This window comes from Ornithodoros turicata, chromosome 7 (genome assembly GCF_037126465.1).
Source record: "Ornithodoros turicata isolate Travis chromosome 7, ASM3712646v1, whole genome shotgun sequence".
NCBI lineage: Eukaryota > Metazoa > Arthropoda > Arachnida > Ixodida > Argasidae > Ornithodoros > Ornithodoros turicata.
Genome location: NC_088207.1, coordinates 26756634 through 26818930, shown reverse-complemented (window position 1 = coordinate 26818930; position 62297 = coordinate 26756634). Strand labels below are relative to the sequence as shown.

Sequence of the window (62297 nt, the reverse complement as noted above, 5' to 3'; positions counted from 1 at the left end):
GTTCTCGATATTTTTCTTTTTCCTTAGAATCTAATCTAACACATTTCTAGTCAGTTGCAACTTTCTTTGGAAAATACAGGATTTCAAGAACAATTCTTACTCGATCAATAACTCTGCGCACAAACTGTCATTAGAGTGCTCAGTCGCCTTGTCTCATCAAACTCGGAATTAATCGCATCACTATACTTCTTTTTTTTCGCACCGTCTTTCAGCTTTTCGTAATTAGCACCCTCAACGTCACTAGCTCGACGCTCGACAGCGCATAAAACAGTTGTGGTGAACCATTACAAGCCGGGTAATGACCATTAGAAACAATGTGATCTAAATTAGGCAAGTAGGCCCTTTTGCTCTCATGCTGCTTGATAACTTGGGATACGCGCGCTACAACATGAGGGTAGAAAATCATAAATGATTCCTTGATAGCTTCCCTTGCAAGTCTGCTTCTGCAAGAACCCATTTGTTGAGGACAGACGGTGTTTGAGCGGTGTCCGCTGAAGCCTGCGCGCTTTTCGTGGAAGCGGGCCCAGTTGCCTCCGCGTGGCCTAATGTTGAAATGATGGCCCCGAATAGTCAAGGCAGCGCACCGAGTCATGGAGCTGCATCGATTAGAGGGCGTACCTTTCTCAGTAAGGCAGATAACGGTTGGTTTAATGTATTCCTTACACTGGCCAACAAGGGGAATGTCACGGAGACGTTATACTTCTGGCGGTGTTTTTTTGTGCTGCCATATAAAAATACTGCACAGTGTTTTGACTTGTAGAGTTGCTGCTAAAGTCAGAAGTCCGTTTTGAGGAAACCCTGCGGCTCAATTACATATCGATCCACATCAGGGTAGCTAGAGGTTCCGTTATGTGTCGCCGACTTGGGCTACTTTCGGTTTTGGCTGACGTCTTGGTATCAGAGTTGGCTATTCCGCTATTTTTGGGCTGCCCCTCCGAGGTTTTTCTGAGAAGTGCCAAGAAACAGAAAGGAAAGTGAGACGAACGATTTTTCGAACGTGACATTGTCTTTTTCTCAACTATGTTCAGCACTGGTTTCATGTTTCATGCTCCAAGTTTTCGGCTCTTCGCTGTTCAGGGAGCTTTTCTTGTGTAGCTATAAGACACCGTGCAGTCAATATATTTCTTGTGGTCACTCCCCTGGATAGATAGGTCGATGAATTTAACTGTGTTTCGAGTAATGCTAAATGCCGCCATCTTGTTCCATTAAGTGTTTTTCTTTTTCATCTGTGGCGACCCGTGGACGACGATGACAACGACGTGCCTCCGCTGGCGCGCGCCACTGCGCCTGGCAGCCAGTTCTACCGGCACCGTCCTAGCATGAGGCCACGTCCATCTGCCCGCCGGGACATTCCATCATAGCCGGTCAGGACTCATGTAGAGGAACACCACCTCCTCTACACATCCTTCTAATGGATCCCTCTTTGTCCCTCTCCCTCACGTCGCAAGCCGGCTCTAGGACGTTTCGGTACTGAGCATTCTAGTACGAACATCTTGACACCCGGACATTTCGGTACACAGACATTTCGGGGCACGGACATCTCGATGCACGGACGTTTCGGTGCACGGACATCTTGGTATCGACATCTCGGTATATACACGGGCATCTCGGTACAAGAATGTCCCGTAGGAAAAATGTTTGCAAGCCAGTTCATCGCCATTAGAAGTTCCAGCTTTCGTGACAAATTAACTGAATGCCCAGCTAAGAAAACGGGAATATACACACTGTAATTTTGGCGACAATGTAGATCGAAACGGAGGCAGCGGGCCCATAGGAAGCAGCAGAATCCAAATTTCAAAGACTCTATTAAATAATCAGCTATAATTTTGTCTCTGCTCAATTTTTGTGTCGATCGGGATCGCCCCTGAGGGTCAGGAAGGTTCTCTCTCTCTCTCTATCTCTCTCACACACACATCGCTAACGTGGAAGATTGTGCAGCACAAAGTGTACCGTTAACACTGCAGTGAAAAAGCTAACGTCAAAGAACAAACGCTCTGGACAATGTTGACAGCAAAGGGTTACGCCTTCCCAGCGCTGCAGCAAATACATTGTAGGACGCATGATCGTGATGTATCATCTGCGCAGGCAGATGGCAGCAGGCTAGATCTGTATTCTATTTGTAGACGTCCGCGTGGAAGGCTGGTGTCAAAATAAATGGGTCAACTGACAGCGGGAGGCATTCCACGTCGGTTCTCTGAGCGCTATATTTACGAGGAGGTATAGGAAGCGCAGAAACGTTTATCACTTTTTTGGCGCTATTTGCTAGATAAGGAGATTTCGACATGTGGCACCTGAAACCACATGGAGCGCCGCAGCAGTTGGGAGCTGTCTTCCGTTACTCTCTTTTAAAATCATCCTTGTTTGACATTTTTTCGAAGCTTTAACGTTTGCCGTTTGTCTACCTGTTCTTTAATGTGTCTCTGTAAAGTTGTCCTTGGAGACTTTTGTACGGAGAAGTCTTTAAAGGAGTACAGAGGGCCATCCAAAAATTTTTCAGATTAAGACGTCTGATGAAAGTGTGTGTGTCATTTTACCGATTAGCACGAAAGGTTTTGATGTGTGCAATTTGTTTCCCAGAAAAAAAAACTCACATAAACAAGGCTCTGCGTTCAAGTCTTAACTTCAAGTCAAGACTTAAGTCGCCACTCCGGGTATAACGAGGAGGAGAAGGAATGATGCCACGTCACCGATGACGTTACAAGGAGAACTCGTTCTGAATCGCCGGTCAGTGGGGGTCAGCGCCTTGTCCCTCTGCCGTAAACAAGTTTTGCCACTTCTCTCGAAGAATTGGGGATAGAGGGAGCGGCCGAATCATGACCGCTCTAGAAGCAATGCTTTTTCAGAACCCCGAACAGCCGAGTAGCAGACAACATTTCTCTGGACCAATCAGCGAGCGTGATCCTTGTAGAGTCAGCGCGAGGTTCCTGGCAGATCACAGGCTGGTACTGCTCTCCACCGCCGTTGCGCACGGTCGCTTTTTGCGGCGTACTTTAAATTCAATTTCTGCGATAATTATGACTATGTCGTGTGAATTACGTCGCATGGTGCATCTTACTGGCCTACTTAACAGTTTTATAGGAAGAAAACAGGGTGTTAAAAATGACTTCTGTGGTACTTTAAAAGTGTAGCTCTCTGGCTTGTCGCAGGTTCCAAGACACTCATTTGGATGACTCTGTAGCGAACTGGATAGTTCATATCTCTCCACACCACCACTATGGTGAGTTAGACATAGTTCACCATACTAGCTCAGTAGCTACCCCTGACACATGGTCGCGTTTGAACTCCTTCACAAAGGGGCGGAAAGGCCAAATATTGGCTGACCTGTCTCAACACCTAAAAAGAAGAAGAAGGGGTTGCGTGACGTGACACACTGCAAAGGAGAATCTCCTTTTACGAAGCGGTCCTTTCGAGAAGCTGAGATCGGTGATCTCCTTTTCTAGGCGTATGGCGTAGCCTCGGACGAAGGGCGATACGACGACAATACTCTCGAACGAAAGACATGGACCGTGTTTTCATTTTTCAAGTACTGGAAGTCTGCGTGCAGATATTGCAGTTGCAGTACGTATTTTGAATTCATTGGTCGTATTGTTATGCTTACTGTTACTATGTCGTACGTGTAGGCTGGTTTTGACGGAAATATCCAGCGCGACATCTTTGGGTACATTCCTCAAACGAAACAGCAAAAGGAGTTCGCTCTTGCCGTGCCACACCGGCACGAACTCCCTTCGCGAAGGAGCCCTTGGCAGTTGTAAAGGACACTTAATGGAAAGGAATTCAAACGTGCCCGAGTGTCAGCTCTCCATACTACCACATTGTAATACAATGTATAACATTGCACAACCGTAAGGTGTAACATTGGCACAAGGCAAACGAACCCTCGTCAGCTCGGTACTACGACATATGTCCATGGAACATCCCACTACCTTCCCGAACGGTATGTCGACGAAAGAGCGATGTCGGCTTGCTGCAATGGCAAATGCCTACGTCATGTTTACACTAGCTGGCTTATTTACCCCAGGAATACGCACTAAGGAACTATTTAACAAGGAATAACAAGCCGTCCTTTCTCGCTGACTTTCCCTTTCCAAATAAATAGATCCCCCTCCCCCTCGCTTCCATAATACCTTAGTGTTCCGAAAGGGTCTCGTGAGTGCTTCAGAGACGCTGGTCCGTATTCTGTTTTCCGACCGCCCACTTCCGCTACTCCTAGTGACTGGCTTAATCATTCTACAGTTCCGACGCACTCAAGCCCTTGAAACGTTGACGCAAAAAACAATGCCCGTTCCAGATCGACGAACCCATTCAGCAGCACAGGTCATGCAATGCACGAAAGACGTGAATTCAGCGAAAGCCGCGTTACAGAACAGGATGTCTATAGGACCACGACACTCATTCCGTTGACGCGCATTTTTCTCGCATGGAGCTCCACACGCATCATCGCTGTCCTTATCACCTGTCCACCCGACCCCTCTCGACCGTTCATCACGCTCTAAGACAAAAAGTTGCGACTTACAAATGGCTGCCGCATTATGAGCCACTGAATGCCGAGGGGATCCTACGCAATCGAGATAACTCGTCGTGACGCTCTTAGCTTTTTCTCGGGATCAGCTGGCAACAATAGAGAAGGGAAGCGAAACGGGGAGGCAGTTGTAATGTTGGGCGGAATGAGAGGCTTTTCCTGGAAGAAGAAACGGGGCAGAAAGAGAGCATAAATCGAAATGGAAAGAAAGAAGAGAAAAGTAAAAAATACGAGCTTGCGTCTTTCAACGGCGATGGTGTAACGGGTGGGGGTTGGGGGTGAGGGTCGAAACAAACATGGCGACGGAGGGTTGAGGGTTCCGAGTGGAGGAACTACGCCGAGCGACCCGGAAGCAGGAATATATACCGGGAACCGTGAGGAGGATATAGATGCGTTTATGGTCCACAGGAGCATTCGTCACATGACGTTGCAGCAAAAAATAAAAATAGAAAAGAAGCAAAAAAAGTGGCACGCATCCGTCCCTTTTACTGCGATTCCGCCTTTCTTTTCTCGCGTTCCTTCGGGAAACCCGTATAGTACGCGATTTCTTTGCGTCCAGGAGCGGAGTAACAAGTTATGACGAAGGGGAAGTCTTTATTCGTGATACGACCGGGGGAGAGAGAGCATTCCTCATTTTTTGCTGGAGGTGAACGCTCTTAACGGCCAACGGGTATACTAAGGTTTTGTGGTATCTCGTACTGGTAATGGCGGTTCTCAGTGAGACGTGCTGCCGGAATGGCTGGAGAACAGTTCGTCAGTCCACGGCCATCATGGTGTGTTTCCAGTACTTGTCGTGAGATGGAACTTCAGAGGTGATAACGCGAATTCCGTTGTCCGTTCAAGCACTTCAGCATGGTCTTAGTAGTTACTGTTATCATAGAGCTGTTTGCTGATTTGGGCAGGGCCGGGTTCCTGTATCGGGAGCTGAGTTTATTGGTAGCATTGCCGTCACCTGCCCCAGAGCGGGTGAGGAAAGCCCAGGAAAGGTACCCGGACAGAACAATCGAAACTTGGGTTCGAACGCGCTCCACCATTACACTATGACTCACATTTACGACGACTTCTTTGAAGTAGAAGTCCCTCACAACTTTGAAAGACGTCATACTGAAAGGAGTTTACGCTGCGGATGCACGACACTCCTGATCTTCCTCAACTGTGTCTCTCAGCGCACGCCACCGTGGCACCAGCTGTTTAGATAAGAGAGCGCAGTACAACATATTTTAAAGTGCTAAATATTTCACGCTAAATTTGCGCGCATTTTATCAGTCCAGTAGGTTGTAGTTCAGCGGATGTACCCGATAGCTAAGTTTATAGTAGCAGAAGTCTTCAGCGTCGGATTGGAAACGGGGTGGACACTGACGACGTTCGTCCGAGCGTAAATTTAAAAATCTCTCGTATTACCCGTACCGAGGCTCATATAAGTTTACGGAACTGTCTTAAAGATTCATACAACGTTTAAAGCGGCACCTATTAAGCCTCGCATTATTCGTGACGTTCAGGCTGGACCTGCGTTCGAGGTTACTCCTTTTGAGCGGCAAAGGAAATGGCCATTCCCCTTTTCCCAACAGGAGCGCTACCCAAAAGGATATTGTACATTGTCGCGTGCCAGTGGACACAAGCGCGGTTCGGATAGGTGTGCTTCTCTTGCTTGTCTGTAAAGTGCTCCACTGTCTCTTCGGGGTTTTCATTGTGCCAGTGTGCCAGGGGTACCAGCATTTGAAACATTGTTCTGCTTAAAAAAAAAAGAATAAACGGCCACATACTGCGAGGACTTGCTCCTGTTGCTCTTGCCCGCTTCCAGTGCAAAGGCCTACGGCCACGTGAGATGGGTTCCGATGGTCGACACTGCTGTGCAGGGCACCTCGTGACCACAAAAGTGGTATGCCGACTTTTGTGGTAACGTATATACAGGAGCCTGCGACTGTTAAAAATGTTGGCCCAATCGGCTTCGCCAATTTTTATAGTTCGACGTGGTGACAGGTAGTCTAATATTCGCTCTTCTCTCACGGTGGTGTTGTCATGCATGTCTGTGACGGCCTACAGATCACCCATTGCGACCAGAAACGTGTTAAATTTGCTTTCTTCGCTTCCGTGTTCTGGCACAACAATGTTTCGCAATAGAAAGAGCGTGGTATATTTCTGGTGAGCCCCATAGAATCTGCACCAAACTTACTTTCATCCAGCAAGAATCTCGTTCACGACGACGAGAACAGCGTTACCTATAGTTACCTATAGTACCCATTTACGTAGTCTCTACGCTTAGTATCCACGACAAAACATTGCCTCGCATTTCAGAAATTACCTTCCATTTTGCTACAGTGGCTTAGTTACGAGATACGTATACAAGAATACATCACCGAAGTCAACCTCGAATGACCATTTCCTACTCTCAATATTAGGCTTCCCTGCTTTGCACAACAGCCTCTAATAGCGTCTAATTAGACGCTTCCCGTAGTACGTGACTCTTTCACGATGCAACCCCACAACACACCGCGCATTGTTCAAAGCCATAGAACGCCCAGTTTCTGTTTCACGAGATAGGCGTCCGTATAAAAAGTGTTCTCCGGCGCTGACACGATGCTTTCAAAGCGTCCCGTATATGACATCCTTTTACCGTGCTTACATACTCTCGGGCCATCCATCCTATCCTTTCCTTCCCCAGTCCATATTGAGAGCAGCCGTAGAAATATCCAGAGCTTCTCTCGTCAAAGCGCGTGTTCGATTCCGTCCAATTACGAGATTGGTGTTTGGACGCGGGCTTTTCAGTGGCGTCAGCTTGTTTGCAGAAGACTCACCGCGTGGACGCCGTCGTACCGACCTCCTTGTTCGCCGAACGACACGTCTTGGGGCCCGTTTACATCGTATCGTACGTGTGTTTCGATCAATGTGTCTTGCAGACCATTAGTGTGTCACACGAAAGTTCGAAGCCGCGCCTGTTGTAATCCATTGTGCGCGCTTTGAATCTATAACGACTACTTAGTGATGCAGCGTCTGTTATAGGTAGCTCGAGGATCTGCTCTGAAGTGGTTGATAAACCCGGGGTTGCGGGTGATGCATTCTAATAAGGCCGGCTTTATTATACTCGGGCCAGATATGAACTACGTGTATGTGGTTTCAGAACGCAGTAGTTATAGGGTTAGGATTTGAAGATCAACGTTATGCTGGGAGATGCAGCGATTGCCATTATGTGAAGATGTCTTACACTGTAGTGCGGTGAGTAAAGGGGGATGTGGACTCATTTGAAATGCAAATGCAAGTATTAGTGAGAACGTTTTCTACGTGTACTGCAACGAGAAGACTCTTAAATAGCACGCCGTTATGCCTTACAGTGGAAGACATTGGAATTTTGCGGTCCCCCAGAAGGTCGTAGGAATAACGCAGACTCGTTCTTGGTTAGACGGAAGCCCAAACGAAGAGGAGGTAGTAGCTCGAAACAAAACCATCAAGTTCGAAGTGTGATGAATTAGGTATGCAAGGTACACTCTTTTGTTGGTATTGTTGCAATATATGTTTGTATCTACTGGTAGTTGTCTTGGTCTTGGAATTGGTCTTGGTCTAGCTATCTTGGTATTCTGGTATTGGTAGCTCTCCAACTTGATGACATTACAGTATGGGCAAGCTTTCGCTTGTCCCATCCTACAGTTGGCAGTATGACAGTACAGTATATGAAACCCACCCACCCACTGAATAAACTTTTTCCACACACATGAAACAGTGACTCGCGAATCACGAAGTGAATACAGGGTATACAGGGTATTAAGTATACAGGGTGTCCCAGCTAAATGAAAACAGATTATTTAAAATGTATATAACTTTTTTTTAGATGAAATCAATTGCAACATCCCCAACAACACAATGCTGCCCTATGAATATCCGATGTACGTCAGAAGTTCGATGTTGGGATATCCTAGGGATAACGAGTTTCATCCGATATATGTACCTCACAGGTCCAAGTGAGAGAAAGAAGGAGTCCTCTTTGACGTCCGACAGACATCCAGCCCAACAACACACGGCTGTCCTAGAGATATCCGATGTACGTCTGAAGCTGGATGTTGGGATATCCTGGAGATAACGAGTTTCGTCCAATATATGTACGCACACATGTTCAAGTGAGAGAACGAAGGAGACCTCCGTGACGTCCGAAAGATATCGATAGGGACGTTAAGCAAACGAGGGAGGGACATTTTATGAACATTTCTTCCAGCTAATGCTCCTAATAAAGCAGGCATAATATATTCTTAATTTTAAAGCACTCATGCTATACAGGGTGTTCAAAATTAAGCTTAAACTAGCATTTTATAAATAGGCGAACAAAAGCAAAACTGGTGCTATTGTTCTGTTCCTTGAGTAAGAAACAGGTGCTACATAATTAGCAGCACCTGTTCCTTACACAAGTAGCGTAAAGTGATCATCCGGTTTCCTGTCATCGCTGTGTTTGCGTAGCGCTCGTGAAAGCTTAATTTTGAACACCCTGTATTACTAATGTGAATTACACACATGCTATATTACTAATGTGAATAATTTAATTAATCTAACGACATTGTTGGACTACATCAAAATTAATGGTTAACACAGTAAATGCTATGCCCAGAACTTCTCCTTTGTGTCGGTTCTTCTCCTTTCTCCTCTCTCGCTTTGTGTCGGTTCGCTGACGCATTTGTGCACTTGCCTTGTTCGAATATTCCAAGAACCACCACTATGCTGGTTCCTTGATGTTTCCGAAAAAGGAAAGGCGCGTTTATAGGGTACAGTAACTGTAGGCCGGGGAGGGGGGTTATACTCTCACAGCTACGGTCACTTTTTCTTGTCAGTTATGTTTCGAAAATGATGAAATTCTTGATTCCGGTTTCAGTCACCGTCATGCTATCCCTTAATTTTTAACTGTCTATCCACATTAACGGTGCAAAAAATTCTAGTTTCACTAAATATGTCACATCAAACGCTCGAATCTCACAGACAAAACAAAGCGATGTCAGGGGTAAGCAGCGCGAAACACTGGATGCCTGTCGGACGTCCCTGGGGACTGCTTCCTCCACTTCGACCTGTGAGCATACGTATATGTCGGACGAAACTCTCTATCTTTAAATTATAGTCCAACGTCCACCTTCAGATGTACATAGGATATCCTTAGGACTGCCACGTGTTGTTGGGGCATAGATCACCGCGTATGTACGTTTCTGGATATCATTTCCGCGCTTCATTTTCTTCATTCACGCTGGATATTAGAAGGATATCCATCAGACAGACGAATCCGACCATGGACGTTAGGACATTAATCGTACATCCAGTGCCGCCTCTTGCGTCCTGGAAAAAGATTAAAAGAAAACAGAAAATGCAACCCGAGATAAGTGTAGTTCCGGTAGCGTTACTCGATGCATTTGTTTTTGTTTTGTTTCCGCAAGTCATTAAAGCTCATCTTCGACGCATGCGGCGGCACTGTGCTCATTCACCCTCTCACATTGGGAGTGAAGGGAAGACGCGCTTCTGGAGATGCGCAATGAACAAAATAAAGAAAAAATGGTATTCCTTCACGAATTTTTTTGCGGGCGATCTATTGAACGGATTTTTGTTGTGAAAACTGCTATGGTATTAGGTGACCGAAGGGACCAGATGTTCTCATTGGGACAACTTCGTAGGTTTTGCAATCAAAAAGTTATTTATTGAACGTTAATTAGGACATTGGCTTAGGAGTTTGCTGGTGGCCTCCTAAGGAGTGCCATTCAGCATATGCTATATTGCAATTGATTTCATCTCGAAAAAAGTGATATATATACCGGGTGTTTCAGTTAAATCCCCTCAATAATTCGCGAACGGATGCACCAATCGAAGAACTTTCTTTTTTACAAGTATCTATCAGATACCGCCTATAAGTTGCGCACCGATGAATGAGTGGGAGGCGCTCATTATTTAAATAAGGACGCTCTTTCACTCCCTTATCCACCAATGAATTACGTCGTTACACCAATCAATTACACCAATGAATTACTCCCTTTTGCGCTTCGCCGCGACCAGCCGCGCCAAAATATGTAAACCGAAACCAACTAATTACTGCAACAAATGACCCGCTTCGGTGGCAGATTTTTCTCTAAAATGTGTCCACTGAAGGTCCCAAAAGGGGTAGTACCCATTTTAATGCCGATAGCGCCTTGCTTTAGAAGTTACGTTTTTCTCACGAAACTCATTTGAATTTTTATTTAAATAATGAGCGCCTCACACTCACTCGCACTGTGCGAAGCTTGTAGGTGGTATCGGACAGATACTTGCAAAAAACAAAGTTCTTCGATTGCTGCACCCGTTCACGAATTATTCAGCCCGGGGATTTAACTGAAACACCCTGTATATATATATTTTAAAGAATCCGTACGCATTTAGCTGGGACACCCTGTATAGGGAATAGTAGGCGAAAACGTTAAGGAGGATGGGTTCAATAATTCTGCGACTCATCCAATCAGCCAGCAATACAAATTTGAGCGTAAGCGGTGGAGGGAGGCAAAGGGGAGCCGGTCGTTCATGTACTAGAGAAGGGCCCTCTGATAACGCGCTCCGCCCCCGGGTGGACCGTGTCTTTGAATGCGCGGCCGATAAAAAGGTCGCCGGGGCAGTATCGCTAGCGCTGCTGTTCCCGGCAAGATTTTTTCCTAAAAATCTGAGCGGGCTAAATGGTTTGGGAAAGTTTAGGAAGATGGAGTACGCAATCTTCTGTGGCACATCTCGTAGAGTCAACGATACAACTCTGAGCTGTCTGTCTGTCTCTCTTCTCTGAGCTTCATACATACGATCTTCAACGTCTCATCCACAGTGAAAACCTGCAACCGTATGTGTTGCGAACTACCGAAGACCGACCTTAGTTCGCCAAGCTCCAAACCGACGTAAAAGGGGAAATCGCGTAAGGGTACAAGAGTACGGCAGAATTAAACATGTTCACAAATAATTTGCTTGTGTTCGTGAGGGGATACGGACATTTAAGTACAAGACATTCTGGTACAGGACATTCTGGTACAGACATCCCGGTACACGGACATCCCGGCACATGGACATATCGGTACACTATAACATCTTGGTACATGGACATCTCGGTACACGGGCATCTCGGTACAAGTCATGTACGGGTAGCGGCCTGCATGTGTAGCACCCGTCGAGTTTGTAAACGAGGGTTAAAACCTGTGCGGAATAAATTACCTTACCGAGGTGTTTTCGTAAGAAATACCAAGGTTATTTGATGAGTCGAAAACACTTATGCTCATTTCTACTTACACCGTACCAAAGGCAAGTGTATATGAAGAAATAGTACGCGGAGAACACTGCGAACAATAAGACTCTGCTCGGTATGACACGGTAAGCCACAGCCATGTTGTCCATGAACTGTATGCTCGCGGGATCAAGGGTCGGGCCCTACGTTGGGTTGCGGATTTTCTTCGAGGGCGGTCTGTATACATGAAGACCGAAGATGGAGACAGCGACAGATACGACCTTCCGAGTGGAGTGCCACAAGGCAGCGTTCTCAGTCCGTTGCTTTTCAATATGGCGGACCTTCCACAGCACCTGCACAAAAATATACACATCAGTATGTACGCCGATGACATCTGCCTATGGACATCGGGCGTACAGTTACCAGCGCTGCAACGGCGGCTTCAAGATGCCCTCGACTGTACGCTAGCATTCTTGACACAGAGGGGAATGGACATATCTCCCGAAAAGACGGTCTTCCTACCCTTCACACGGAAAAAGATGAACAACTTCCAATTGCAGCTCTCGACACAGCCAGTCCAACGGGTTTCACATCATCGCTTTTTGGGAGTTATAATCGACGCACAATTAACATGGGCCGCCCATACCAAGTATCTGAAGGGCAGAGCCGACGCTCGGATTAACATACTACGGCATCTCACGGGGCCCCGGTGGGGAATGTCAACGTCGTCACTACTCACTGTGCACAGAGCCCTCATCCAGCAAATGGCAGCGTATCACCTTCCAGTTCTGAACAACATTTGCGCTACGTCGGAGAATATGCTGCAAGGCGTCTTAGCAAGGAGTTTGAAGGTCTGCCTTGGGGTACCCAGTGCCACCTCTAACACACTGACCGTAGCAGAGGCCAAAGGACCTCCATTCGAGGCACTAAGGGTGCGTGAAACGGTTCGGCATTACCTTCGCCTGTGCACTCGGCATGACCACCATCCCCTGGTGCGGAAGCTGCTTCTCCGAAACTCTTCTTTCTTAAAAGCACTCTCTCCATATCGACGCACATTGCCAACAGCACGGCCGCAACATGCGGACCCACACCCTCCATGGACGCTACAGACACCTCCTATCTGTACCACCGTGCCCGGGATCAACCAGGGAAAGTCAAGCCTCCCGCCTTTGGCCATGAGACAGCACTGCCTCGAATTGATGGAAAGGCACAAAGGTCGTGTAGCCATCTTCACCGACGGGTCCACGACTCTATCCGGGTCTGCTTCCGCATTTGTAATACCAGAGCACAAGAGGGAAGGCATAACACGATTGTCTCACAGGACGTCATCGACGACAGCGGAGCTGGTAGCCGTACAGCTAGCCATGACTTACCTTGCCACGCTCGAGCTGCCTGCGCAATGGATAGTGTACTGCGACTCCAAAGCCGGCCTTGAAGCTATCTCATCGTTCTTGGAAAAAGGCCGTACGGCGTCAACAGTATGAGACTTCCTGTTAGGGTATCGCAAGTGCACAGACATCGGTCACGACGTCATTCTTCAGTGGATACCTGGCCATATTGGCATAAGTGGTAACGAGAAGGCGGACGAAATGGCGAACATCGCACACCTGTCATCGCCAGAATATCTTGTCACGTTTTCTCATCAGGACATCAAATCTCTCCTAAAATCTATGACTGATGACATCCGCAGGACAAAATGGCACCAAGCCGACAGTGGTCCGTCACTGCTGCGCGCGCTAGACTCGGAGCTGAATTTTACCATACCTTCAAAAACGCCCAGACACATAGCAACTCTCCTGCATCGTCTGCGCCTGAATGTGCCCTATGGTCGCCAGTTTCTTCATAAAGTGGGCAAAGTGGACTCGCCCAACTGTCTACTGTGCGTGACAGTGGAAAATACTGAACATATCATCACGCATTGTCCAAAACATGCTGCACAAAGAGGCATCTTGAGGCAGGGACTTCAGCATAGAGAAAGTCTGGGACGCTGCCTTCAATGCTCTTGTCAATTTCATTGTGAAATCTGGACTAGAAACCCTATACTAGACGGAGTGTGGACATTACTATGATCCTTGATGTGAACGGTGCGCTCGGTCCTGCGTGGTCGCGGTCGAGACGGTCACCCCGGTGAACTTTTGCGGTGCGCTCTCACCTTCTGTGGTGCAATCGTACCGTTTCCTTTCTTTTTTCTTTTCTGCTTTGGGGTCTACCGTCTTTCTTTTTTGGGGTAGCAGAATTCGCTTGCGCGAATTCAACCTCCCCTTGTTATTTTACCAACCAACCAACCAACCAACCAACCACTCTGCTCCGAAATTTATTTTTGGCATGGTCGTTTTTCCTGGAGAAAGGGAACAAATCGACTATTCAATATGTAACACAATCATACTTATGAACTAATGCGGCTTATTTTCCCGAAGTGTTGTCGTCTTTCAGAAACACTGCTTATCTAGCAGTAACTGTGCTTGATAGGGCTGTGCGAATATTAGGGGGGGGGGATATGTTTAATGCAAAGTAACAAAAAAGAGAAGGGAAAGGTTAGCCACGGTGTAGGCTTGCGAATATTAGGCTTTTTCGAATAATAAGGGGGGAATGATGCTCAATAATAATAATTTCTTTAAATGTGCTGTCTGTGTGCGCAATTGTGGCGGCAAGTTTCACTAAGCAAATACTTGTGTATTCGATTCAAATTCTTCTTCTTCTTTTTTTCAAAACTATTGAGGAGTGACATGCCCTTAAACCAGCCGTTGTGTCCGTCTCATCTCTTCCAAGCTTTGTCAACCAGATAAAAAAAATGTGGGCATAGGGTCTTTTCTTATTTTTTTTCTGTTATTTTTGTTTGTTATCATGTGTGTGATTTATGGTGGTTATAGGTTGTTTTTTGTGGTTACGGTGTTTGTTAATTTTATATCAGTTTGATTGTATGCTACCATGTAACTGCTTGGGCTCGGGATGGGCGTATAATATTGCTAAAACAAAAAAAAATCTGAATCGAATGTTGACTACTACATTGAAATTTATAATCGAAGCGATTGGATCGCAACCGGATATATTGGAATAGTTCGGAAGCTGCGCTCATAAGCCCGGAAAAGAAAAACAAGACAAACAATAAGAAACGAAAACATTTCGTGTTCCTAGTGTGAGAAATATACTATTAATTTACTTGAGAGGTTTCCTGAACCTCAGCGGCGATCCCGATCGACACGATAATTGAGCAGAGACAACCCGATTTAATGGAGTCTTTGAAAATTGAGAGTTGCTGCTTTCTATAGGCCCGCTGCCTCTGCATATTTGCTGCCCTCTGTCGTCATTTACGCTCCTCCTTCCAAACAATAGCCACACGTTACATTGAAGTTGCACCCCATCGCAGTCATGATACAGGACGCTTACGTATTATTTTCAGCAAATCGACGGAGAGAACGATATATTGTTAAATTATGATTGGCTATTATAGGTGCCTGTTATGCGGTCGAGTTCTGTTGCCCAATGCAGCTGCTGAAGTATTGGCAATGTTAGCAGCTGCGGTGCAGGTCAAGAGCACCAAGGTTGTCATCCTCACGGACCCACGTATAGCCAACACCAGATAGATACAGAAGGCCTGCTTATTTCCTCCTCTCCCTCCTTCACTGCGTGGACATATAAAGTCAGAATTCGTCGTCTGCTACTGCGATTCGCCGTAATGCGAATTCAAGAACTCGCAAACGATTGCAGCTAACTTGGAACCTGTAGATTTGAATATGTAGACAAAAAGAGCAACACGCTTTCCAGAAAATCAGTATTGAGAAAGATATGGGACCATTTTGCGCTTTATTTTAAAGATTTCCCATTCAGTACGCGGGGACGTTCAATCACTACTCGCAGACGACGGTGGTTGGTCTCTGTGGCTACGACAGCTGAAAGCACGTTCGTGATTGGCTACCGCCGTCGAAAACACGATCCTGATTGGCTGACTCTTAGTTGTTACGTCACGTCGACTAGTAAGCAGCCGGCCGGCCGGTGCCGGCTGTGCTGTCTGGGGTTTTTCCTGGGTTTTCCTCAGACGCTTTCAGACATATGTCGGCACAGTTCCCTTAGAAGTCGGCCCAGGACGCACATTCCCCCAGGGCGTGAGTCGTGACGTTGCCCACATACGTGAGGCCGACAACGGCAAGCCCTATCACCACCACCACCACCACCACCACCACCACCACCGACTAGTAAGCAGTCTTTCTTTAGATAGGTGGTGTTGGTAGAGCTCTCCAGATGGTAATGAATCCCACACCGAAATAAATTATTAAAAATAAATCCACGCTTAAGAATACAAAAGTGAATATCCACTTTCCGAAATAAATCGCTGAAAAATCCACACCCTCAAAGCAAATACTGCCAAAATAAACCACAGTTAGGGTTAGGAATAGAACGTGCCATATGTTAATTTAAGGGCGACACAAACGTTGTTTTCAACGCAACGCACAATTGAAACACTTTTTATGAGTATTTCTGCCGTTATTAATGATGTGTCTAATAAGAGCTGGAAAAATTGAAATATCGAGCTTAAAAAATGCAGACGACGACGCGTGTATGAACAGAGGTATAACACGCACACACGGTACACACACCCTTGAGCCTGGTGGAACGAGGCTAAACCCGAATACGTACTCCTGGTGGCTTCTCATGGAAGGCAATGGACGACCACATCCGGTACAGCAAAGTATAGTCTCGTCCTCAGACGAATATTAACACGGCCCACACAAGTACGACAGCCGTACTATTTTCCGTGGCGGACGTAGGGGTTCCGTCCACCAATCGGAGATGATTTATTTTGAAAGACTTGAGTTGATTGAGTTGATGAAAGAGTTGATTTCGTGAAGTGTACTTGTGCGACCAGATTTTCCCACAGTGGATATTGACAGAGTTTATTTTTGAAAAGTTATTTTGAAAAGTAGACTTTTACATGATTTATTGTTCGATGTTTTATATTTCAATGGTTTATTTGGGCGTTATCCCTACCTGGTGTGCACCTCAGCAGACGCCCCAGTTAGCAAACCCCGGGAGTAAGCGACAGACAATTTGAGCTTTGGGGTAGCTTGTCCCGCAGTGAGCGGGCTGACATCTCCTTTTTTTTCTCCTGTCATCATCATCATCAATTTTTTCTCAATCAGATAACACAAACACAGCACCACGGGCTCTGGGAAATGCTACAAAACCATGGACTAGATCTCCCGGCGAAAGGGCTTTGACGCAATGCACAAACCATGATCTTCAGGTTGCACATATGAAGCGCTTTCAATACATTACAGTTATAAAAGATTGGCTATCTGGGTAACGCAAATTGCAGAGAGTGTCAGCAAACCGAAACTATCGAACACATCCTGATCTATTGTAGTGCATATATGCTGAGGTGCGGAAAACAATGCCTTGGGCACTGCAGGAGTTGTACGCTCCTACTCCTACATCTCAGGAGGCTTTTTCACCAACACTCCAAAACCCACAGCCTAGTCTGCTTCCTCCTGCGAACTAGACTCGCCCAAAGACTGAATCAGAGTTTATTTGCTCCCGGGACTTCTCTCCAATCTTACCATCATTTCAACTCAACACAACTCAACATCCGTTGCCACATCATCTCTTCTCATCCTGGCTACAGTTGTGACGCGCTGCCAATAGGAGTGAGGCCAACAACGACAAACTGGTGCTTCCACACGTCAGGCGTCCTGGAACAGCTGGTCGCACCAGTGCCGACCTACGCTTCCATTTTTTTTTCTTTCTATTTCTATTCTATTCTATTCTGGTTTCGACACCTTCACCACTACCGCCCCCACCACTTGTTTTAGAGTGTTCTTTCCGTGCTATCTACTGTGCAAATCTCGTTTATTTTACACGTGTACGATTTCCTGGTGTCAGAGGCACCATGTTTTAAGTGTAGAGTTTATTTCTCACAAGCAAGTACGTATCATTCTAACCTATTTTAATTAATACATCCGTTCATGAGGACAATGAATGAAGATAGTCAGGAAGTACCCTTGCCTTCCCGCTTGATCGATGTCACAAAGCCGTTGACACAAAAGCAGAATAACCTTCTATACCGAAGGTACGCCATCCCTGCAAAAAAGAACACCCATGGCTGTCATCTTAATGAACATTTGTTACACAGATATTGCACGGAACCGTACTACAACAAACTTCAACGTGTCGAAAATTACCGAATCAACTTTGAAAGTTAGGTTTTGCAGAAGCTTCAACCGAATTTTGCGCATGCCTCCTCTAGTTGCCAATCGCATACCCGCGAACAAAGTTTTGAGAGTTCACGTACTTTCACATCGCATCATAGTTCGCTTTCGTAAGGAATACGTAAGGAATAGCGTTGATGGTTCTGCGCACGCCCATAACAGAAAGAGAGCATCGCGCAGTGCGCAGAACCACCACCGCTATCTGTTACGTACGCTATCGCCTTTGCCTACGATGTACTAAAACTCTCTGGTCTCTGGCATTATGGGACAGTGAGTGTTTCTCGGTGCCTCACGTCTTCCCCTTTCCTTTTCCCCTTTTTCCTTTATGCTTTCTTCTGCCTCTTTCCTGTTTGTTTGTTTTCTCTTTTTTGCTGTCTTTATTGTTCCACCCACATACGCGTCTGCGTCTTGGAGTAGCCAGTCCTGACTGGGTCGGGACTAACATTTCCATATTTTTCTTTCCTTTCCAGTTCCAATTTCAGTGAACGAAAGACAATACCCCAAACGAAACCACACGCAGGTTTTAAAACAGAAGCCAATGAAGCAACGAACACTAAGTATTTTATCAGGCCCCCAATAATGAGCCCAACTTCCTACACCCAAATATCGTGCACACACATCTCTTCCTGCAAACTTTTTTCTTTCTATTCGCAGCGTCCTGTCCAGCTGATCCACACACTCTCCCCTTTAATCGACGACATCCAGCCGTTGACAGCCCAGCAGTATAATCTGCTTCATCGAAGGCACGCAATCCCCACTGCTACAAGAGAGAGAAAGTGCCATGTCATATCGAGCTGCTGTATATATTTCACTGGATCGGCCGGGGAAGAGGAAGCGATAAGTGCCTCCTCGCCAAGGCTGCTGCATGGCCCGGGGGTTCCGAGAACCGATCTAACGATTTTAACGCGAGCTCCCCACGTTCCGAGAACCCGAGGGGGGGCCTCGCGATGCGGTCGCCGGTTCCCGGGAAAAATCTCGGATGAAGAACTGCGGGCTCCTCCCATCTGCAGTTGGACGCAGGCATCAAACGAGGAAGTGCCTGCCTGGCGTCGTTTCTGGGCCAACAGCCGAGTACCGGGCGGAACGACGGTCGACTCGGTTGCCTCGTATTTAAGACTTCCACAGAATGGACGCATATGTATGCGTGTGTGTTAGTGACCCCAAGCACGACGTTTGTTACAGGAAGAGGGTCATTTTCTGTGCTTTGTTTACGAGGGCATCTCCGTATAGAGTTCGCGAGAATTTGCGCTTGCGTAATGAGAAAATTATTGGTCTACGGCGGCTATTGACCTCTAGGTGTTTGGCAGTATGATGGCATAGCGGCACGGGGTACGACGACGAATAGATTGAGAGACTGACAGGAAGACATAACTGGAGACCCGAAGCTTGACAGAGGCTGTACGCTGACAGTATGCGACATCAGACCGATTGTGAATTAAGTGAGCAGTTTTTATTGGCACCTGTGTCTTCGATGTTACTGTCCATAATGTTCAACAGGCCACATAAGTCGGACAATATCTCATTGGGGAGAGAGAATGGCAAGAGTAAGAAAGGCACTCCGCGAAGGAGGTGCCGCGGTTGAGACACGGTGTACAGATAATGAAGGGCAGATGACATAGTGTGATTGAAGAGATACAAGATGTATGTACGTGATGAGCTACCAGTGTGGCATCGGTGAGCTAAACAGTTCATCGGACAAAGCGGTGGAAGTGAGGAAGAAATTATGGCCATTTCTGGCATCCAATTCGTTCCTTGTTCGGTTCTCACTTGCGTTGGAGTGTACCAGAAAATATGCAGTATACGTGTTTTTGCGAGACATTGGTGTTGTCGTGTGCGGCGTTGAGTATTGTCTCTAGCTGTGACGGTAGCCGATACATCGAAGTCCTCTGCCGTACCGGTCAGCGCTTCCTTATACGTACTTTCCCTCAGAGATGTACAGGTCCGATCAGATAGCGACGGGTTTGGACGGTTACCTCAAGATATAATATCGCTGCATACTTGCATTGCAGCACCCATTGCATAGTTCATTGGCAGCATACGTAGAATCACTGTACGGTAGCCAGAGGGTGTGAGTTCTAAACCCACTGCTGGTGCTTTTTCTTCAACCGCCATCACTTCCGCGTGGCACCCATGTACTCTTGCCGTCACCGACCAACCATTTGTCATGCCTAAATTTTTGCGAGCTTGTTTGTTTGTTATGAGATTAAGGAGAGGGTAAACGACGTTTGACAAAAGAGACAGATTCCTTGAGCTGTTTAGCGTCGCTTTGATCACATTGGTGCGTACTTCATCTAGGTCATTGCGGGTGCCCACAGCATCGCGTGCTGAGTCTTCCTCGGAACTGACAGACGTCCCACCAGCTCCCCTGCTAACACTTTAACTACATGCACGCTGTTCTGTCCAACTAATTTCAAGTTCCAGTTAATTCTCCGTCAGACTGTTCCCGTCATATTTGTCCTTTTGTCCTTCAACAGACTCCATCCTCCTATGCTGCTCAAACGAAACAAAGACACGAGTAACAAAGATTCCAGGAAGCCTGCATACTGCAGTCCACAACAACGCGTTCACAGCGACAGTCTCACAACTTCCCTGGCCGCAAGTAAGGCGCTATTATTTCCGCGGCGCATCATTACCACGGTACGGAGTTGATTACACAAAAATTGCGACGGGCACGCAGGTGCATCTGGTCTGTTCGAGATGTTGTTAGTTACGCTGCTGTCGTGAGGTATAATAGGAGCCGCTTTTCGCGTACCCAACGTGCTTGTAGACCACATTGCAGCAGATGCGTCCAGTGTGAGGACAGCAGGCCTGTATATAGTAATCAAATAGAAGTAATTCAATCATTGCAATGAATTACATTATTTGTAGTTAATTATCGCGACGATTACTCTCGTTTTTGTGCAATTGTAGCCGCTTACTTTAATACTTACTACTTACATTACTAAAAAAGAAATTGCGAGAAGGTGTAATACACTTGGAGTAACTTTTGAAATTACGTTACACGCGATCAACTTAATTTTTTTAACTCGCCCACGAAATACAAGATTATCGTAACCGCTACCCGAGTACGCCACAATAGTGGGTTTTAGTGCATTGTACGCTATCGCCTCTGCATACGTAATGAACAGCGTGGTGGTTCAGCGCACTGGACGAAGCACTGTCTGTGTTCTGCGCGTGCGCAGAACCACCAAAGCTATACGTGCGCAAAGACTGTAGCGATGCACAAAAACTCACTAATGTTTGTGATTAGCGGCAGGTTTAAATAGTATGGGACACGCATATCGCCTACCGGAATTCGAATTGTCCGGAAGACCTCAACAAAGCAGCTTCGGAGTAAACTTCGTGATGTGTCTGGCAGTGGTAGGAATATGTTTTCTTTTTTTTTATTCCGTGTTAGCGCGGCGAAGCAACTATGGCTATGAGCGGCGTACAGACGTGGACAGATGGAGAGAGGACAGCAGGCAAGTGTTGGTGACGAGGGGGAGTTAGTATGCGTCCTGGGCCGACTTCATGGAGGACTGTGCCGACATTCGTCTGGGAACAGGCATGAACAAGGGCGTGTTTTCTGCAGGACCTTTAGTGCGCTAGTTTCCGGGTAACTTCCTGGTCATCAAGAGGAAGAAATTACGATTCTGTTCCTATTACTCCAAGATCAAAGGTGTTGCATATGTAAGTAAGGTGTTATATGGACAACACCATCACATTTTGGCGAAAAGTACGTGTGACGTGGGAGGAAAACACTTTCGGGAAAAAATATTTTTCTCCACTGACAAAATATGCTACCGTTTGGGATATTATTTCATACTAATAACGGGACAAATTTAATGCGATTCAACATTCTATACCTCAACGTCTCACCTGTGAGGATGTACTCTTCGAAATTGCACAGTGCACATGGGATCGAGCTCCCAGAAACGTTTCGAATTCGCAAGACCGCCAGCCGTATACTTGCGTCATTTATCCAGTGATATACGGGAGCTTCGGTACAGGACATTCTGGGACAGACATCTCGGTACATGAACATCTGGAAAGAACAACGGAAGTTCTTCGTTGTCCAAAAAATTTCGTATTTACGCACCGACCATTTCATAACCGTCGTGCCGCGCAGACCCACGGCCGTAGCCGAGGTAAAAACTCATATATATAATTTCTTTTTTGAGCATCTCTTTGGCGTTGTTGTATCTGAAGATACTGGAAAAAATGCAGTGTAAGTTCAGAGAATATGTTGTGATCACACGCGTTTATTTGTATGGATAAAACGGACACAAGACTCGGTCAAAAACATAATCTTACAAGCGGCTGCACTCTTAAAAAAAAGGGTGTACTTTAACTCCTTTCCTTTCCTGTTTGTGTCTTCTTTTGTTTGCTTGAAAGCTTTAGGGAACAGCAAGCCCACACCGTGGCTAACCGTTCCCTTCTATTTCTTACTTTGCATTAAACATATCCCCCTTTCCTTGCCTCATATATAACACCCCCTTTTGGAGAATACACTTACGCTCAAAAGGGTGTCTACTCACTCCCTCAAGGGAGTAGCATAACACCTTCTCCCTGCCGGGGAGTACTATTACTCTCCTGTAGGGAGAAAGGTGTTATGCTACTCCCTTGAGGGAGTGAGGAGACACCCTTTTGAGCGTAATTGTACTCTCCAAAAGGGTGTTATATAGTATGTGGCAAAAAAACGAGTTAAAGTACACCCTTTTTTTTAAGAGTGTGGAGTCAGATAACCTATATAGTCTTCGCTAGCAAGTCAGGATTTTGTGACACATCGAATAACTATCCTCTCAACGTATCACATTCAGGTGTTCTGACACAGACAGACGCGAATGGCTGTATCTCTTTCCGCACTCTTAAATACATTATAAATATGGTGGTTGCTTCTGTGCAGCTTGTCTCCATTCTCTTCGTTCGCGCCCATGAACGGTTCCACATTATTTGCACTTCGAGAATCAGCCCTTCTAATTACTGTTGCCGACACTCCGCGGAACTACAGTTCCGCTTGAGAATCCATAGAACCATGCATAGAACGGACGGCGTGGCATCACGTCGGATACTTCCAAGACCGCCACTGACGGCGCTGTCGCGACGGAGCAATGCGCCCCCTTCAGGTGTCGCACGGTGCCTATATCCCCTTTTCCAGCTGGCCATTTCGTTAATTTATCAAGAGGGCTGGAAACTCTAATGGCGATGAACTGACATGCAAATATTTTCCCAACGCCACAGCTGTTGTACCGAGATACCCGTGTACCGAGATGACCATGTATCGAAACGTCCGTGGGGGGGTATCCCGAAATGCCGCCGTTAAGAATCCACCGTTTAGAATCCCATATGCTCAAAATCCTAAACGGCGCTAGAGTAGCGTTGCGTGCGTGCCGAACTATGCCCCCCCCCCTAAACTAATAACACCCCCCCCCTAAACACATAAACTAACGTAATCTTTGAAAACTAACCTAACCTAACCAAAATCTAATAATTTTTGCTGCTCTGAAGTGACCACCATGCTAAGCCTAACGGCCGCCAAAAACCTGGCTTTTGTTCATGACAATGATTTCTACTGACGTCAAAATCACGCAAAACTCCGAGGTTTGTCAGTAATATTCAACACTATTCAACTATTTCACTATTCAACTATTCAACACTATCATTCCACCATTCTTCACATTAGAGCTTTCATTTAGAAATCTGGGATTTTGAACATCTGGGATTTTAAACAGTGGAATTCTTAACGGTGGAATATCGTGGCATCCCCCGTCCGTGTACCGAGATTTCCGTACCAGAATGTCGTTGTGTGAGCTAGTTGCCCAAGCTGTGGCTTTCCTCGTCATCGATACAAGTAGGCAGATCGTTAGTCCTGTCAGAGTTGTGGAGGCCATGCCTGAAACATGTACGACTCTGGTTTGCATTGCCAACTCTAAGACTGGTCAAGACGCAGTGCTTGGCCTGGTTCCTCCGCGATGCAAAACCGACAATCGTTAATATCATATCATTCTTTTGGAATAGAGGATAAACACTGACTCCAGCAGCAAGCAAGCAGTAGCGCAGTAGCGCGGGCTAGAGTCACTAAATAATCTTAGTCAGTGACTCTCGCGCAGGCCAACCTTCCCTTCCCTTCCCTTTGGTTTTTCTTTGCTAATAAACAGCACCCCTCCCCCCCCGCCCCCAAGGCCCGCGGCCTGATCGGGGCTTCCTCTTCATCGGCCCACATACGACGGAGGTTTGTCGCAGCTGACCCCGGTTCGAATCCCGGTACTGCCTGTGCTGTCTGGGTCTTTCACCGGGTTTTCCTGTATAAGGCAAGTGTCAGCACGTTCAACAGTAAGCCCAGGACGAGCATCGTTTTTCCGAGCAGCATGCCGCATTATCGGCAGGTAGACGACAACGGAATAAAGGATATTTCCAGGCGACATTACTAAGATAATAAAATAAATATATCGGTAACACCTTCTACAATTACGGTCAGGAGTGTTCCCTTACACAAAACAGCAAAATCTGGTAAGTGGGTTTGTTAGCACAGGCCTGTATTCGGGTCCTCTTGAACCATACTGAACTGGATTATGCAGTTCTCGGGTATTGCTCTCCGTCTATTGAACGGCAAACGAACATTTCAAACAATGGCACACGGACGCCATGCACTTCGTACGGCATGAGACCCCTCACAAACCTGCTAAGTCAGTATGGACCCAACAATAACAGCCGTTTTCTTTTAAAAAAAAATCGTTTTGCGAGGCCACAAAGATTGATGGCGTCCTCTGCGCCGCCCGGAACGCTGAGGGACAGACTGTTTTAGCAAAGCGTTGATAGATCACTTTCAGTTTCGCATACACCGGTTTACGGGTAAGGACACGAACCACAGCGCATCGTCCTGTCTCTCTTTACATCGCTGTAATTTTTGGTATCGTTAGCGCTTCACCGGCTTTGAGCCGGATTTTTGATAACCGGCTCGCCGTTACAAGATCGGCTCCGTGGACGACGCAGACTGCAAGAACTCCACCACGACTGATGAGGTTCTAGGTTCGCTCTCCGAGAGACGTATGGGAACGCTTAATCTATTACTGACAATATACCAGCTCCCGTGGCATAGTGGTAAAGATGATCGCTTACTACGCCGAGACTAGGAGGTGACACGGGTAAGAATCCTGTCACTGGCTGTGCTGTCTGAGGTTCTCCCTTGGTTTTCCGAGGACTTTCCAGACGAATGTCGGCAGAGCCCCCCCTGAAGTCGGCCCAGAACGCATACTAACCCCCTGTGCCCCACACCGTCCTGCTGTCCTCTCTCCATCTGTCCACGTCTGTATGCCGCTCATAGTCACAGTTGCTTCGCGGCGCTAACACGTAACTTAAAAAAAAAGAGCCATTACCGAAATTACCAGCAGAACCCAATTTTTGGTTTCTATACCTCATTACCATTACCAGCAGATCATTTTCGATTCCTTTCCTGTTTTCGTTAATGGAGGAACCTGATAGACGTTTCGGTTAAGGGCTCAAAATTTCGGCAAACTGTTTCTGTTTCCGTTACAAGGTGCCTTGCCTGGACGAAAAGAGTCCTCATACATTTGTACGAATTTGAATTAAGGAAAAAACAAAACAAAACAAAATCTCTGAACATTTTACCCGGTTCTTCTTTAGCTCTTCTGTCTCACACTGTGCCATTTCCGGAGCCAGTTTATAGTGATCCGACGAAAGTGATCTCGCTAAGCAAATTTGTTACGGAAATACTTCTTCCGCTGCCAACAGAAAATGTGGCTGATAATGCAGCGCTAGCTGCTACGCATAACACTAAGTACATTTTGTAAGCACAAAATGAAAAACAGTAACCGAGGAAATGTTGAACGTAGTCAGGAAATAGAGCACCGAATATTTTAAGTCACAGTATAGCTCCTCTCCTGCTTGCGCAATGACATATCTATGCAGAAGGCAGGATGTTCGATCGGGATGCCAGTTTTCCAGGAACCGTTTAGGATTCCTCCCTTTCCCTCCTCCTGAATGCTTGGCTTCTCCAGGCCACCCACATCCTCGCATCCGCACCAGGGAGATTCACAAGGCGATACATTGTAATGCACTCGACTTCAACATGCATCACTGGAGCCGGTAGAGAGGAGCGCTGCCCCTGTTGCAATGAAGAGGCTTTCAAGCCGCACTTGAGGGGAATACATATACAGTCGAAGAAATATGCGAGTGACCATATGTCATTCGGTGAAAGCCTGGAAAGAAAGGTCTCATTTGAGAGAATGATATGAGAATCATGCGATGGTCGTCTCTGAATCCATTCCCAAGCAGTACAACATCTTGGCCGAATATCGGCAATACCGGCCCAGTATTGAACGAAGGTTGGACCAATATTGGGCCAGTATTGCAAAGATTGGTCCAATGTCGGCCCAGTATTGGACGAAGGTGGGACCAATATTGGGCCAGTATTGCCAAGATTGGTCCAATGTCGGCCCAGTATTGGACGAAGGTGGGACTAATATTGGGCCAGTAATGCCAAGATTGGTCCAATGTTTGCCCAGTATTGGACGAAGATGGGACCAATATTGGGCTACTATTGCCAAGATTGGTCCAATGTCGGCCCAGTATTGGACGAAGATGGGACCAATATTGTCCAGCATTGGGCCAAGATGTTGTGCTGCTTGGGTTGAGATATTTGCGGGATATTTACGGGCGGACGCCAAGTTCTGATGCTTAGGGACCTCAGTGGGGACAAGGTGGAAGTAAACTACACTCTTAGAAATAAAGTGTGGAGCAGTTACACCTTTTAGGAGGTAATAGTTGTCGCGTTTGTTGTGCAGAAAAAGTTGCAAGGTTGCAAAGACAAATTTTAGTTGCAGTTATCTTCGTTGTGCACAATGTGCTCAATGTCCACTGCACTGTCAATGCTGGGAAAGCAACACTCCCTGAAAGTTCATTGCTTCTGTGGCTGTTACAACAGCTCTTACACGCATTTTGTGCTTCACACGCAAAGAAGCGGTAACAGGCAAGGTTACCACCCTTTTGCACCCTTTCGTGAGGCGTTACGTTGACTCAGGTGGTAACTGTAAAAGTTACCACCTTTTCACAGCCTTTTCTTTTTGAGAGTGTAGCTTAGTCGCTGTCCAGTTTCGCCCACTTGTTTGACACTGCTTTCATTCTTTTCTTCGCCTTTTCCTTTATTTTCATCAACTTTATTTTGCTGCTCATCATGATGATGATGACTGAGGTGTTTCATCGCCATGTGCAATAATCTGCCCTATATTGCATGCAGTAATTAGGTGAAAATATAATGATAAGCCTCACAGTGGAGGTATGAAGTCATACGAAGTCCAAAGAAGTTAGTGTGCTTTCAGGTCAGAATGTTGGTGGGCTGGATTTAACCATGGACCAATTACTTCGGTCATAGTGAGACGGCGAGAGTGAAGCTGATTTAGAGACAATGTAAGTGTTGTTCTGAAGTGTTAGTGATTGCGGGTAACGGAGCACGTCTTCATTTTATCTCTTCACATTTTGTTGGCAAGCAGACAAAAGGTTTCGACGCACGGTGTCAGTACAAAACCGTGGACCTAGCGGTTACTCTTGCAAATCTTACACCTTACTGTTACAATTACTTTTACCATTTCCTAATCATTTTTCACTTGTTCGTTCTTTACGCTGTCATCACATCATCATTAACCTCACCAACCCCTTGTTGTCTTTGACCACTCCTTAGTGGTACAAGTGAGCTGGAGTAGTCGGCTCCACACTTTTGGAATCACATTCTCCATATATTTAATTTAATCCAGTCCAATTCAATCCAGCCTGTAGACAGCTCCAGGTTTCAGCTCCATATTTTTTTTATTTTTTTTACCAGGACGCTGAATGTAGATATAAGACAAGGCATAAGACAAGGTAGACATAACTACATTAAGACACTCACTATCGGATAAGCCTAGGGAAACCAGTAAACGTGCACGGACACGCGACTGTTCCTCAGGGAAACACACGCACCACCAAAACGTATAGTCTCGCGATAACACGTGCGCAACATCAACGGCAGCGCAATAGCAACAACAAAGATACTGTACACCGGCAACAATCACCAACCACCACCAACCAACCAATCACAACATCACACACCAACAGTGCGCAGAACTTAATAAACGGATTCTAAAGAACGCTGTGCAATAAAATTCACAAGCGCATTCAGAGCTGCATCCCTCTTGCTGGTGGGCCAAACACCTAACACCTTTGCAATGTCAAAAGAGTCAAAAGATCTACCGTCTCTTCTGTCTTTTCTATGTTTTTTTTATATCTAATTGTATTTTTTCCTTTTTTGGAGTTGCAGAATTGGTCCGGTGCCGAATTCAATTTCTCCACATATTCTTTTTTTTTAATTTACTTATCAACTTACCCTCAGAGAAATATAACGGGTAGACCAGCGGCGCAAGAACTCTACTTCACCTAGCCCCATCAACTGTGCCTCTAAGTGTGCAACAATATACATCACAATATGCTGCGACTCCGGGCGACGGCCCTGCAGCTGTTGCGCCACATATTTTTTAAGCATATTTATTTATTGCATAAATTTTGAAGCACCCATCATTCCATCTATGCACTGAGGAATCGAACAAAATACCGCACGCCAAAACTGTCGAAGGTAAATATTCATCAAATTACGCAAGATCAAAGAAATAAAAGAAGAAGAAGTAGATAAGAGGTACATTTTCTATAAGAAGCTACCTATAACGTCTAAAGAGTAACGAATACACAAGGTGCTGTATCCATACAAAGCAAGTGAGAAGTTGACAGGTTGAAAAATACGCCGCTCCTCCCCTATCGGCGCAGTTGCGAGAGAAATGTTTATAGAATCAACAACAAACCCCTGCTTCACAGACTTTATGCCTCTTCGACCGAAATAGGACATCGAGAAGGCGAAGGCTGCACACAAAATGACAAACTACTCCTGCATCAGGGCGTTGCCTGAATTCCCTTGGCGATTTGTGTGTTCGTTGAAGGATAACCGAAGAACCTTGTTTCGGAGTTCGCGCACAATATTTTTGCGTATATCTTCCATCTCTGTCTGTTCGTTCGATGGGAAAGGTTGCTACAAAGCTGACCACGTGGGAGCCTCAGAATGAGATTATCTCCCGCTCTTTTTTTTTTCTTCTTCTTCTTCTTTTTTTTATTGATTGTCGAGTAAGAACATTCGTGTCACGATATGGTGACTTACCCTATCTAGCACGATATAGAACCAACGTGTTCTTTTCTTTTCTTATTTAAATGCATTGGAAAATGTGGAACTCCGTCTCACATAAAGTGGACAGTCTGCAGAGAAAACGAAAAAGAGCTAACGTGTCTCGCAACAATGGGTAATGCATGCCGTCATCTTTTATTTATTTATTTTGCTGCTTACGCTTGCCCAGTGGGCCATGCGTCGTGCCACCGTGCTGGCGTTCTTGTCGCATCCACGATCGAATTTATTACCGAGAGAAAGTTGCCGTTCTTTTGGACATTAAATATATTTATGTTCTTTTACAATGAATAAGCTAGGAAACTGGACTGTAGCCGAGATTATGCGGTAATTTGTGTCATCAAGATATAACCAGCTTGTCACCGTGCATAGCATTGACCCACAACTATCACGCGTTCGATTCTTTATTGACAATTAACTATCTATTTGCTCAGAGTTTGCTCTATCTGTCACATAGTTACCTTTTACAGTAACTCTTCCCAAGACTGGTATCGCGTCTGCAAAAAGTTCGACATGTCAACGCAGAAACACCGACGATTCATTTAAGTGCTGTACAAAAACAAAGAAGAAAAAAAAAACATTGTAAGAGAAGAAGCGACCAGGTAGAAACTTCCACCCCAAATGATGCGCCTTTCCACGCAAAAAGCAGCGCACAGTGAAGCATCCGCAAACATGCACGCATCAAACTATGTCTAACTCGCTGCGCACGCAAATCAAGGCACGGAGACTCGACGCTACATAACGTGTTACACTGCGCCACCCTTCATACCGCCGTATGTAAGGTAACGTGGCCACGTTCCTTGCGTGTTTGAGTCCACGACCATTAACCCAACGCAAACAGATATACTGTCCGGTCACGCGGTACACAACTGACGGCGCGTCGTTCATTAGGCACCGTCAAGATAGTTTCTGGTTGAGCGCAAAACGCCTTAGTTGCGAACGGAAACAGGCGTGACCACGTCGGACAGCTTACGCGATGCGAACCGCTGTAATGAGAGTACTTAGAAGGATGATAGATTTGTGCGACGTCTTCTGCCATGGCAGCGGCAGAGGCTGTGATTTGCGTAATGTTTCGCCGTGCTGTATCGCGGGGTCTGTGTGTATGATGGCCTTGTGCACGCCACTTGCGCACGCTTTTTTTTTTTTTTTTTCAATTTCAAAGGCCTACCGGCATAGATAGCCAGTGTGCGGGGTTGTGGGCGTTGCGAGTGGGACGCGCAGGTTCTTCGGGGGGGATGCGCGCTTGTACGAACTACGAATTCCGTTTTTGTTCTGGGACAGAGGGTGTAAGGCCTCGCGCGAGGCCGACAGAGACAGTTCCCATAATCGAAACTTATCACACTTGCATTAAAGGGATATTAAACTGCGAAAACCCAGTCCGGAACTGGGCAACGTGCACACCAAACGGATTTTGTGCAGCATGCAGGTTACGCGCATATGCCGGCAACAGAATTAGCTAGCGGTCACTTGTAGAGTAAAATTACTTACTTAATAATTACTACTACTAGTACTACTACTATTACTTATTACTACTTACTACTACTACTTATTACTACACTCTTAAAAATGGTGACGGAAACCGGCTTGACCGTTGTTGACCTCACGAATGTGGGCTGCGTCACGACTGTAGCCAGGATGAGATGAGATGGTGTGATAACAGATGAAGGGATGATGACGGCCGAAAGTTAAGACCTATAGGGACGTCACTGCAGAGTTGATGAGAAGTCCGAGGAGTACTCATAGCCTTTGAGCGAGGCCAGATTCCTGGAGAAGGCAGACGAGGCTGCGAATTTTGGAGTGTATTTCCGTGAAAGAGCCTCTGGGATGTAGGAAATCCTCCACCGTACAATTCCTGCAATGGCCAAGGTATTTCTCACGCACCGCAGCATACATGTACAGCAATGCAGTAGGATGTGTTCGATAGTTTCAATTTGCTCACAATGTATGCAGTTTGCGTTGTCTAGAGAGCCAATCTTGAATAATTGCGATTTGGTGAAAGCGCTTCTTGTTCGCAACCTGAAGAGCAGAGTTTGTGCACTGCGGGAAAGCCCTCTCAGCGGGAGATAAACTTCACCACATAGCACGCTCCGAGCCAACCATCAGCACGAGTGACATCGTTCTCTTCCCTGGCTTGTTGAAAGCGGGAGGCGTACGCCTTTTTGTGACGCTTATAAGGCGAAAAGACACTTAAAGGGCTAAAGCATTAGATCTCATTAGATCAAAGCAGTAATGTTTCGGTCAATGTTGTTAACACATAAAATTCTTAACAGGAAAAGAGCAATACCGCACGTTGAATTAAATTTTAAGCATTACATGGCCTACACACGCGCCTCATTGCAACATAATTTATCACTTCAAACGTCCAGAACTAATTATGGCGATTTTACGTTCACTAACTACTCTGCTAAAACATGGAACTCCTTACCATTACATATTAGGAGCATCACGAACTTTCAAGCCTTTAGGGCTGCCTTACTATGTTTTCTTCAAACTGATTTTTCTTTAATACTCTTGTACATTCTTAAAATTCTCATTTGGTACGCCCCCTCTGTTGCTTGCTGTTCAAATTGTGTTAACAATAGGAGGTCCTAAAACTAATTTTTAACTATAGGACCTCCAACCCTATATTAAATGTATGCATATTGTTTGGCTAACAATAAACTCCATTTAATTGATTGATTGATTGATTGATTGATTATGCAGAGATGTTAATTGTCACAAAAAGGCGTACGCCCCGCCCTTTCCAGAAATCAAGAGTGATAGAGGTATCACTCTGTACAATGGTTGGCCTTCAGCGTGCTATGTGGTAAAGCTTTGTTTTAAGAGAGTGCCTACTATTACTACTGCTTATTACTACTTACTTACTTAGTTATTAGTGATCAACTTATTTAACAGTAAAATTACGGAATTTTTTCTTACACTGCGCAACCGGCACGCAGGGTTCTCTCATAAAAATACTACTCTTCGGGACTACTAATACTTCTACTACTAATAATAATACTAGTAATACTACTACTACTAATAGTACTACTCTTAGACTCTTTCGGGAGTAGTTTGCTGCTATATGGAATCCCATAGCGGAAATTAGGCTCCAACCAAGGGTTAGTCCAAAAGGAGGAGGCCCCGACATTTCCAAGCCGATTTGCATCATTCGCCAGGGGTGACCCTGCAAGGGCCCCTTTTGTAAGCAAGCTGTCCTTTTGTATGCATATTGTTATATCCCATATAATGATCAGACGAACAACATAGCTTCTCGCACTTCACACTATGCAGTCGAACCTGATTATGGAGCAAACTCTCACGCGGAAACTACGAATTTGTTCGTTACACCCGCTTCTTCTTTTTTTTTTTTTTTCAAAGGCGCAGTGGTCCAAAAACAAATATTGCATTTCATTCATGAAACAAAAACAACAACAAATTAATAGCGACTATGATCTGGGGTGATTCACGGCTGCACTCTAAATACTGAACTTCACCGCATAGCACGCTTTGCGCCAGCCACACTGTTGAAACAGAAGTTCACCACATAGCACGGTCTTAGCCAACCACCATACCGGATAATATCATTCTGTGTTATGATTCGTTCAAAACAGGGGGAGGAGCGTATCTGGGACAAGCATAACGTGTCCCAGATAGGCGCCTCCGCCCATTTTCAGCAAATCAGGACACAGAATGATATCATTCGGAATGACGGTTGGCTAGGAGCGTGCTATGTGGTGAAGTTCTGTTTTAACAGTGCACTGCCACGAATGATAGGGTTATCGCTTCTGATTCGAAGAGAGATACGGGCGTACGCCTTTTTGTGTCAATTTGGATACACGATAATTGACACAAAAGGGCGCTAGCCTCCCTCTCTCCTGGAATCAGAGGCGATATAACCCTATCATTCGTGGCAATGGTTGGCGCAGAGCGTGCTATGCGGTGAAGTGCAGTTTTTAGAGTGTGGAGAGCAGTACACTCTTAAAAATGAACTTCACCGCATAACACGCTCCTTGCCAACCACAATCTCGAATGATATCGTTGTGTGCCCTGATTTGTCGAAAACGGGAGGCGTACGCCTTTTTTGTGACAATTATGAACAGCATACGTGTCACAGAAAAGCCGTACGCCTCCCGTTTTCTACAAATCAGGGCAGATAATGATATCATTCGAGATGATGGTTGGCTAGGAGCGTGCTATGCGGTGAAGTTCATTTTTAAGAGTGTACACAACCCCATTGATGCGCTCATTCGTGGTGCCAAAAACACACACGCGCGATTGTTACTATATACACGGAATATATGACCTACAAGCCGCAGCAAGATCTCAGCTGCTGAAATAAATTGGAGAGCAAAAGAAGAACGGTTCCTCACTCTTCCAACGGCCATTTTTTTTTCCTAGAAAACTTCTATAAGAATCCCGTCCTTATAGAGCTCAACTTAAAATTCCTCTCGGCGGGAGGGACTCTTCATAACTCGCGGAACACACTTCCGCCCTCGCACGCATCCCCGAGTGTCATGAGAGATTTAGTGCTTGTTTAAAAATAAGGCATATACAGTATGCTTTCTTGCAGCCCGGGGATATGCTTTAAAAAGGCGCTATATAGGCACATCGGCAGGAAGGGCATCGTCTGTATTAGCGCGAGGAGCGCCACCTTCGGAGTGGTCTGGTTTTCAACAAAAGGACGAGTGGCTGTTTTAGCTGTAAACACGTCGCTGACGGGCGAATAGTGCGCATCGTTTGTGTGTTCCGGAGTACGTCGGAGTCAGCGTTGACGTACGGGAAGCCAACAAGTTTCGATGCCAACACAAATAATATACAGATTTACTCGCTGGGTTTCCACTGGAAGAAGGAAGCAAACAGCGATCTGGTTGTTGTTGTTGGATGCGTTAGGGAGGTGAATGCGTAGGTAGATTCGTATTGGGGGGAAGCTATTGGAAGTCGTGTTGAGGGACTTAGTGACAGGTGACGTGGTGCGGTAGTGGTGACGGTGATGGAACTGCTTGCTGTAATCGGCCACGCTTTGGCGGGCAACGTCACGGCTATCGCAGGGGGGATCGTGCGACCTGGGCCGACTTCACAGAAAATTGTGCCGACATTTGTCTTTGAGGAGAGCTCGGGGAAAACACCCAGACAGCACAGACAGCGCCTGGATTCAAACCAAAACTTCAGTACTTCACCACAAAACATGCTGAGGGCCAAGGCTGAGGTTTCCCTCCTGCTTCGCATCCGATCTCGTAGTGCCTACACTCTTAGAAATGAATTTCACCGCATAGCACGCTTCTAGCCAACCATCATCTCGAATGATATCGTTATCTGCCCTGATTTGTTGAAAACGGGGGGCGTACGCCTTTTTGCTGACAATTACGAACAGCATAAGTGTCACAAAAAAGGCGTACGCCCCCGTCTTCAACAAATCATGGCAGATAACGATATCCTTCTAGATTATGGATGGCTACACTCTTAAAAATGAACTTCACCGCATAGCACGCTCCTAGCCAACCATTATCTCGAATGATATCGTTATCTGCCCTGATTTGTTGAAAACGGGTGGCGTACGCCATTTCTGTGACAATTATGAACAGCATAAGTGTCACAGAAAAGGCGTACGCCCCCTGTTTTCAACAAATCAGGGCACATAACGATATCATTCGAGATAATGGTTGGCTAGGAGCGTGCTATGCGGTGAAGCTCATTTTTAAGAGTGTAGGAGCATGCTATGCGGTGAAGTTTATTTTTAAGAGTGTACACGTGCGCCCACACTTTCAAACTCGGCCGCACTTCGAGTCCAAATTGTCGTCAATGCGGTGCGCCAGAGACGGAGGGCCACATTATAATGGCGTGTCCGGCTACAACTGACGCCAGACGGGAACTCCAAGAAGCAGTGCAGCAGCCTTGAACATCCGCCGTAAATCCGAACAGAAAGCCCTGCTGAACGTTCTGAAGGCAGTGGACCCTCACGGTCGGTTGTAGTTCGGGAAACTCTACAACCAGACGTGTGAGCCTTCCCTCACCCACTTTCATCCTTTCCCCGAGCAACATGCCGCCAATCTAGGCAAGCAGACCGCCCATATCCCCACGTCCCCCCCCCCCCCCCCCCCCACCACACACACATACATGCCACAATGACATCGTCGTCTCCTCTGATTTGTAGAAAACGGAAGGCGTACGCCTTTTTTGTGACAGTTAACATAACGTCATAAGTGTCACAAAAAGGTGTACGCCTGTCATTTCCAACCAATCAGGGGAGAGAACGACGTCTTTCGGGATTAATGGTTGGCTAGGAGCCTATTATGAGGCGAAGCTCTGTTTTAAGAACGTAGCTGTTTCTCCATTTTTTTTCTTTTAAAATCAATCAATCAAGAACGTAGCTGTTGTTGTTGTTGCATATATTCTAGTTATGTGTAAGTAGCATAACTGCATAATATAGCGTATGATATGCGCCAACGCGAAACTGACGAACAAAAGAATTACCGAGTACGTGTAGAACGTTAGTACTCCGCCAGGCGTTTTCCAATAAACCTATACGAGGTACGGCATGAAACTAGGCAGAGGACACGCAAAATGGAGCAATTTTTCCTGTCGCTCATCTAAAATAATAACCTTCATCTCCGCGCCTAATTAACGCAGTCATTCCTTTCTTTTTCTCCTGCGAAGTTATTTCGAACGAAACAATTAGTCAACCTTTATTCTCTTCCAACGCTCTTTCCTTATTCATTTGCCTTCTGCGTCGTCCTTTCATCCATTCATTTCTTCTTACCTCGTTTTTTTTTTCTTTTTTTTTTCATTCGTTTCACGCGCGCAATAGTTATTATCGCGAGCGCGGAGTGCGTCCGCATTGATTAGAGTTTTAGGCAATACCGCCGTACACACGGTGCATTAAAAAGAAGAAACAATATGAAGTTGCGATTGTAATTCGACGATGGAGCCACTATACGCGTGCGGCAATTAATGCGTAATACCGGCAGATTTCCTTTGAGCAAATGACTGAATTCCGTACCATCGTAAAAATGATGGGATACTGTGTCACGTAAATGTATTTCCCACGCAGTGAACAGCGCTATATGGTGATTTGGACGCGTCTTCGACAACTTCGTGAATGTTTGCTGATCATCACATCATCACTAACGCTTAATCACTACCTCTCATCCAGGTTAAGACTGAAAATGAGGAGAGGGGGAATTACGTGGATAGTCTGTGCTATGGTGTACTCTTAGTGTTGTATTTTTTTAAAGGAATAACTGTAAAGTGAAAGTATAACTACCATGTTTTAAGATGGCATCATGTAGAACTTGGCTGTGTGATGACACACATAAGTCGTCAACTCTCATATCTTCATACGTTTCGAACTAATTAATTGTGAACACTTGTATAAACTGAACGGTGGCGACCATGTAGCTTCTCCGACGACAAAGTGGGAGTCGGCCCCGTATTGGCGGACAGATATCACGTGATATTGATGTACTACGTAACGCATTCGAGACAGGTTACTTATTGCTATTAGACCTGTTTTGAAGAACAACAGCCACTTTTGAAAACTTCGGTGCATACTGTTGTAACGGTTGTATCCCTTTGAGAAAGGTGTGTGCGATGTGCTCTCTCTCTCCGCGTCTCTGTGTCGTCTGCTGCTCCACCATTACCCATGGTCCTTGCGGGGTTGGCGGGAGTACAGCGACCCAGAAAATGAAAGCTGTGAGAGTCACTCGGTATATCACTTTTGTGTGCAAAACCTCGCATCTAGGCGATTTCTACGGATGTCTGGTTTACGTTCTAGTGTTGCACCAACCGTGCACTTTCGACCAAGAAACGCCACGACCTACCTAGTTGCCTCCGTTTTCAATAGATGGCGCGCCAGTCGCCTCAGGGTTGGCGCGTCTTGGGAGTCCGCAAGTTTTGCTTGGCGCAGCAATCTTTGAAATCTGATTTCTGAAAAAATGCTCAATGTACAGCAGAACTATTACGTATCCGAATTGTCCAAGTTCCAAGCTTTCAGAAAAGTACACAGTTTCTACAGGTTCATTATTTTGGGTCTACAGGAACGTATTAACAGGAAAGTTTATGAACACTCTAGGACATAACGTTAGCTAAGCAGTTGTGACTGCTATGACTAGTACTATGTAATATACAATATGCAATACAAATATGTGTGGAACCTGTATGTGCATTATAGTATACAAGAGTAGATATATACAGAATATATTTATGTATGTGAAAAACCCCATCTCATCGTCAGCATCTATTGTTGCTGTTGTTGTTATGTATGTGCACCAGATATTATGTACCGTACAATTAATATCTACGACCGCGCTGATGACCATCTATATACACATGAACAACAACTACAACAATAAATGAAGAAGTGATGATGACATGGGATGTTTCCCCGTGGTAGCCACAGGACCCTACCCAACTTCACAGTGGTTAATATGAGAGGATGAATTATGGTGAGATTGAAGGCGACGACAGGTCGGCGTTCTGTTTAGAGATGTTCGAGGAGTCCAGTGGCTTGCATGAAAGCAAAAAGGGAGCGAAGAGCCCGGCACTGATGCGCAGGGGAGCTCCATGGGCCAAGTACGTTGGACAGGCTGAATGGTCTATGGTCGAGGAGTTCAAGTTGGCGTTGAAGTACCCGGCGTTCACACGTGTACCGCTCACAGTCCTAGATGATATGGGGGATCGTAGCTGGGGTGCAGCAAGCTAGGCACATGCAGCGCCGTGTTACTGTAACCCAGCTTAACACGCTATAAACATGAAAGGGAGAGAAGACATATGAGAAAGGAATGGGTGTCACAGTTCTGGAAGATGGCACAAGTGACGATTACATATTAGTATCAGTTGGTGACGTATTGAGTAAGCACTCTAAAAGTAGAACTTTACCGCGCAACAGGCTCGTTATGTGGCAGGCGTACACAGACAAGAATCGTTCAAACTGGTATCGCTCTTCTCTGAGTAGTTGAAACTGGGTGCGTGCTCCAATATGAGACACCTTGCGTTGATGACGATAAGAACAGATGTAAGCGCTCTCTCTTCTAATCAGAAAGTGATAACGCAATCGCTGGGTGCAATGGGCTGGCCTTCAGACTGTTATGTGGCGAAGGATTGTTCTAAAGGGGCACTAAAGTGTAGGAATGTGTACCATTTTCCACTTTTTCTCAAGGGGTCCAACAACGCGGAGAAGCCTCTGAACGGCCTCCTCAAACGATCTCCCGCTATATGATTGGACGAATCGTTTGAGGGGACCAATGGGAGCCCGCTTCCCATTGTTGACCTTCTTGAGAATGAGAGGGAAAAGGAAAGCGAATAAGTTCCGTTCCTTTTGTGTCAAGGTAACAGCATCTGTGATGCCACGAGGGGATTTCTTTTTTTTTGTATTTTAGAGCCTGTTTTTCACAGAGAATGAACGGCTTGGTTTCTTCCTCATCCATCTTTTGCGCATGTCGTTCGCAGACAAGATGAAGAAGATAACACGTACGGCATTGCCCGATAAAAAAAATATTAATAACAAAGAAAAAAAAAGAGAGAGAAGACTTTCCAAAATCATGAGCCTCAGAGCTTCACCGAATAACACGCTCCTAACAAACCCATGATAATATATTGTTGTCGTTTTTCATTTGTGACAGTTATGAATATATGTCAATTCGCACAAAAAAAGGCGTACGTCCATGCTGTTTCCGCAAATTAGGACTAATAACGATATATCCTTATTTGCAATGATTGGCCTCATTAAGCGTGTTACGTGACGGAGTTGTTCTGTTTTAATAATGCAGTTGCAGGCGAATGGAATCACGTGAAAATCTTTGAGAAGCTTATAACATCAGTAAAAGGCAAATATGGATTCTGAACGAGAAAACAGAAACGAGAGATATAAAGCGACTGTGAATTCTTCGGCAAAGACGAACGCGCTAAACCAAGTTTTACCACGATATAGACGTAAAGGAAACTACACGTATCTCCCTTACTCACACCAATCGATCACCTGCGACCAATTTCTATAGTACGTCTGCAATTGCGACACGCAGTCACTTGGACCCGGTTATTCTTACCTGGCAAATTATTCGCATCCCAGACAACACGTCAGCAGTGATGTAGCTTTTCGCCCAGTTGTAATGCAATTTCTCAATGATGTTAATAATAATAATAATAATAACCATATATCAATAATCATAACCATAGAGCACTCCTCGCTCATTAACTGATCACAGAAATTCCACTCAGACGCCTCCTCATTCAGTCGTATGATATTTAAGCACGAGGTGATCATTTTGGGCACGGAAACTCCAAATACTGATGTTCCCTCCCCCCCCCCCCCCACACACACACACGTTTTGCTCCCTAAAAGGTTTATACGTAAAGTGACCGATCGTAATAACAGCATTTCATCAATGTGATAAGCAAACATTCAAGAGTGAATGGAGATGTTGTTCCAACCACATTTGTGTACGCGTATCGTGCAAAACAGTTCGCGATCCAAAGCAGATCCCCCGCCCTAGAAGCCTGGTGTGGCGTCTACATACACCCCGTTCGAGGCACATGCACACACACACACACGTATGTTTCTATATGAACAGTTACGGAGCGTCAAGGCAAATGGCATTCGCGTCGAAGGTATAGTTTGCGGAACTCATTACTGTTTATCTCCCGGTTATCTTAGTTGCGCAACTGAGGGGGACTAATCAATTCTTAGAGCCCTGCGTTCCATCAGATAACGCGGGTGTTGCGCGCAAGGTATTAGTACGCCTTCTTGTTGGAATCGCGCTTTCGATCCTCCGTCAGCATTGGCATGCCCATTACGACTGGCACAACTACAGGCCGAAGCGATAAGAGCGCGATGTGGAGACGCCTTATCTTGTTACGATCAACGAAACGTTCATCAGTCAACAAAGTGCATACTCTTGATGTTTTCTTTGAGACTGCGTTAGCGCCGCGAGGCAACTGTAGCTATGAGCGGGGTACACCTGGCCAGGTGGAGAGAGGACAGCAGGAAGGAGTGGGAGACATGCGTCCTGGGACAACTTCAGGGGGAACTGAGCCGACAATAGGCTGAAAAGACCGGAGGGAAAAAGTCAGCACAGCCGGTGGTAGGCTCTTGATTAACTGACGTTGATTAGAATGCTGGATCAAGAGTTAACAGCATATGCTAATCAATGTGGAGATTTGGGGTAGTCGGTACATCACCATAAGGCAATGGCGTAAAGACAACACGAAGAGAAGAGAATGAGGACGACACGACGCCAACACAGTCACACGGACAGTCTTCAATGAGGATTGAAGCCAATGGCCATTGGCTTCAATCATTATTGAAGACTGCCCGTGTGATTGGGGACACCAGACAATATGAAATGTCTTAGGAATGTTCCAGGTGGAATAATAATAACATTACTATTATTATTTATTTGACCACATGAATGACTGGAAGCAGACACAAAAGAGTCGCTGTTCATGCACTCTAAAAACAGAACTTCACCGCATAGCACATAGTCCGCCAATCACTGCCGCGAACGATACGGTTATCGCCTTTGATTCCATGAGAGAGGGAGGCGTACGCCTTTTTGTGGCAATCACCATATATCCATATTGCCACAAAAAGGCGTACTCCGGGCCCCCTTTCTCCTCTAATCAAAAGCGATAAATCTATCATTCGCGGCAATGGTTGGCGCACAGCATGCTACGCGGTGTGACTTGACGAGGTTTGATGAGGCATAAACTACTGTTCGCTAGAGAAAAACATTCGACTGCAACTATAGTTACAGTAACCGGACATCCTTTTAGAGTCGTATGCTCTTAGCTGTAATTTCGGATATCATTAGCATTTTTGCTCACTGTCTGTTGCCGACTGGTTGGTTGGTTTTAAGAAAAAATAAACCGGTAAACTTGTAAATAAGCTGGTATTCATAGCTCAGATGATTGCTCGCGTTCTGGGGAAACAGATATTTGGAGAGGAGTCGAATTATCTCTACTATTCGGAAGAAGAAGAAAAACGCGTGGCTCGACTGGCTACTTTGTTTTCGTAAGCTTTGATGTAGCGTCGGCGACTGAAGAATTTGATGCGCGGATGGAAAGCAGTCGAAGTACAGTACTTATTTAGCTATATTACATATTAGTACTTACCAGGGATTATGGGCATAAATACATTAGTATTTAAATATAAATACAAAATAATTAGTTGAAAATTTTATTTAAATGCTCTGTATAAATACTTCTCGATATGAGTATTTAAATACAAAATATAAATACTTGTATTTATATTCTAAATACTATTTTAATTACAATATATTTAAATACTGCCCATCCCTGGTACTTACCCCACATAATTTTCCCATGATAAGAAAAATTTTGGCAAAGGCAGAAAGTAGGCAGACGGTAGAATTTATTTCTCATCCATTCGCGGTGAAGAAGGATACCATGAAATTATTATTCTTTTCTCTCTCTCTTTCCACTGCTCGACATGGCCGGGTAGAACACCTAGTATTCTGTGTAGCATCCGGCCAGTTGAGCTGTTTTTCAGCGTGGGGTCGATTTATTGGGACAATAAACTACTCTACACAAACTTTGTACAACAGCTGCTCTCAGTGACGTCACCTGTTTTGACGTCTCCTGTGACGTATTCAGATCAGTGTAATGTAGCATCTGCGTAGGGAGCAACGGTCTCACATCCCATTTGTACTTCGTCTGCTATACGGTGACGATGCAAGGCTACATACGGCGTACTGCATGTGGCACGGATAGTCTTAGAGAGAGAGAGAGAGAGAAATATATGGGGAGGGGTTTCACTGCTTCTATAAAAGTAATTTTCGCGAATCATAATGAATAGCTGGGTGCTCAGTGACCGCTTAGGACTATAGTAGAAAAGAAAAGAAAAAGATAATAAAATGTGAAGTAAGATAACGGATAACAATAGTAGATAACAGTAAGATGGTAAAAGTGGCAAGTGAATGATGGTAATGTCTCACGAGTGCGCGAGAATAAAAATTGAGGGAGGGAAGATCTCACGTGACGCGTTGAGTTCTTCTTCACTGAGGCCCTACACTCTTTAAAATGAACTTCACCGCATAGCACGCTCCTGGCCAACCATCATCTCGAATGATATTGTTACCTGCCCTGATTTGTTGAAAACGGGAGGCGTACGCCTTTTTTGTGACAATTATGAACAGCATAAGTGTCACAAAAAGGCGTACGCCTCCCGTTTTCAACAAATCAGAGCAGATAACGATATCATTCGAGATGTTGGTTCGCTAGAAGCGTGCTATGCGGTGAAGTTCATTTTTAAGAGTGTAATATTAACATCCGCTGTCCGCTGAATATTAACATTTACATTGAATTACATTCGCAATATTTGTTTAAAGTCCATCCCGATAGGGCAGCTTCAGAATTCATCGCTGTGCGCCACTGTGAACAGCGGAGAAGAGCATGCGATCATTTCTGATGCCTCATCAACGATTCACATGCTGTGCTATTCAATTATACAGTGTCTCTCGCGTGTGTACGGCGTTATACAAAACCGAAAAGCTCGATGCAAATTAGTCTTTCTATCGAATCTTTATGCGAGGAAAGATAAATCGGTCCGAACACCTAATCACAATGCAGCAATCAACTTCATCCTACATATCCTATTTATGTATGTGCCGTGGCGTGGCGTTGACGTTTCTTTTCTCTTTTTTTCCTTTTTTTTTGTCGCGTATAAAAGATGCCAGTTGGAACGCAAAATATTTATTCTTTAGCGCCTCAAGCTGGCGCAGACAAAAAGCGTTCGTATACTGTACGCTGGGGTGCTAGTATTTATTTTCTAATTACATATTCAACAACCCCATGGTTTCTGGAACAAGGCTGTATACGCGTTGTTACCGACGCGTTCTATCTTACTCTATGCAATAATAAATTAACTTGCAGAGCCTTTGCAAGGCATCTGCACATTTCCCTGGAGGGCAACGCAACGAATTCACCTTTAGAATAAATTATGTTTTCTTTTTCTTTTATTGTCGTCGCATATCCATAAGAAAAGACATATCTTTATGTCCTCTTTCGTTTATTTAAGAGCATGGATGTCAGAGCGCGACGCAGGCTGTGTTGTACTTATAGGAAGCGTAGTACTTCATTGGCTTTTCCAAGTGTTTGATGCGGCCTTATGGGTTTGCTTACATTTTTTCTCATTCTTCTCTCTTCCTCCTTCCCCTCTGTATTAATGGAACATACTAAAAATAGGGGCGAGTGTGTGTGTGTGTGTGTGTGTGGAGGGGGGGGGGTGTAATGTCTTAATCGGCTCGCCGTTGTTAGCCACACAGAAGTGTGCATCGTCACGACTATACACTAAAAACAGAACTTCACCGCATAACACGACGGTGACGAAGTGTCATACAGAACGATCTCGTTCTCTTTCCTGTTTTGTCGAAAATGGGTCCAGGACGTGTCGGTGCACAGTGCAGTACAAGTAACACCTTTTAAATGTACCTAAAGTAAAGTAGAAAGCACTGGAAATTGTACATTAGAGTACTCGCCAACTATCATTGCAAATGATACCTCACTAACAGGTAGTAGTCTAGGCAAGTTTGTACATCCTGAAGAAGGAAAAGTTGCAATGCAGGTGCATGCAAGAAACGGGAGTAAGGAAAGTGTGTGTTTGCGTCGTCACAGTCATCACTTTTTATTAGCAATTATCGCCGATTTATCGCATAATCCATCGATCTTCATGCTATAGCTGTGTTAAGGTCACGCGGTGTATCATGTAACTGCCTTCCAGCCCGACATAGAGAAGTAGAAAAGAGCGCACCTCTGTCTTTGAACGGGTGATACCGGCGACGGCCAGTGAGACAGATGGCAAATCTCAGGGCAGCTGAAGTCATTCTACGAAACCTGGCACACTGCTTCCGTGTGTCCTTGGCGGTTGCAATGCACGTGGTCTCGAGTTTGTAATTATCGAGAGCAGCTGGTCGTCGGCTCTTCCGTGTGTCTCAACCTGCTCCACTCTTCCGTAAATCTAGAGACGTTTCCTTTTCGGACATGGACAATCGGTGTCTGTGTCGACCTCCTGGAGCCGTTACCGGAAACGCTTTGGAGCGGTGGGGTTGAATTAGTCCAGCGTAACGCGCTGAAGTAACGCATGGACGCGTAACGCACGGAGATGGGAAACGCGGAATGTCCTGTTCACTCTGGAAACACAACGTTTTACTTTTGTCTTTCATCTTTTATATTTTACAGCGTGTAATTAAAATTTATTGATTAACACGATATTGGTATTGAGAAAAACAGAAAAACATGGAGATGCAGACGACTCCATTAACATGGATGCCGGCGACCCAATAGCAAATTCACTTGATTGAACAATTCATCACTATTCAAATTGTTCGTGGTCTTTTAATACGCGAGTTCAGAAAATCCCAGTGCTCTTTGCGCATGCATTGCATCCTGGGCGCTTGCTGAGCGGGGGAACGAAGAATAATCCTTCACATTTCGCTTTCGCTGACCTTGACACATCGTGGAAAATGGACCGGAAGGGAAGAAACCGGAACAGTTTGGAGGCCACCCGTTTCTTTCGTATTAGTAAACTCCCACAGTTCAATGCGACGCTAAGCACTCTGGGATTTTCTGAACTCTTCTATTGATTCAGTGCTTCCACACGTGAAGCGTCCTGGAACAGCTGGTCGCACCAGTGCGATCTACGTTTCCATATTTTTCTTTCTGTTTCTATTCTATTCTATGTTCGCGGTCCTGCCTTGCGGCACGTGCCCCATATTGCCACACAAATATAGGCTGAGTCACCACCATACGGATAAATCTACCTTCAATTATTGATGCCGCGGCCACTACACTACCACTGAAAGCTGCGTGCTGCATGCTAATGAAAGCTATTGAAGGAAAAAGAATAAGGAGTACGCGTAGAACGATATAATATAGAATCTTACTTTTTCAGGTTAATTATTCAATTCAATTCAATTTATTGATTTCAATTAGCATGTGCGAATCCAGCCTTTCGGAAACCGATAGCGAATAATTTCGAAATTCTTCCGAATTTTTTTGGATTGTTCCTGATGTGCACACGTGAGGCCGAAAACAGGTATACAACGCAATGAACGCAACTTCATATACTGTACTCTGATCCGTATGAATATGTTGCGTATACACTGTTGTAAACATGTTTAATGTCCGAACATGTGCGGCATGTGCGTCCGGTTCTGTTATACAATAGGACACCTCTCCATCATCATCAGTTTCTCATCCCTTCCACAAGCGTAATGGGGCAGTGTACCGCCATAACGGCGGAGAATGACCCACCACATCATCATCATCCCATGTATGTGTGTGTGTGTGTTATACAACTATTCACTTCGTATCCGATTCGGTTTTATAACTATTCGCTTCGTAAGCATTTGGTCGTGTTTGCTGTCGGCTACTCACTTCGGCATCTCATTCCGTCCATTGTGCCTTTGGGTATTGGGCCGCACCTCATCATGGGCCTCATCATGTGTCGTATTTCCCCCGTTCATCAACATCAATTGATTTGTTGTTACTTTGGCTACGTATCTATTCGATTCGTATCCGTCGGGGTCATATACTCGTATCTCTTCGCTGCAGTTTTAAGACAATGATGTTTTTACAGATTTTTTTGTTCATATTGCATGATTTGAAGTTGCGGACTGAGAGGGCAAGCCCTGATTCGAGCATGCCTAGTTAATTTCCATTCCCAGATTCTTGGGGCGGAGGAATCGGGTACTATGCATACATGCTTGTGTCATCGGGTTATTTTTTATCTATCTGTCCAGCAAGCAGTCCGCAGTTAAAGTGCGCATATTGGTCAAAACACGCGTATACCGCGTTATTTTTGTGACGAGCCTCACATGGTGTATATAACATACACTGGGCTTCGCATAGCCTATTCTTGCACTCAAATAATACTTACATCAGACACGCGTACAGATTCCTACAAATAATGTAACGTGATACCTGACAGCACTTCGGGGAGAAATCGGGTTTAACCTGAATCGGTTCTAAATTGATTCGGGAGAGAATAGACGGGAGGAATCGAGGTTCATCCCGAAAAAGTCAGACCCTAAACGTGTGTGGCTGGAGACAGCTAAAAGAACGATAAAGAATCACTTAAAAGAAAGAGAGGGAACGCAAGAGCCCAAGAACCAAAATAAATTGCCCGTCTAGGTATCTAAATGATATGAGGGCCGCCCATGGGATGGAGGCCGCCAAGCGCCAAAATTGTCAGCTCCGGGCGACAGGGACACACGACATACGAATATGTTTTGGGAAGAGCCTCAGGACAAGAGCACCCAATATTTCGAACAGCCAATATCTCGATGTTCGATATGTCGGTTGATTTTCCACCTTTCTATACGTATGAATACGTTGTGTGTCCTCGATCGCGCCGCAGTCCGAACAGTTTGGAGACACAGGAAATATTTTGCTTGGCATCGCAACTAATAAGATAATTTATCAACATTATAACGTTGATTAATAAATTATCTTAACTGTTTGCGGCCTCACGCAAAATATTTCTCACTGCCCCGCAGAGCGGAAACGTGGACAGCTCGTCTCCTCTATCCACGCATCATACAATTTTTTGCAATCACGTCGTGCAGTTGCATTTCCTCCCACTCCACAAACAAGTACTTATTCGTCCCGTGCGTAAAGCCGCGTAGCAGAGAAGCACGCGCTCTCAAAATCTATATCAAATTCAGCCCCTGCTCCTGGTGGCTCGTGGGAGAAGTAGAAGTTTCTTCAAGTGAGCCTTAATCTTTCTACTTCTGCCGGCACATATGCTATGGTTGCTGCTCTTTCCATCGTTGCCGGAGATATACTTCATGAAGCGCTGCTGAACAGTCCCCGTAAAAAGAAAACGAAAAGGAGAAGGGCGGCACCTGCAAAAAAACATTCTGTACAAATTTAACCAAATGATAAGCGAAATCCTTGTAAGCACCGTGGGGCTTCGCATGTGAGCAAAATTAAATTACAAAAAGTCCAAATGCCTGATACAGCAAAAGTGCGCACGATTTTGTTTCGTTTTTCTCAACGGAGGCAGAGTTGATGATGATGATGATGATAATGATAATGTGGTGCAGCTGATCAAGGCGGACCTCCACCTTCTGTACAGTTCGTCAGCAGCGGACATGCGAAGTAATTAATTACAGGAAACCCAATTGAGGTGGGCAATCGCCTGCTCAGTCATTTATTAATTCCACGATTGTTTGATATTGTGCAATTGTCTCCGTTACCTAATTACGTTTGGAAGCAATTTGTAATGCACTTATTGGAGTTACTTTGCGATCTCAAATCTTCAATCGTCTTCACGATGTCCGCGATTTTTACTCATTCACGAAAGGCAAGGCTTTCGTGACCGCAACGAGAGTACGTATCATCACTGTGTGCCATTAGGCAAAAACTAGTTTGAATAGTAGGATATCCTTTCCCTTTATTTTATTTTTCTCAACCATTAAATATATCCCCTCAGTTCTCGCATACAGGAAGTGTGTGCCGTTTTAAGTCTAATCAAAAAGACCAGAAGATGTCCATAAAGTATTAAATATTTCCATGCTTGTACTGCGTTCTTCACGGAGGAATAATAAAGTTATATGTTAAAATTATACACTAAAATGGAGGAAACTCGCTGTAACCCAAAAACATTTAAGCAGCTTTTCAACTGTAATTTAGTTACTACTTGGATGATTATGTTGTTCCCATTTCAATGCAACTACATTTGAAAGCTAACTTCTACTGATCCAGTCAGGAGTACTTATGCTGCCCTCCTAAGAAACTTAGTGAACCTATATATGAAGGGAGTGCCTCAGGACGAGCCGATATTTCTAACTTGCGTCGTTTACACTAGGTATTTACCGGTTAATACGGTATTATTTATGAGTCGGTACAATCGGTACAGCGGTGCTCTCTGTGCAGAAACGCAACTTCTTCCTGGGACACCCACTGACATCGCGGAGTTTTTTGCTGATGCTTGAAGGCACGATTGAGAGCCTTCCTCACAGCACTGCAACCAACATGCGCGTTAGACTGATTGGATAACGCCAAGGGTGCATCACGCGCAGAACAACAACAAACGATAACGGAAAAGATCATTGCTATTGAGCATGAACCAGGATCTTCCCTAAGGCCCTCTGCTCTGTTTCAGCTTCTTGATGATCGCATTCGGCGGAACAAGAACTGCTGCATTTCCAGCTTCACGACGCCCAATTCTCCATTTCAGGCAAGTACTTATTAGAGACCAGAAATAAAACAACAGGTGAGTCATCTTGACTCATTTCCAGCGATAAGAGCTTGCACGCACTCGCTTATCCACGCATGCAAATGTCGTTTCCCCACAACCAACCTTCACAACCTGTCAAGCCTACAACGTCCCCTCAAACATGACCTACTTTTTATTCCCGGCGCCAAAGCTGAATACAGATCGATACTAACTGCGCATGAGACCACTACCCGAAACGTCCTTTTTCATTGCCCTTCACGCACAACATGGACGCAAGAAAAACAGCACACACACACAGACATCCGTGCTCTCTCAACCGAGTTACCCCGTGCCCCGTTTCCGAGCCTCACCCTTCCTCCCAAATTAGTTTGCCGAAACGTCGTTTCATTCCGGTCACGTGGTGTTTTTTCCCGCGCGGTGCATGATGGGTATGACCCACATTCGAGTTCGTTAAAAAACACACAAAAGTTCCGTCATCTCCGAAGGTTCCTCTTCTGACTTGTGGATCAGTAAAAAAAAAAAAAAGAAGGAAAAAAAAAAGGAGAGAAGCGAGTGCCACGTGGTATCCGACCAATGGGAAGCGGCGGCGTGGAGCGAGTTCAAGCTGCACTGTAACAGTTCGACGAATGAGAGAGACTGGATGAGGGTTGACGCGTTCTGATTGGTCGGAAGGTACTGCGTAGCGAGCGCTTAATGTCTGCGGCGAGTTTCGGCGAAAAGCCTCTTCTTGGAAGGGATTTCGGGCCTATTATGTACTGGGGCCGCACGTTTTCTCTCACCGCCACTCTCCTCCACCACCATAGGGTTTTGGAGGAACGTTTCCTTCCATACGGTCTTAATATATGGTAGGGATCTCGAACGTGCCTTTTATATGGTTCATTTGTCAAGCGAGGAAAGTAGGTGAAGCTATCATCTTGTAATGTGCCGAATACATGACGCCGCTGTACTCAAGTTATATTCATTAAAACTGGGTGGGAAGCGCTCAGAATGAATTTATGAGATGCGGCTTAGTCATGAAGCAGCGTGCTGTGGGAGAAAAGAAATTAAGCCTGCCTAAGCGATACATCCTTCGAAGCCTTGACTGTGTTGCATCAAAACTATAGTGACAGTTCCGAAAGACTGACTTAAATGCTCTGCTGTAAAATTGCTCTACACCGTAAAAAGATAGCTTCACTCTATAACGCCCTTCTAGCTGCCCATCTATCCGATTCCGTTCTTTCTCTTGACTTGTTGTAAACAGAAGGCTCACGCCTGTTTCTGACACTGTGCATCATTTTTTATGGTCACAGAACGCGTGCTCATTGCTCTAGCCCCAAATGCACAGTTGAGAAGTGATTTATTACAAGTGATTGAGTTAATTAATTACCAATAGACTAATTAATTGCTGTACTTAAATACTTCAAAAAATGAGTAACAGTGTAGTTGTAACTTCATTACATTTTCGATTGTAACTTGTACTCAAAGGATCGCTACTTTCTTCTCTGGTTTAAAGCTGTCACTGGAAGATATCCTTCTTGCGTTGCTCCCGTTTAATAATTCTGCTGTAAATTTCTCTCTGCAGTGTTGTCTTTTTCCAAAGGCTGAGTTGAGCTTAACTTTGAGCATAAGTTTTAGCAATTATTTAAACCATTGCATACTAAAGCGAGGCTTTAACTTTCGTGTCGACACCAATCATTTGTTTTACGGTATGTATGCACCACTTTAATGATGAGTACCACGTCTATGGTGCCACACTAATTTAACTCTAATTTAACACCGACACTTAAATGTTCTTCCTTGCTTTTGTTGTGGTGTTCTGTCTTCTGCAAGTATATAAGTTGTTGCAAGTGTTGAATAAATGTTCTTTAAGTATAAGTTTCGTTGTTCACATGAATATTTGTATCATCCACTTCAGTGCGTAAATTAGCAACTTCTGACATGAACAACATTATTTCTCTGACATGTTACGGGTAGGGTTCTGCGTTTTCGGAGTATACTCCTTGGGGGGCATCGGCGGATTGAGTTTGGTTATAGAAAAAAATAAATAAAAACGAAACGGAAGAAAACATTCGGCGGATGTTTTTCTGCATTTATATGTCTTATCAAATTCAGATATTTTCGGCATTTTAACACATTTGCGCCAACGGATGCCGATAAAATGAACTCATGGATGCAAGGCAGCTTAGTAGGAGGACGCTGAGAACGCAAAGAGCTTCCTTTCGTTTGTTGGCAGGTTCCCCGTGTAGTTGAACCCTGTAGGCCCAGGAGTAAGTGTCAGGAATGGTTTTTCGCTGAACTAAAGGCTAGAGGCTTCGTAAGGGTGTACTACTACTACTACTACTATTACTACAACTACTACTAGATCTGGAGTAGCTTGTCCCGGGGTGAGCGGGCTCACATCACCATTTTTTTCTTCTGACATCATCATCATCAAGATCACCACATTCCTGTAAACGAGTTGATGGAAAAACGGAAATGTGATGCCGCAGAGGAAAAGAAAAAGTAATCTGGTACCAGCACTTTCGGCGTGTAGCACCATACGCGAGAGTGTAATTCTCAGTTTTTCGAACTGTGCCCAACTTCCAAGAAAATATTCGGCGGGTGTTTTTCAGCATTTTTCGGCAGATGCCGAAAACGCCTAGTTATGAGAGACGTAATACCTGGTCACTTCAAACGGACACCGCCTGACGTGACTCAATTTGATGATGAAATGTAAACTTAATTACATTTCGGTGTCGGTAACTTTTCTTGAATTAGATTACTTTATGAGTAGCGTATATCCGTATATCTGTAACTGAATCACCTGTTTTGATTAACTTATACAGCTCTGGTCAAATGAGGAGCGATGACGGCACCAGTTTCTCCAATGGTTTATCTTGAGCGTATCTGCATGTACACCTCCACGCAAAAAAAAAAAAAAAAAGAAAAGAAAATGTGTGACTTTAGTTAAGATAAGCTGGATGTATTCCTAGACAACTATTAGTCCTTTTCGCTACTAAACCCATGTTTATGTGAATTTTAGGACCAATATTTGCGGTGTCGAGGATTAAATGTGACGGCCAGGAGACTATTGTGGGGTGGAGGTGGGGCAATTGCAAACTAGGGATGAGGAAGCGGAAATTGCTCTCCCATTGACTCTTCCCCCTTGGATTGGATAAGAAAGAAAAATATCGAGAAGTTAGTCCCGACACAGTCAGGACTGGCTACTGCAAAACAGCGTTTGTGGGTGGAACAACAGAGCCAGAAAAAACAAACAAACAAACAGGAAAGAGGCAGAGTATATAGAAGAAAGCATATAGGAAAAAGAGAGGAAAGGAAAAGGGGAGACGTTAGGCACCGAGAAACACTCACTGGTTTATAATGTCAGACCGCGCGAACGAGTGTCACAGAAGTTGTCACAGAGTGTCAAGTAGGTTCGAAGCGGCGAGGAAGTCGACAAGAGCACCAGAAGCGAAGTCTCAAGCTTGGTGATGATGTTCTCATTCATTCTTTCAAAGCGTTTCAAAGCGTCGAGGTTAGTGTAGTTTCCCTTTCTTTTATTAATAACGCGTCCTGGAGTAGCCAGTCCCGAGTGGCTCGAGACTACCATCTCCATTTTTTTTCTTTTAAAATCAATCAATCAATCAATCGACAAGAGCACGCATTGCCGTCACCTGGTGATGGGCAGGAGAGCAGCCGAGAACCTTCCCAACGCAGAAAGCACCCCCCCCCCCCCCCCCCACACACACACACTTTTAGAGTGTGCGCTCAAGGAAAGAATGGCAATAGGACACAAATTTACAGCAATAGGACACATACACTCGAAGCGACAACCTTTCGCAAACGGCTTAGTCCTGTGGTTACGCTCAGTTACATACAACAACAATTAGACTACAGCAGTTTACAACGATCCTGTTGTATAAATAAGGTTGCACAGCAATAATGTGGCGATATTCGGTTTCGAGAGCGTTCTAACATGGGTGGTAAATTACGGGTGAGTATTAGGACCGCCTGACTAATGTGATTTTTCCTATACGGAAATTTATTTAACGTTATGCGCTCTCAACACACGTACACATTCCACGGCACTGTTTACATACGGACACTATTTACAATTTTTCATGTAAGGCGGTCCTGCGTGAAATGTGAACCAGAACTTATGTACACCTAACAAGTATCTAACTTGATGTAATCTGACATGTCTTCAGGCAAAGTACGTGGCTATATACGCATGAATGACGACATGTGGATGCACGTCACCAGCTGTTGTGTGTCCTGGATGTGAATAGAAGGGTACGCGGTCGAAAACCATCTCCCGCCAAGTCAGCGCCGAAAGCGCTTATGTAAATAAGCCTCGCCGCCGTATGCTTGTACAGAAGTTAGTTTGGCAGTATAAATGTTGGCTATGAGCAATAAAGCTACAAAACAAGGAGGAAAGAGATCTGGTAACACGAGGCTGAGGGACTGATCTCAGGTAAAAATCCGGCTGCCTCCTTGAACTAAACTATCCGTGAGCTGGTGAACATAATCAAGTATCCGTTCAACGGAAGATACAACATACGAAAGATTGAAATATAGTGTATCCGATCACCGGCTGTGCTGTCTGAGGTTTTCCCTGGGTTTTCCGAAGACTTTCCAGACGAATGTCGGCACAGTTCCCCCTGAAGTCGGCCCAGGACGCATACTAACCCCCCTGCTCTTTCCTGCTGTCCTCTCTCCATCTGTCCACGTCTGTACGCCGCTCATAGCCACAGTTGCTTCGCGGTGCTAACACGGAATTTAAAAAAAAAAGAAGAAGAAATATAGTGTCACCGGCTGGTGCTGTCTGAGGTTTTCCCTGGGGTTTCCGAAGACTTTCCAGAGGAATGTCGGCACAGTTCCCCCTGAAGTCGTCCTAGGACGTATACTAACCCCCCTGCTCCTCCCTGCTGTACTCTCTCCATCTGTCCACGTCTGTTCGCCGCTCATTGCCACAGTTGCTTCGCGGCGCTAACACGGAATGAAGAAAAAACTGACATGACTGAATTGTGAAAAAAATAAATAAATAAAGACAATGACATCATGAGTCCTGTCGATGTCATTTTTGCCCAACCTGTCTCTCCCATCTGTCCCCGCATTGGAGGGGAACAAGTGAGGTGGTATTCGCTGTTACGGGACCGTTATTCCGGTTGTCCATGAACAACAACAAATCCATGTAGTGACGATGAATGCGGACTTTCTACTTAATTTGTGGCTCAATATACCCCAGGGCGCACTGGTCAGTATAGATGAGATATGAAGTGATCATGTGAAAGTCCAAGTCCTATAGGTACGATATGAAGCCCTCTCACGGCAAGGATTTGGAAGTGCACAAAGTAACAATAGCACTTTATCTGTCGCTGACTTGAAATGATGGTGGTGGTGGTGGTGTGATGTTATAAGGGAGAGGAATGAGGTCTGCCTGCTCAGACAGGGTGGCAAGTTTCACTCCTTTGTGAAAGGGGAAGGGGAGAAGGGGGAGTAAAAGAGAAAGGATAGAGGGTCAGTAATTAAAAGAAATTAGAAATTAGAATTAGTAAGAAGAAAGGGTAAGAATAAAGGGAGGGAGGGAGAAGGAAAGCGTTCACGACAGCCCCACAGAGGAAGCGAAAGCTAGGAGCGCGTCTCGCGCTTTCTACGGATGTGGGTGGGACCCTGCGGTACAAAATGTCGTCTAGAGATAAGGGAAGTGATAAGGCACTGAAACTCGAGGTCAAGGTGTCTCTGACTGCTTGAGACTCTGCACAGTCCATGATGATGTGTGCCAGGTCACCGAAACAGAAATGCACGTCATCCACCGAGTCATACACGCACACGGGTCTCTGTTTTCTGGCAACATCTTATATGTTAAGCATTGCTTCCGTCATGAAATACCAAGTGTATTTGAAGTAAATCAATGTGCCATCTGAACTACCTTAACTTAACCACATACGAGCAGTTTTTGTACGTTCTTCGAAATGCAAGTCATACTTGGAGTAATGAGAGTTCACTGCAGGTTCTATTTATGGCTAGAATGCCGGGCGGATTTTTTGGACGAAGACGGCGTTATTATAGAAAATATGAAGCCAAATACAACGCTGAAATGGAAGCCTGTCTCGCGAAGCCTTCCACTCCGCCAAACCGGTGAGGTCAGCGGTAGAGTGCGGACGGCCAATATACGCTACGACAGTTTGCCTCTGCGCAGGGGAGAGGGCAAAGTTTGAAGAAACCACATGACGAAGTGTCTGTCCAATCACAAGGCAGCATGAAAGGCGGTATTCGTAGACCGGCATGGTTCTCCGTATATGGGTCACCAGGAGAAGCCACGTGCGCCTCGTTACCTTGAGCTATTTGCTGTTACCCCTTATTTTAGACAGGGACCGATCAGGTCGCTCCACGGACAATAGGGGAGAGTAGGAAACTGGGGAATTCCGCTCCGAAAAGCAAAAAATACTCATAATGTGGAATCAAATTATATATCTTATATGGTTGTATTCAAGAAAAGGAGAAGAGGAAATTTGTTCCGAGGATTTTCATGTCGAACTTGCCGTATGAAACGTACGGACAACGTGGAAACGTGTGGAAAATAAAAATGACCGGAGCTGCACTTCAAATGTGCTTGAAAACACTGATGGGAAGGAGAGGAAAGTAAGGAAGTGAAAGTAAATTATGGAAGTGAAAGTAACGTACCAAACACTCAAGTACTGCTTTAAGTAGTACTTTACTTAAAGTACATTTCAATTTCTGTGCTTTGTGCTGTTTAAGTGCTTTTCTTCGGTACTCCCCTTTCAAGTGCTCAAGTACCAAATTGGCAATAGACTTGGTCGCAAAATCATTTCTTTCGGTTCATATTAGTGCGTCAGCTGCAAGCTATCCATGTTTCCCAACTAGCACTTGGCAAAATGCTAAAAGCTTTCTAAAGATAACAGTCGAAACATAACCTCACGTTTCATGACTATGAAGTGTTGAAACGTTCATCGATACGACCTAAATTTGTAACGTATTTGATGAGTACTTTAAAGTACTTTGCAAAGGACTTTGTACTTCACTTCAAGTACATTTGTAGTACGGTACATTTCGTACAGTACTTGAAGTACAATAGGTGCTAGGTACTTGGTACTTTACCTCAAGTACAGGTTTGATCTACGTTGCCCATCACTGCGAAACCTTCTTTAAACGTCATTTCCGAACAACAATCTGGAATCGAATGGAAGGTGCTGGAATAATAGTTGCACAACGCGTCCCACTGTACACTTTTTGCTGCCTTCTCTGCTATGCGTACTTTTCAAGGCCAACACATTTCGTCACCGCACGTGCTCCACGTGGGATAGCGCGCTGCCCCCCTTATATCGAAGTCGATCACAACACTCAATACAAGATGGCTTCTGTGAAACAGCATTCGATGCACCGTTCCATTTTAGCAGAATGACAGTATTTGATGATCAATGAGAAGATGCACCGAAAAAGAATAGAGGCTCCTGGCGGTGGAAAGTAAGAACTTGTTCCGGGCGAACAGATGGAGGCTCGCCTCACCGTATACAAATCGTAAGAAGAGAGCCTAGAACAACAAAAAAAAAAAAAAAAGAAAAAAAAGGGAGAGGGTGAAAGAGAGAGGACAAGGCGGAGGAACCATCATACACGCTGCTCTGCAACCAAGTACACGGAAGAAAGTTGCCCAGTTTCCGTGCAGCGACGTGAGCCCGGCGAAAACACCTGCCTCTGTGTTGCGCTACTGGAAGAGGTGTAGAACGCGCTGTGCGAAGTTCATTTTATGATGGCATTCCTCGTTATGAAAGCAGGACCAGAGAAAAGGTGGTACGTACCTCCACCTGCGTGTCGCATCGGCTGAGGAGCTGCATCAAAAGTGGTGCAACAAAGCTAATAGCAAAGAGAACAATTAGACATGGAAAATGTAGGCGGACCGTGCGTAAGCTGGGTTGGTATAGCGCATTTCCATGTGTGATCTGTGTTGATCTGCGCAACGCCAACGAAACTTTTTTGGAACAGACGATCACAAGCGGTGAAAAATGTATCGCCTACAAATATATATGGTGCGAAAAGGGCCTTGACGAGAAAAGGATTCTGATGATGATGGTAGGAGAAAAAATATGGAGATATGAGCCCGCTTGCCGCGGGACAAGCTACTCCAGATATGAAGAAAAGGAAATGAGTCAGCACAGTTAACCACTCCAAAAGCATGTCTGCACACGAAGAAGGTGATGCTGCGTTGTTTAAGGAAAATTTATTCAACACGTGAAAACTAAGTGAAGCTTAGACGATATGCAAGATGTTGGTGACTGCTGTAAACGTATTTTTATTCGCGATGTATTAACTTTCGCGAATTTGGCTACAGCTAAACAATCGCGAAAAATTGTACTCGCGAAAAGAGCTTGATGTTTATCCCGCGAAAGGAAACAGCCCTGGAATCGCGAAATTCAATACTCGCGAATAACTTCGCACATGACTGAATGCGCGATTCGCGAAAATTAATACATCGCGAATAAAAATACGTTTACAGTTCTTGGATACACGCATCCCCTGACGGGACATGCAGGGCATCGCGTACCGGTTCCTCCCGCATAACCAGACGTTGAATTCCGACATGTTCTGTTTGCAATTGGGTTGGTCGCAGGCTGGGTTGATTGGGTAGAAGGCAGCAATCGATAAAAAGCGTCCGAAATTGGCTAATCGGAAGCGTGTCGTTTGACTCGTTTCCCGTGTGGGCGAAGTCGGACCAGTCTCTTCGCACGGCCGGCAGGAATATTGGTGCAGCTTAGCCCAGAGCTGGCTTAGCCTATCGGATGTCGTACCTCACTCGCCGTTTTTACGTGACCTTGTACTTTCGGATTACCACCTGTTCCGGGGTGGAATCAACCGATGCTGCAAGATGGCGACAGGTAGCAGACACATTTGTGGTTCGTTCAATAAATCTCTGTATATTGGGGCGCCAAATATTCTCCTTCAGTATATCACGTCCTTCAAAGCAACTCTAGAAACTTGGTGGTGTGACCGAACAACAACAACAACATAGATGAATGGATGATGATGATGTGGGATGTTTCCCTGCGTTGAGTGCAGGACCCTACCCCATTCCAAAAAGGTTCACATGAAAGGATGACGAGAGAAGGAAATCCCTACAGTTCGTGAAGGAGGCCGGTGGCCCTCAGAAAGGAAAGAAGAGCGCCAAGTGCACGGCACTGGTGTCCAGGGTTACTCCATTGGCCGAGAACTTTGCAGATGTTGAATGGCCTCTGATCCAGCATTTCAAGTTGAGACTTAAAGGCCCGTCGCTCGCGTACGTACTGGCTGCAGTCTTCGAGAATGTGTCGGATTGTTGCCGGGAAACCACAAGTTGTACACAGCGCCGTGGTGCTGTGGCCCAGCCTATACCGGAGTGCAGGGGTGAATGCGACGCTAAGTCGTAAACGACGCACTAGAGACGTAAAGAGGCGAGGGAAACAACCTGGCATTTCAAATGAAAGCGTTGGGTCAACAGCATACAGAAGCGACCACCGGGTGATGTCATGACACCATTCCTGATGGGCCCAAGGCGACGTCAACGCGGACAAGAGGGAGCGCCTATCTCCATTCGAAAGTATGATGGAGACTGCTGAGCGGCGATGGTGAGCCGCAGCAGCTGCCCGATCCGCTACCTCATTGACCGAATAAAGTACAATTTGGGCATAGTAATGCACATACTATGGTGCGAAGAGAACTATTACCTTCGGGGAATTTACGAAACATTATGAGCATACATACACACACGGCACTGTTTACATGTATAGGCACAACATTATAGATACTTATAGATTTATTTATATATATTATAATTAATATATAATTAAATAATAGTAATAATATGTAATAGTATAATTATAAGTAATTTTACTTATATGTAATTATAAATAAATATACTTACAGATTTATAGATAGATTATTTATTATAGATACAACATTCCTATGTTGTGATACCGTTACTTCATTTTATTAATTTCATGTTTACTCCACTCCATGCTGCAGAACACGATGCCCACGTAGCCTGACGACCTCGAAAGCATGCAGCAACCTGCTTTGTGAATATACTAGAAAAAGAAAAGAGCAAATGTGTGCGGTGATTTATCGAACAACAACAAACATATTACGGCGATGATGAGTGGTGATTTATGGAACAAACTTCAAGCTCCACAATCTTCATCTTTGTCACATTTTGTTTGCATGTAGTTTTTGCACGAAGAAAACATGGAAGGAAGCTTTTTTTATCACGGCCTCCCAAAGTGTTACGAGGTAATAAGGCAGACACCGTTGCCAGGCTTAGCCCGTGAAAGTGATGGCACTACGCAGTCACTGAAGATTACAATGTGATCCCGTGATTTTACTAGTGTTCTTTCAACTTGTAGCAGTTGCTAATCACAACATTGTGGATGCTACACGCTTGGCAGCTGTACCCAAAATTAAGATAATAATATTCGTATACTTACCCGGATTACCTTGATGATGATATTAAAAGGGTATAAATTTAACATACCACATTTAACAAACACAATTTTAAATCTAAGATTCCACACAAGACAACCCCAGCGGAAGATGGGATATTTCCTCAAGATTGTCATCAACCTGGTACCATGGAGCAAATGGCTTGTAGAGCAACATCGTTGGCACACTTCGATGCAAAACGTAGTTGCTATACGAGATTCATAAAGTTCTTGGCGCACTGTGTAAGCCCTATCGCACATTGCCCTAGAAACATTTCACAGCTTCGAGAAACCAGCTATCATCGCACACCCATTGGGCGAGATAGCGGAGAAACATGTTTCCGTTGGGAGGTACCCGGGTTCGAATCCCGGTGCCAGCAGTGCCGTCTGAGGTTTTTCCTGCGTTTTCCTAAACACTGTCGGACATGTCGGCACAGTTCCCCTAGAAGTCGGCCCACGACGCACATTCCCCCCCAGAGCGTTAGTCGTGACGTTGTCCACCTATGTGAGGCCGCCAACGGCGAGCTCTATCAGCGCCACCAGCACCATCACAGTTTTATTTCCCTTCGCGGTTCTCTGGATGTGACTTTATATACTATTGCCGTTCGGTTGTCCAATACGGGCACTGAATGTTTAAAGGGGCACTATATTGCGAAAATTTCTGGAATGCAAGATGCCATTACTTCAACACAAGCGCAAAACATACCGCATTCACGTTGCATCGTTCGTGATTTGTGATCAAAAAAAAAAAAAAAAAAAGAGAAAGGAAACGCAATTGACGCTTTCTCTTTACCTTTCCTTCTCTAAAAGGTCAACAATGCAGAGCGCTCTCTCATTGGTCTCCTCAAACGATTTGGCCAGTCATCGCTCTAGATCGTTAGAGGAGACCAATCCGAGGCCTCTCCGCATTGTCGCGCTTCTTGAAAAGGAGAGCTGGGTTTCTTTCGCTCATAAATCACAAACGACGCAATCGATGGATCCTTTTCTGTTGGCATCAAGGTAACGCATATTTCATTCCGCGACGAGGAATTATACGCTCTGCAAGTAACCGAGCGTTCTGCGCATATCTCCTCTCCCGGTTACTCCACTCGGGAAGCCCCATTGGCTAAGGCGTCGCCCTCCCTCTTCCCTCTCACTGCCTCCTCTCATGCGCAGAGACGCACTTGCACAGCGTATTGCACTTTAGGACCTCTTTAAGTTTTATAATTTCCGCAACTCTTTTCACGACAGTGATCGCCAATATTCATAGTATCGTAAACTTCTCTCTTCTTCTCATGTCATGGGGTTGACTTCTTTGAGGCGACAGGCCTAAAGGACTCATTGTGACCCCAGCAGCGCCCTCGGACATTCCCACCATCACGATCACGTTCAGCATCGCCATCGCCACTTCGATTATTCGCGTCATCTCTCATCTTCATTACTCATCATTGTCACCACTCATATTAGACCCCTAGCTATGGGGTAGCGTTCCACTCCTAGAGTGGAAAACCTCCCCACTTCATCCTCACAATATATATGTTGTTGTTGTTGTTGTTCTCTTCTTCTCGTGTTTATGCTTGTGGATCGAAATGAGTTGAATTTGGTTGAAGGATGGAGTCATAATGTTGTGCTCTGAGAATGCTCTGTAAAACAATTTTCAAGGGAACCTCAAATGCCGACAGTCAAAACAGCGAACAAAGTTACGAACAGTTACGTAACATTAATGTACTTGCTCACAATAGGGGCTTTGAAGCCGAACGTAGCTTTAACTGAAGAAAACGATCACCAAGAAAGCCCGTGGAACAACGTTAAAAATCAGCAGCGAAGGCATGGTCAGCGCAATCATACAAAGTATACCAGTTATCCGTTTCTTAATTGAGTACGGGTGACAAGAATTTTTATTCCGATATAAAACACGGAATATTCGCTTCAGTTCCAACCGTTTCTTCCATAGCTCCTTTCTTCAACTGGCTTTGTCGAACTTCGCTAAATCAGTGTTCGCTATACCAGAGTTCGCATTCATCTTAAAAGTACGAACTTCATTGTGTTGCTTATTCTTCTCATTCTCATTCACACTGAGGGCATCTTTTCTTACAGGATAACGCTACGCAGAGAAGAGTAAACAGTGCAAACACGACAATCTTATTTGGTAATCAGGGAAGCTCGGAGTGATATTGATTTGCATGGCGTAACGAATTCGTGTAGAAGAAGAATTGACTCGAAGAATGGACGTCAACGGAATCAGTAAAGAAAACAAGACGCATTCCACACAAGGCTCCGCATAGGCGGGAAATTGTGCGACTGATTGCATAATTTAGTCCCAAGGTCTTTTGTGCACCGGGTTATGAACACCATTTCCGAAACCGGTAGGGAGGGAGTCACGGATGAGAACACTCGTCGACAGATTACGAGTTTCCGTACGCGACAACCTCCCGCTCAGGTGTTATTTTTGTATTTTTATTTTTTTTTATTTTTTCATGTTTAGAACACATGCAAACCAGGCTGCTGCTTCCTGTAGCGAACTTCTCTTCGGTATTAGGTTAGGATCGAGGAAGCTGTGTAGATTACATCAGACTATAGATAGAAGAAGATAAACATGGCGATGTTAGCTGATGACGGGGAAGCTACGTCGTCTTCTATACCTTATCCAGCTGATCGAGCGTAAGTATATAGAATGATTGATTGTGAAAGGAAAAGAAAAGGCTGCATATTCGGGGGGAGGGGGAGGTGATATGTTTGGTAGAGCACAGAAAAAAAATGGGAGGAAAGGTCAGTCAAACGTGACGTCGGCTTGCTATTCCGCAAAGAAATAAGAAAAATAAATACATGAAGAATAAAATAAATAAAAAAGAAAAGAAGTAGAAAATAAATGATAAACTAACAAACGGTGAAAGAAGGATGAGATAGCTTAAAGACAAAGATGACTTCTAAAAAAAATGTGCCTAACGCGTTGAGATGCGGTATAAGGTAGCTTTATAAAGTTTATCGTTGGCGATAAATCTCTGGCGAAACTCCCTTTGAAATGCTAGTAAACCTTTTATTGAAAGCCCTTTAATATCGTTGCGCACGCTCGTGCAATTCCATTCATTTTTATTTTTGCATTGTTACTGTGGTGGTTACACAGTTTCAGCGTACCGCGAACACAGTCTGCCGATCACGTGGCGTCACCCGGTACAGAGTCACGGACCGACCTACACTTGGTTGGCCCCGTAAGCCCATCACGTTGGGTCGGTTACTCCTGACATTTGGAGTGACGAAATATCGCTACTTCAGAGTGCTTCGAGAGAGTCTTGCCCATGAAAATTACCCAGCCAGGCACTGCTTGTCCATAGACAACTGGCTTGTTACCGAGCACTCTTTTGTAGCTCCTGCACAAAGTTGGGAGGGCTGGCTCAGCGCACTGGTCGGTACGTGCAACAGTAGACGAAACAGAACACATCATCTTGCACTGCAGCAAACTCACGAGTCAAGGCAATATGTAATAGGAAATCCTACAAAGTCAACCATCACTTGCATAAAATGCTGCCACGAAGCCACTGTATTGCATATCATTTTTTTCTCCACTCACTTACTCGCTTTATTTGCATCACACACGTATTTTCTTTCACC

At 45.1% G+C, this 62297-nt stretch overlaps 1 long non-coding RNA gene across 1 annotated transcript; it reads left to right on the top strand.

The window, feature by feature from the left end:
* The first annotated feature begins 20371 nt into the window (after nucleotides 1-20371).
* Nucleotides 20372-60937, top strand: LOC135399737 (uncharacterized). Its single transcript, XR_010424401.1, has 3 exons — nucleotides 20372-20510; nucleotides 48208-48318; nucleotides 60786-60937. It is a non-coding gene; the product is annotated as an uncharacterized LOC135399737 (long non-coding RNA).
* The last annotated feature ends 1360 nt before the right edge of the window (nucleotides 60938-62297 follow it).